General features: G+C 42.1%; 2 protein-coding genes across 2 annotated transcripts; one reads left to right on the plus strand and one right to left on the minus strand.

The window, feature by feature from the left end:
* Positions 1 to 14,689: 14,689 nt before the first annotated feature.
* Positions 14,690 to 38,376, plus strand: ikzf1 (IKAROS family zinc finger 1 (Ikaros)). Its single transcript, XM_038990490.1, is given in 9 exon segments — positions 14,690 to 14,764; positions 14,766 to 14,982; positions 19,814 to 19,867; positions 20,071 to 20,193; positions 31,773 to 32,054; positions 34,409 to 34,576; positions 35,136 to 35,261; positions 36,129 to 36,263; positions 36,824 to 38,376. Coding segments are annotated over 9 exon segments (1,875 nt in total). The 3' UTR covers positions 37,519 to 38,376.
* Positions 38,377 to 48,189: 9,813 nt separating this feature from the next.
* On the minus strand, positions 48,190 to 58,352 carry fignl1 (fidgetin-like 1). Its single transcript, XM_038991746.1, has 2 exons — positions 58,229 to 58,352; positions 48,190 to 50,457 (listed from the first exon to the last, which is right to left on the minus strand). The coding sequence occupies exons 1-2, from the start codon at positions 58,305 to 58,307 to the stop codon at positions 48,497 to 48,499; spliced, it is 2,040 nt and encodes a 679-aa protein (XP_038847674.1). The 5' UTR covers positions 58,308 to 58,352; the 3' UTR covers positions 48,190 to 48,496.
* Between the last annotated feature and the right edge of the window lie 7,890 nt (positions 58,353 to 66,242).

The following is a 66,242-nucleotide window of genomic DNA, read 5'->3' on the forward strand; positions in this document are numbered from 1 at the left end:
TGGGAAGAGTCTTGGTTGTTCCAAACTTCTTGCATTTATGAATGATGGAGGCCACTGTGTTCTTGGGGACCTTCAATGCTGCAGAAATGTTTTGGTACCCATCCCCAGATCTGTGCCTCGGCACAATCATGTATCGTAGCGCAACGTACAATTCCTTCAACCTCGTGGCTTGGTTTTTGCTCTGACATGCACTGTCAACTGTGGGACCTTACATATACGGGTGTGTGCCTTTCCAAATCATGTCCAGTCAATTTAATTTACCACAAGTGGACCCCAATCAAGTTGTAGAAACATCTCAAGGATGATCAATGGAAACAGGATGCACCTAAGCTCAATTTTGAGTCTCATATTAAAGGGTCTGAATACTTACGTAAATAAGGTACCTGTTTTTTTGCAAAAATGTCTTTCTTTGTGTGGACATTTTTTATTGAATCCATTTTTAAATAAGGCTGGAACGTAACAAAATGTGTAAAAAGGGAAGAGGTCCTAAACATGACATGGACCTAAACATGGCCCTAAACACATTAAATCAGTTTTCGGTTTGGGTACAGTGAAGAAACCCATAGTGGCGTGTCTGGTGGGGTATGTTAAGATAGTAAGATGGCGCCGACAGATAGGGCAGCTCTGCTTCTAGCTCCTAAGACACTTTGCACTATTTAGTTTTTTTGTGTGTTATTTCTTCATTTTTTGCCCAGAAAATGTTTTGTGTTATTACATACAGCCGGAAAGAACTTTTGGAAATCAGAGTAGCGGTAACTCACCAGCATTACCACCAGAAATACGACTTTCCCGAATTGGATCCTTTGTTCGTACCCTCCAGGGCAATTTAACTTATTCCAGAGGCTGCTCCAAAACATCGCCTGCGGAGAAGAGATATTCAGAGTGGACTTCTAGTCTGACTCAGGAGGCATGCACACCACCCACCGCTTCCAAGTATATTACTTGCTAATGTTCAGTCTCTGGATAATAACATAGACGAGCTCAGGGCGAGGATCTCCTTCCAGAGAGACATCAGGGATTGTAACATACTCTGTTTCCCAGGCTCTCTCGGGATATAGTGTCCCCTTCCATACAGCCAGCTGGGTTCTCAGTACATAGCGCAGACAGGAATAAAGAACTCTCCGGGAAGAAGAAAGGCGGGGGTGTATGTTTCATGATTAACTACTCATGGTATGATTGTGATAACATACCGAAACTCAAGTCCTTTTGTTCACCTGACCTAGAATACCTCACAATCAAATGCCAACCGTATTACCTCCCAAAGAGAATTCTCTTCGGTTATAGTTACAGCCATGTATATTCCCCCTCAAGCCAAAACCACAATGGCCCTCAAAGAACTACACTGGACTTTATGCAAACTGGTTTCCAGTTTGCATAAAAACAAAGCAAATCTGAGGAAAACGCTACCAACACATTGACTGTAGTTCTGTCACGCCCTGACCTTAGTTATCTTTGTTTTCTTTATTATTTTGGTTAGGTCAGGGTGTGACATGGGGGATGTATGTGTTTTTTACTTGTCTAGGGGTTTTGTATGTTTATGGGGTGTTTACTTGTCTAGGTGTTTGTATGTCTATGGTTGCCTAGATTGGTTCTCAATTAGAGGCAGCTGTTTATTGTTGTCTCTGATTGGGAACCATATTTAGGCAGCCATATTCCGTTGGGTATTTCGTGGGTTATTGTCTATGTGTAAGTTGCCTGTGTCTGCACTTATTGATTATATAGCGTTACGTTCATTGGTTATTTTGATAGTGTGTTTAGTGTTCTTCATTTCGGTAAATAAATAAGAAGAATGTATTTATATCACGCTGCGCCTTGGTCCTCCTCTCTTCCACATTACGACGAACGTAACAAGTACTCGCGTTGGGAAAACATTGGACCACTGCTACTCAACTTTTCGAAATGCCTACAAGGCCCTCCCCTGCCCTCCCTCCCTTCGGCAAATCTAATTATCCTCCCTTCCTATAGACAAAAACTCAAACAGGAAGTACCTGCGCTAAGGTCTATTCAATGCTAGTCTGAACAATCGGAATCCATGCTTCAAGATTGTCATGACTCTCCTGTGAGGATCCAAAGATCAGGTTACAGTGGATCAGTGTCTACAGAACCCTCTCACCTGCAGATGGGAGGGATTGATGTGGGGGTTTTATGACTCCTCACATTGATTGTAAATTGTAGGCAGCAGACTCCTCCTTTTGGTCTCTAGAATGGGTGAATGGAATGTCTCTTTGTTACAGAAGATTTTTCTGCCCAAAAACTCTTAACATCCAACAATGAACACTGGGACAATATATTTCAACATCCGAATGTTGGGAATGATGAGAGATGGAATATGGGAAATGAATGTCTATTTTGTGATGTCATAAAAAATGGTATTGAGACGTTATAACGAAAACATTGTAACTTGAAGAGCTTTTACACTGTGTATATCAGGTTTACATCCTTTACATTGTGTAGAAAATGGATGAAGATAATATTTTTGTGACAATAGGATTGTGATTTTAGTTCTCTAACGAGATCATAGAAGTGATGATACTTTGCCTCGTAACTAGCCACGCCCGAGGGAGCTCAGAGTGTGTCAGTATGACGGAAATGCCTATTTTTACCCAAGGGTATAAAAGATTGAGTTAAGAATTAACATACCAGACTAGAAGGACCACCATCTCCAGCTAGGTCTACATTGGTCATGACCCTGAAAATCAACACGAGGTTGAAGAAGACAAAGGAGCCTCTAACAATCAAGGTTACAGTTGAGTAACTGTATCTAAGAAAGTGAATTTAAGTAGGACCATCCAGTTATTCTCTTCAAATCATCGTCGCCTACACTGCTTTCATCACCACTCTGGGGATCATCGACACAGCTGATTAGCTGTCCTCAGAAAACCACTGAAAGTAAACACAGACAACTAAGAAGAGGGACACTGTGACCTCTTGTGGACAATCAGAGCCTTACACTGAAGAATGAAGGAGAAGGCCCAATCGAACCCTTCTAACGAAGCGGAACCCTTTTTACGAAGGCCCGGGTCCAACAGAGATACACAACAAAGACCTTCAATGCGTAAATATATGCATTACTTCTTACCCATTAGGGCGGCAGTTCAGGGCAAGGTATTATGATTACTATAAACGTAGTTCCCAAATGGATCCAAGTCTTGCTTCTCTTTCTCTTTCACGTTCTCTCTATCTCGTTAACTCTACATCTTTTGTAACAAGTGTCATATTGTGTTAGTCCGCTAGGGACCTGTTGTCATCGTATTAAGTTTCTAATCAATAACCTATACTGTGTGTGCATGTATCCTGTGTTGTCATTTTGTTTGTTAGTAAATAAATAATCAAATCAATTTGTGTGGTACGGAATGATCAGTAAGACTCGGTTTGTGCAGATTCAAGAAGTCTGCAATGTTCAGAATGAGACTGATATGAGGTAATGATTAATAAGTGACTGTATCGATATAAACAGTTGGTTTTCAACCACTCCACACATTTCTTGTAAACAAACTATAGTTTTGGCAAGTCGGTTAGGACATCTACTTTGTGCATGACACAAGTCATTTTTCCAACAATTGTTTACAGACAGATTATTTCACTTATAATTCACTGTATCACAATTCCAGTGGGTCAGAAGTTTACATACACTAAGTTGACTGTGCCTTTAAACAGCTTGGAAAATTCCAGAAAATGATGTCATGGCTTTAGAAGCTTCTGTTAGGCTAATTGACATAATTTGAGTCAATTGGAGGTGTACCTGTGGATGTATTTCAAGGTCTACCTTCAAACTCAGTGCCTCTTTGCTTGACATCATGGGAAAATCAAAAGAAATCAGCCAACACCTCAGAAAGAAAATTGTAGACCTCCACAAGTCTGGTTCATCCTTGGGAGCAATTTCCAAATGCCTGAAGGTACCATGTTCATCTGTACAAACAATAGTACGCAAGTATAAACACCATGGGACCACGCAGCCGTCATCCTGCTCAGGAAGGAGACACGTTCTGTCTCCTAGAGATGAACGTACTTTGGTGCGAAAAGTGCAAATCAATCCCAGAACAACAGCAAAGGACCTTTTGAAGATGCTGTAGGAAACAGGAACAAAAGTATCTATATCCACAGTAAAACGAGTCCTTTATCGACATAGCCTGAAAGGCCACTCAGCAAGGAACAAGCCACTGCTCCAAAACCAGCATAAGAAAGCCAGACTACAGTTTGCAACTGCACGAGGGTACATAGATCGTACTTTTTGGAGTAATGTCCTCTTGTCTGATGAAACAAAAATAGAACTGTTTGACCATAATGACCATCGTTTTGTTTGGAGGAAAAAGGGGGAGGCTTGCAAGCCGAAGAACAACATCCCAACCGTGAAGCACAGGGGTGGCAGCATCATGTTGTGGGGGTGCTTTGCTGCAGGAGGGACTGGTGCACTTCACAAAATAGATGGCGTCATGAGAAAGTAAAATTATGTGGATATATTGAAGCAACATCTCAAGACATCAGTCAGGAAGTTAAAACTTGGTCGCAAATGGGTCTTCCAAATGGACAATGACCCCAAATCAAATTTATTTATATAGCCCTTCTTAGATCAGCTGATATCTCAAAGTGCTGTACAGAAACACAGCCTAAAACCCCAAACAGCAAGCAATGCAGGTGTAGAAGCACGGTGGCTAGGAAAAACTCCCTAGAAAGGCCAAAACCTAGGAAGAAACCTAGAGAGGAATCAGGCTATGAGGGGTGACCAGTCTTCTTCTTGCTGTGCCGGTGGAGATTATAACAGAACATGGCCAAGATGTTCAAATGTTCATAAATGACCAGCATGGTCAAATAATAAGAATCACAGTAGTTGTCGAGGGTGCAACCTCAGGAGTAAATGTCAGTTGGCTTTTCATAGCCGATCATTGAGAGTATCTCTACCGCTCCTGCTGTCTCTAGAGAGTTGAAAACAGCAGGTCTGGGACAGGTAGCACGTCCGGTGAACAAGTCAGGGTTCCATAGCCGCAGGCAGAACAGTTGAAACTGGAGCAGCAGCACGGCCAGGTGCACTGGGGACAGCAAGGAGTCATCATGCCAGGTAGTCCTGAGGCATGGTCCTAGGGCTCAGGTCCTCCGAGAGAAAGAAAGAAAGAAAGAAAGAAAGAAAGAAAGAAAGAAAGAAAGAAAGAAAGAAAGAAAGAAAGAAAGAAAGAAAGAAAGAAAGAATTAGAGAGAGCATACTTAAATTCACACAGGACACCGGATAAGACAGGAGAAGTACTCCAGATATAACAGACTGACCCTAGCCCCCTGACACATAAACTACTGCAGCATAAATACTGGAGGCTGAGACAGGAGGGGTCAGGAGACACTGTGGCCCCATCCGATGATACCCCCAGACAGGGCCAAACAGGCAGGATATAACCCCGCCCACTTTGCCAAAGCACAGCCCCCACCCCACTAGAGGGAAAACTTCAACCACCAACTTACCATCCTGAGACAAGGCCGAGTATAGCCCACAAAGATCTCCGCCACGGCACAACCCAAGCATACTTCCAAAGTTGTGGCAAAATGGCTTAAATACAACAAAGTCAAGGTATTGGAGTGGCCATCACAAATATCCTGACCTCAATACTATAGAAATTCTGTGGGCAGAACTGAAAAAGCGTGTGCGAGCAAGGAGGCCTACAAACCTGACTCAGTTACACCAGCTCTGTCAGGAGGAATGGGCCAAAATTCAACCAACTTATTGTGGGAAGCTTGTGGAAGGCTACCCGAAAAGTTTGACCCAAGATAAACAATTTAAAGGCAATGCAACCAAATACTAATTGAGTATATGTGAACTTCTGATCCACTGGGAATGTGATGAAATAAATAAAAGCTCAAATAAATAATTCTTTCTACTATTATTCTGACATTTTACATTCTTAAAATGAAGTGGTGATCCTAACTGACCTAAAACAGGGAATTTTTACTCTGATTAAATGTCAGGAATTGTGAAAAACTGAGTTTAAATGTATTTGGCTAAGGTGTATGTAAACTTCCGACTTCAACTGTATATATGTTATTGAGTTTATTTCGGGAGATGGTAACTCGTTAAACAACTTCTCCCGTGGTGCCCCAAATTCCAAATGAGTTAATTGTTACATAATTAATTTATCTGGTAACAATTAAACATAGTTGGTTATTATTCTATAAATAGCAGTCATCACATTAATGATAGTCACTTCACGACAAGATTGTTTTGATCACACGGACTGGGATATGTTCCGGTTAGCCTTTGAGAATAACATTGACGAATACACGGATACAGTGACTGAGTTCATCAGGAAATGTATATGAGATGTTGTACCCACTGTGACTAAAACCTACCCAAACCAGAAACCATGGATCGATGGCAGCATTCGCGCAAAACTGAAAGCGCGAACCTCCGCATTTAACCATGGCAAGGTGACTGGGAATATGGCCGAATACAAACAATGTAGTTATTCCCTCCGTAAGGCAATCAAACAGGCAAAACGTCAGGACAGAGACAAAGTGGAGTCTCAGTTCAACAGCTCAGACACAAGACGAATGTGGCGGGGTCTACAGACAATCACGGATTACAAAGGGAAAACCAGCCACGTCGCGGATACCAATGTCTTGCTTCCGGACAAGCTAAACACCTTTTTTGCCCGCTTTGAGGATAGCACAGTTCCACTGACGCAGCCCACTACCAAGGACTGTGGTCGCTCCACAGTTTTGGCTTGGCCACTAAAACCCTCACAAACTTTTACAGATGCACAATTGAGAGCATCCTGTCGGGCTGTATCACCGCCTGAAACTGCAACTGCACCGGCCTCAACCGCAGGGCTCTCCAGAGGGTGGTGCGGTCTGCCCAACACATCACCGGGGGCAAGCTACCTGCACTCCAGGACACCTACTGTACAGCACCCGATGTCACAGGAAGGCCAAAAATATCATCAAGGACATCAACCACCCGAGCCACAGCCTGTTCACCCCGCTATCATCCAGAAGGCGAGGTCAGAACAGGTGCATCAAAGCTGGGATCGAGAGACTGAAAAACAGATTCTATTTTATATTTCTTAATTCCATTATTTTACTTTTAGATTAATGTGCATTGTTGTGAACTGTTAGATTCTACTGCACTGTTGGAGCTAGGAGCACAAGCATTTCTCTACACCAGCTAAATATGTGTGTGTTACCAATAACATTTGATTTGATTTGTTATTTACCTTTATTTCAACAGGGAAGTCATATTGGGGCTAAATTCTCTTTTACAAAGAATCTCTGCACAATACAAAAACAACTACATACAACAGGTAAGTATACATAAACATAAATATATACCAATATATACACACTAAGACACAAAACAGTCAATTAAAACAAACACATTCTTCTCTATAAAAATCCTCTGTCAACTGTCTGAATTGACCTAGGGACTTCAAAGCATCCAATCAAAAAAAAAAAAAGGGGGATTATTTCAAACATAGGGTGCAAGGAAACTTAGTTTCCAAAGTGAACGGGTTTGATAACTTGTCATTTTAAATCTTAACAGTGATGTTAGGTAAGTTGGAAGCTTATGGAGCAGGGCTTTATAAACAAAAAGAGCTTAATGATGAGATCTATGTGACTTTAAAGAGGTCCAGCCAACCTTTTGGTAAACAATGCAGTGATGAGTAATAAATCTGTATCCTGTTATAAAACAAAGTGCTCTATGATAAATGGCATCCAGGGGTTTAAGAGTAGTGGCAGCTGCACTTTGATAAATAGTATCACCATAATCAAGACAGGTACAAAGATTGAATGTATGTTTTAAGTGTACGCAAATAAATTATACAGGTTGTTAGGGATGTTCGACACACAAATGTTTCTCAAAAAGACAAGTCGTCAATTTTCTCCTCAATCCTCAACCAGGGAAGACGTTCACGCTCACTGAGATCTATATCATGCTCACACTGAGGTAAACCATCTCTCATTGTGAAGACGGGATTCGATACCACACAGGCCAGGAATCACATTTGTGCCGAGGACAGCTGCCTTAACCGCTCAAAACACTGTTCGGGCACCTTATATTTGTTTACTGTATAGACTTTTCATGCAACGTTCCCCATTCCCCCTTGTGGAGGCTTCTTACTGAGACAGTAATCTTGATTAACCCAGAACAAAAATCTGGTGTAATTTGGTCAGATGCTCAATTAAGGTGCCAGAATGTTTACGTAGTGTGTCCACGAGAGATTACTGAGGTGGCAAAAGCAGAAGGTAAGGGATGGATAGAAATGTACAGAATGGGTACCTGGAGGAAAATGGGGGAGGGTCATGCTTTTTCAATTTCAGTCAAGGGGAGGGTTTAGTATTTTTTTAATATCTTTTAATCTAGTCCAGGGGAGGGTCATGTAATTTGTACTTGATGAAATGTCAATATTTGTCAGTGTTTAGGAATTAGTTGCTTATTAGGCTATATATTGATGTGTGCCCGATGCCACTCCTCATCTCTGATTCTCCGCTTGGTGCACAAAATCAAGTGCACCTATAGGCTATTTATTGTGGTCTCAATCAAATTATGCATGCTCGGGAGAAGCACAGAGCATTATGGATGAGCTGCTGGGATGGTGTGAATAAAACTAGGCTGCATTACACACTGCAATGGATATTCCAACCCTGTGCTCTAGCCTGCTCTGATCTTGCTGATCAAAAACGTTTTTGTGTTCTGCCTAACCATGCTGTGTAGACCTACGGTGGCAGTTCAGGAGGAGTGTCAAAGGCCTCGTGCAATTTTCTTTATTTTTTTTATTAGGCCTACTCCAAAAAAATGCACTTTGTAGCCTATAGCCTATGTTCTATTCAATTTGAGAAAGAGAACGCAAAGTTGAGAAGGAGCACCAGAGGTCAACTTTGATAGCTTGCTACTACTTTAATTTGATTAAAAACAATGGCATGACGTAGGCATATTTATCAGAGTTATTGGCCTCACAATAAGCCAGATTCAAATAACCTACATTGTGGTGCTGAAACTTGGAAGTAGCAGCCACGGTACAATCTATCATAAATGCACAGCTCATGGTGCTGAAAGTAGGCTCAACTAGTCTAAAGAAAGCCAGTTTTATTGCTTATTTTGTCAGAAAAACAGTTTTCAGCTGTGCTAACATAATTTCAAAAGGGTTTTCTAATGATCAATTAGCCTTTTAAAATTATAAACTTGGATTTGCTAACACAACGTAGTCTTGCTTTTTTATGGTGGTTTTGGAGCAATGGCTTCTTCCTTGCTGAGCGGCCTTTCAGGTTATGTCGATATAGGACTCGTTTTACTGTGGGTATAGGTACTTTTGTACCTGTTTCCTCCAGCATCTTCACAAGGTCCTTTGCTGTTGTTCTGGGATTGATTTGCACTTTTCGCACCAAAGCACGTTCATCTCTAGGAGACAGAACGCGTCTCCTTCCTGAGCGGTATGATGGCTGCGTGGTCCCATGGTGTTTATACTTGCATACTATTGTTTGTACAGATGAACGTGGTAACTTCAGGCGTTTGGAAATTGCTCCCAAGGATGAACCAGACTTGTGGAGGTCTACAATTTTCTTTCTGAGGTGTTGGCTGATTTCTTTTGATTTTCCCATGATGTCAAGCAAAGAGGCACTGAGTTTGAAGGTAGGCCATGAAATACATCCACAGGTCCAATTGACTCAAATAATGTCAAATAGCCTATCAGAAGCTTCTAAAGCCATGACATCATTTTCTGGAATTTTCCAAGCTGTTTAAAGGCACAATCAACTTAGTGTATGTAAACTTCCCACTGGAATTGTGATACAGTGAATTATAAGTGAAATAATCTGTCTGTAAACAATTGTTGGAAAAATGACTTGTTTCATGCACAAAGTAGATGTCCTAACCGACTTGCCAAAACTATAGTTTGTTTACAAGAAATTTGTGGAGTGGTTGAAAAACAAGTTTTAATGACTCCAACCTAAGTGTATGTAAACTTACGACTTCAACTGTAGTTGCATTTAAAAGGTTTTTAAAGCTTACCTTTTTATGTGTATGTAGGCCTACTCTGTCTGGGGTGGAAATGTTGGCCTAAATTGTGAAAGTACCATGCTCAGATTCCTGATGACTTCTCAGATAGTTTCATTGCAAACAAGACACACTGATTTGGCATTGCAGAAATATGAAAAGATTAACCTATCTCTGTCCCTTCTTAGCCTGTAATTTCGGTAATTTGAGTGGTATTAAAAAAATATTATTCTAATATGTACAATGTCATAGAATTTCATTAAATGTTTATAAAAAGAAATATTTTCACGGATCTGCAAATACGATGATAGATTCATGCAATACTTTTACTATAAAGGACATTTGTCCACCCCTACTCTTGTCAACGGTGGTCTACAAACCCACAACCTTTTGGCCTGCAGCCTTGTGCCCTATCAAAATTTCTGCGTTGCCATGTAATGCTTACAGGACAAAGAACAGTTTCTAAAACTGCATATCTAAGGCTCTGGTCTGTCCAAGAAGTGAGGGTAAATGGTTCAGCGAGGGTTTAGGTTAAATATATTTTGCTGAATGGAGGAATATCCATTTTCTTTTCAGAGAGGTCCGATTTTTTCCATGTAGCCCTTATTATAAATAACATTCACTCCCTAATGAATTGTACTTTAAAGGAGTACAGATGTTTGTCACTGTAGTGGTACCCTGTAAAGTGCGTCCATTGTATTATTAGTTATAGGTACATAATCGTACCCTTGCAGTTCGTACTTTAAAATAGCCAAAAGGTAAAAATGTGCTCTTTTAGGGTACAGTGACAAAGCCATTCGTTTTTTTAAAGTGGCAGAAATGTACCTCTTCTCTACGCCAAGTCCTTCACGTGTACACGTCTTTCCGCCATTCCACTTCTGACGCCAATTTAGCAAATTCAGCGGGTAACCTCGACTGGGACTCGAACCTGGGTCCAGTGACTGTCAAGCCAACACCGTACCTCTTGACTAGGTCGCTCAGTGTTGGTTAAGGTCACTACAATATTTATTACAGCTCTTCATTGTCACATGCTCTTATGTAAGCCTTTATAAAGGCTTCAGAACTGGCTGTGACATGTTCAAACTGTAATTAACATAACCATAGATCACTTAAACTGGTAAAACACTTCCACTCACGGGTGGCCAAAAATAACTAACTTAAAGCCACACCCCCACTAAGCCATACCTACAATTATTATATATTTATTTCCATAATATTGGGTGTAAAAATGTACCATTATACTAGATTATCTGCACATGTACCCCAAAAGGTACCAAACAGTGCCATGTGAGATTATATGTGTACCTCTGAAGGTACATTATGTGTATTTTCATCTTTTTTTACCCCAGGGAACAAGACTGTATGCTAACCTTGCCCTTTTTTCTGAGAGTGTGGGTGTGGGCGACTCTGCTCGACATTCAGTGATTGGCATGTGCTAACGACCATCCATCTGCATGGTTCTGCTCTGTTCCTGTCTCTGACTGAGGAAACAAGACGTCTCTGACTAGCCTGGTCCCAGATCTGTGTCTTTGCCAACTCCTATCGTCATTGTCACGAAAAGGTGTCTCTGTCTATTAGCTCAATGTCACAGGTATCAGAAACTTTCTTACTTGTCTTTGATAGAACTGCTTGACAATCACAATGTCACACCTAGAAATTAAACGTTTCTTAATTAAAAGTCAGTTTAGACTCTGTTTTCATCCTGTTTTTTACTGTGTAGTTTGTTACTATCTGCCGGAGTAGCAGTTTAGCAGCAGATTCTCTATAACTTTCCTAAGGCTTCAGATACATAGGCATACTGCAGACATACAGGTATGCTTCGGGGGCTGTGCACATTGTTTACTGAGATAATAAAAATAAAAAAAACTGAGATTTTTGTATTTATTATCATCATGCCTCTTCATTGCCAAGGAGCGTATTGATAGTTTTGCTTTAGCTACCTCCCCCTAAAAACACCCTCCCTTTCCTACAAGGTTGCCAATGGACTGAATCTCATTATTGGTCCCCTTTTCAAAGCAGAGTTGACTAACACAATGACTAAATCACCCACTATCCTTCAGGATCTTCCAATGCCTGCCTAGCCAGTAGATTAATTTCTCTTCCTCATCTTATTTTTTTGTCTTCGTTTCTCCATACAGAGGCTAAATGTCAAGCATGCCTGACTCCTTCTAGTAACACATTCATTCCAGCAGATAATTACCATAAGGAAATTGATGCTTTAGTGTGCAGAGGGGAATTTAATTTACTCTGACATTCCACAGCATAATACATTCCAAAAGAAGTGTTTTTCACTTTCCAATTGACTTTTTAGATAAATTTGACTATTTAACGTGATTACCGGTCTTGAACGTCTTTGACTTATAAAGGTGTTGAAACCAATTAAGGGCTACATGCTGTTCGTGCTTCCAGATTTGAAGCTGTGAATACTGCTTAAAGATCCATGAAATAAGAAACAGGTTGGATATTTTGTTCATTGGTCTGTGTTTGTGTTTGGTGTATGTGGTCTGGTCTATATGATGATCATTCCATAACAAGTCATTACTGTATGTTTATGAAAGCCACTGTGTGAAATAAAACTTTGCGATGGATCATTTGGTAACACTTAAAGCCTGCCAGTATAATGCTTCATAACTTGTTATAAGCATATATGATTATGTATCATGTCTTATAATAGGGCTTATAAATATAATATGTTATGTCTCTCAACGTAGGACATTTTTAACCAAGGGCTTTTATCCAGTCAGTATCAATATAAGATGATATCAAGACATACCCAAGCTCATTATAAGTCTTACAATGCATTATAACCTCATCATAACCCATTATACCTGTACACTTTATTAATGTCACTAAAAGTTTCAAAAGTAGTGCTCAGGAAACAAAACTGTGCCACCTGCTGAGAGAAATATAAGTACTGTAAACCTGATGGATTAAACCTCTCTTTAAACTAGACTGTGTCCCCGTGTCCTGGTGTGGCCCCACACGCGAGAAGATCTGCTGTGTCACCGGAATAGGGTGCTATCTCTACAGCTGGGAAAACCATGCTCCTCTGCTGGTCATGATTGGAATGTGCATTGTGCTGATTCAGCTTCTGCTCCGAGATTCCCTCTGTCTGGCCTCTGGTCAGGAGTTGGGCTACAGGGCCCTTAATTCTGCTATGACACAACTCTTTCTATTGGCCTCGCACTCACAGTATGTTCCTTACCGGACCTGTACTGTAGCTAAAAGGTACCTTAGCCTTCATAGAGACTGAATCAAAATAACTCTTTGGAGACTGTTGTAATCCATAGCAGCATGTGGAAACAACAGACCAAAAACACACTCCTGCAAAAAGTTCCTCTTTTGCGCCATGACCAGCCCCAACTGCCTGTGAATGTTGTGCTACTTTTGAGATAAGGGCTGCCGTCCACTGTATACAGTTAGGGGATTTAGCTATCTAGAACATGCAGCATCTCCACAGATAACACCACTCAGAAAGGTTAGAAAAGAATGGGATAATGGGAGAAACAGTCACTTTTCTCATAGTATATTGCAGCAAAGATTCACTGTACCAGAAACTTCATTTAAGGTATAATGACTAAACATGGCAGAGAAATGAGACGATTTGTTTGAAAAAAAATAAGAGGTATATTACTCATTATTTATTGACTATTTCTATAAATATTAATCCACAAATTATATCGCTTTGAATAATTTGAGGCAATATCCCATTTGTGCATGCAATACTGTAATAGACCAATATCCTTAACAAGTTCGTTTTTTAAATATGCATTTACAAACTACTATGATTTTTCTGAAGAAAAAAAAACGAAAGTTAATGTGCCCTAAAATATGTTGGCTAAAATGCTGCTACTATGTTGGCAGAACTTTAATTCAGTGCACTAAACAAAAATGCAATTATATAGTAGTGACATGAGTAAAAAGATGGGGGGTTTGGCGAAGAGAGGCAGCACTTCTTCGTGCAATCCATCCACACTGCCCAGTCTGCCAATGGGGGGACATGCTGAGGTACTCCTAAACAAGGAAGCAGCTGATACAAATCAGTATATATACAGTATCAATGAGACAGTAGCAATGAGTCAATTGGTTGCTTGTCTTTAGGAGTCCCTTTAAAGTGTAATTAGGTGTTTAATACATTTGACTTCTCTTTCACATTTTTTCAATCGCAGAGCTGCTTGGAATAAATGATTTCAAATGAGACTTCTAGACCAGAGCATTATCCTCAGTTAGCATCACCTGATCTAGAGACGTATCTATTTTTCTCGTTTTTCAGCAAACCACTGCCACCTCAAAGGTCTCTGTCCTACTGGAAAGATGGGATAACAATGGAAAACCTTGGATGATTAAGCGCACAGGCCTACTAGCCTACATTTCTATAATGTCACTGAATTATTCATGATTCAATAATGAAATGTGTTCGAATGGTATGAAAGTGTAGGGGAGCATATGAGATCATATTCATTTGTTGTTACAAAAGCACATGGAAAGATGCAACTGTCCACAATGGTTGTGGTGTACCTGTCACAATATTTGTTTAAACATAATTTGAAACCAACACAGTTGTCGTTTTAATTGCGCTGTGACTCTTATAGGATGCCAGAACAGGTGACCGAAGGGGAGCTGCCCATATGCAAGTGAGGAGTCCCCATCCTTCTCTACGAAATAAATAAATAAACAATGAACCGTCCAGTCTCCTGTGCGCCTCATCCCATCTCATGCATGGCTGCCAGTAATGGTCTACTGGGTGTCAGCTTTTATTGGCACGATACAAAGCAAGTGCCAAGGGCTGCTGCCTCCACTCCCCAAGCAGACTCGACCTCTGGATAAAAGCAAGCAAAATGCCTCAGTCGAGCACAGAAACATTGAAATGTTAGGCTGGAAAGAGGAAGTACAGTGGAGAGGGGAGGGACCGAGGGCAGAGTTCCATGGGGCTGCCGCGGCGCTTCGAACTTCTGCACATGGAGCGGGGGAGAGTTGGAAGAACTTCATATTGCAAACTCAAGGAATAGCAGGTAGAGTAACTTTCACGATGCTTGTTCACTTCGAACTAATTTAAAGCGTTTATTCGTATTTCTAAATAGTAAGAAAGGGCCTTACTCTTAAAAAATGAACTATGTAGCGGATTGGAAAACATTGTCCTGAAGTCTGGTGCAGGTGCGCGAGCGTCTGAAATCCTGTGATGCGAGTATTTGTATAGTGGCGCATGTAACGGATTTGACCAAAAAGTCAAGGGCAATTGTCATGTTTAATGAATGTTATACAATTTTGATCAGCATTGTAGTTAATATCAAACGCACTTAGGAAAATAATGGAATAATGGAAAATGTTCCTCTTTTCCCATACTCCTTTTTGGAGATTGCAGGAATTGCTCGCAATTATCTTGACCATATAGAAGCATTAGGATATACTTCTTGCCATTGACGATTAAGCCTAAAATAATTATGGTTCATATTAAAACTAAAATACGTTTTTGTGGTTTGCAAGTTTTACATAGACTCCTTTCACTTTTCGTACCAGATCAACACCTGTTGCAACTGTGCGCATCCAGAATGAATATCTAATTATAACTATTTTACTTCATGTCATTCAAGCTGGAGTTCTTATTTCATAAATCCACTTCATATTATGACAAATCAAACGAAGTAGGCCTGAGTTAAAATAAACGCATAAACATTATATTAACACTCCTCAATGAAACCGCGGAAACTAATTAGCTATAACTAACTACGTAGCCTACAGTATAAAACACGTCATATGTTTCTCTGCTTTCTCAAAGTTACATGAAAAAGACACACACACACTTCGAAATTCTGTTTCAAGGTGCCCAAGACGTTCGCAATCATTGGTTCGTCTGAGCCGAATATAACATGTGTGTTGATAGTATTGGTGGGCAGGACTCAAGTAACGGTTAACATGTTGTGAAACTGACATTCAACAAAAACACCAATGGAAGATTCATTTTGAGAGAAAAATTGGGGAAACAAGTCCACAAAACTTCTCACACTTCTGTGCACTGGGACATATAATTCTACAAACTTTAACTCGTAGGTTATTATATTCCTATAACGTAGAACGATATAAATAAACAATGCAAAATCCAACTCAAGTCTAATTAATTTGGTTAAAAATAATAAGGTATATCATTGCTGCATTGTCCATTTTGTACTCACAACGCATCAAAAGCAATGTGGATATGGTTTTAACTTGATTTAATGTGTTGATAACAATATTATCAATTTTGTTAACATAGCCTCCCACTGGGCAAAAACTGACTGACGCTTTCATTTGGATTGACCTTGTCAGTCTGTCATGGAAAGAGCAGGTGTTCTTAAAAAGTACTCACTTTTTTTAGGGCAGCTAAACACTTGCATTTCAATTTGATGGTAGTAGCCTACATACTTTTTCAAAGTTGACTTTAAAAACGAATCCAAAATGAAAAACACAACAACTAGTCAAATGTACTTGCCCTCATATGAAATCAATTTAGTATATTGAAATGACTATTAGTAAATCAAGCAATGACTTGCACCCCACCCCCATAGCACAATTAGGACATTTTATGTATCTGCTTCTTCGGATTGAGGAGGGTTGAAATGCGGCAAACACATGCTTGTGGACACATCCACTTCCGTATTACTAGCAGACTGAGGAAGGGGTAAGCGAAAGAAAGACAGTTATTAAAATGATCGTCACTGAATACTAGTGTAATGAAGTGTGTCAGATGCAATTGAAGACCCTATAAGGAAACTCCTTTCGCCCCTGTAATGTAGCCATTCTAACCCTTACAATAGGTGCCCAAACATCTGCTCAGTAAGATTATCATCTTTTAATTCATGGAGACACATTTCCTTAATTGCCAATGAGAAATCGCTCTAAAATGTTAAAAGATTACTGTTTTGACTGTTCATTATATTACGTGGTATAGCGTAGTAGGGCATGGTTCCCCAAATTGTGGGTTTGGAACCACAGGTGGGTCGCTGGTAAGGCATGAGCGAGTTATGGCACAAACATTGTTTTATTTAACACCGCAATGGATGAGGTGGGACTCAGTACACAAAATGTCATATCCATTTTTTTAATCTCAGTATCAAAATATATTAATCAAACTGATAACGTTGTATTTTAGGAAAAAAAATGCCACAAAAGCCACTGTTCTTAATTTCTTGTCCAAATGAGTGATTGGTTTTTGTATGCCATATGTCAAAAGGAATTTTCTGGAGAAACAAATTAGTATTTTCAAGTACAGTCTTGAATCACACTTCTCACAGAAGCAGCATATACTAATAATAGTTTGGGAACAAAAACATTTCAGTAAGAATACTTGATATGATACATTTCTTGTTTTAGTTTTCACCAACAACAAAAACGTATGAAAAACTTAGCCTGATGTTCTATATCACCACCTAGATTGTATTGATTTTCATATATGACTGTTTTATTCATTCGTTTTAGCCCCCATGTTATTTGCATATGTTTTTTGTTGATATTCCAACATTTAAGGATGAATATGAGTTGCTAGATTATAGTTTATGTTCTAAAACCCTGTCTGTCCGTTTTTACTTCCTCCCATTATCCAAAGTGTGCTGGTGTAGTCCACTTTGGCTGTTTAACGGTTTGGCTGTTTCAGTCTCCACCCTGCTCCCTTTCATGTGTTCGCACCCTGCTCTGCACAGCCCCTCCACTCCACCCCTCCATCCATCCATCCCCCCCCCCCCCCCCCCCCCCCCCCCCCCCCACACACACACACACACACACACACACACACACACACACACACACACACACACACACACACACACACACACACACACACACACACACACACACACACACACACACACACACACACAATCCCTTGAGTTAGGACTGAGGGTGTTGTGTACCCACAGCCCTCTTCCTGTCTCTCCTCCCCTTAGTTAGTGCACTCAAACCCACTGCCATGACTCTTCCTGCCCTTTATGAGGCACTTTCAGAAAGCAGCTGTTGCCGTTAGGGCCTTGTTTTGTCATACTGGACTTTAGAAGGTGGTGTCATTCTGGAATATTGTCTGAATGAAACCATCCACAAAATATACAATATATTGAGAATCATCAACAAGGAAAAAAAACATTACAGTAAGAAATTCAACTAATTATCTTTTTTCACAAACGCCTGTGGTTTAAAATGAAACGTTACCGTGAACCTTAGACAGGGAATAAAAGTATGATGTGAAAAATGCTCCCCGTCCCCCAAAAAATGACTTGAATCTAGCATCAGCATACTAAAAGTAAGAACAGTGTCACTTCGGGTGAAAATACAACTTCCTGAATGTTCTCATGCACCTTGCTCTCCACATGCCTACACAACTCGCTTGTGGTTTAACATGGGAATGCATTTCTCACTTCTGTCAAAGTCCCCCACCAACACCATCAGTATTTCCCTTCGCACCATCTGCCCAGAGAAAAAGGGCACATGAGAATACCACCCCCTCTCGACCTCCAAACTCCAGATGCTAAAGAATGATGACGCAGGCATGGCCTCCTAGTCTTATATCGACACACACCAGCACGCAACACCCACTGCGCTTTCTGCGCCACATCTCCTGCACTAATGACCTCTGCCCTTCCCACCCCCTCGGCAACCCCCCCACCACCTCCCCCACGTGGGTCCTGGGTGTCTGTGGGTTGTGGAAGCTCAGCCTCGACTCGCCTGTCCGCTGAACATTGTGCGTTGCGACAGCGGCGGGGGCTGCTTGGTGGCTTCCCACTATTTGTTCCAAATGTGTGGAGCCATCTGTCAGTAAAACAGGAAGGCCTAGGTTCCCCTTCTCCCTTGGGCTTGCTTCGCTATTTTAGGGAGCTTCACTTCTCCCTGTGTGGCTGGCTGGGCCGGGCAAGCGGCTCCACCAAGGGCCTTCTTGAAGTGGCGGTGCCGAGGCTGAGGCTGTTGTGCCCATCTGCTGCAGGCTTGAGGGGGATGCATTATTAATGGGGCCACGCGCACTGGTGACTCCTCAGATATGCAGCAGGCTCTGGCCAGGGGATGTGCTCTTCTTCACTAAACTGCCTCCTCTTGTGCGAGAGAAACTTACTTCGGGGCCCCTCGGCCTTCCTCTATCGATCTCTCTGTCCCTGGTTCTCTCTCTCCACTTTCGCTCTCTGGCACACTCCCTGTCTGTCTTGGTTCCCTCCCCTCTCTATCTCTGTATCGCCCCCCTCTCTATCTTTCTCTGTCTCGCTCTCTCTTTCCGGGTCCCGCTCTGCATCTCTCTCGGACTGTCTGTCTCCCTCTTCCTCTCTCTCTCTTTCATCCTCTCCTCTCTCTTTGTTTCTGATTGTGGCTCCTCTCGCACATGTCTGTGCTCGGGTAGTGGCGCGCTCAGCGATGCATGCTCAGTAAATTAGAGCGAACACGAGCGACGATAAGCTTGGCACGGGCAAACAGCCGCATCCTCAGTGACCTAGGGCCAGTTAATTTTCTGCTTAATTTTGCGGCAGTCAGTTTGCATTTGTGGATGATTACGTGGCAGGAAATTAACAATAAATAACAAATGTGGTCTGAAAGCCCCTTCCCAGCACCCCTATCACCATAGCCCATCATGCGGGGCCAAGCCACTCTCCCAGACCGCCCTCTCTGTCAGACTTGTAATGAAAATGTCTGTAATTCTTTGTAATGTAATGTGGGGGACAGTGGTGTGTCTTTCGGTGTGACAAGAGTGATCTTGCCGGGGTGACGGAGTTGTACAGAGAGAGGTCACCCCTTTAGTCAGCTGTGGCTTTTTATAATGTTGTGTTTTTCCAGCCCTGCGGAGCCGTTGATTACATTTAAACACATCTACATCTCTGTGTCTCTCTATCCCATTAGAGTACCTGCACCGAATGGAGACGGAGGAGGCACAGGAGATGTCTCAGATGCCAGGTAAGAGCTTCTGTTTTCAGAACTGGTACTGTAGGAGCATGTCTGGTAGAACAGAGAAGCACAGCGTGAGTTGCACAGAGCCCAAGCTGAGTGGCACAGTCATACCACATGTAATGGATTATAGATAATTCTGGTTCTATCTTATGAGCAATAATGAACCATGTTCTGGTGACTAATGGGTTTGCTGGCGTTTCCCCATGTAGGCAGGGACAGCCCCCCTCCCAATGATGTGTCTGAGGAGAACGACGAGGCCATGCCCATCCCAGAGGACCTGTCTGCTAGCTCCAATCTGCAACACAACAACAGGGGTGACAAAGAAGGCATGGGTGAGTGACAGATCACATGAGTTTCACCGTGCTTCACCACTCCTACATCAGTAGGCCTATGAACCAGTTAAGTTGCTACACCTAGACCAGTATATCCATCAAGCCTTTACCTGTTTACCTCAAAACCTAGCCGTTTCCAGAGCACCTTCAGAAATATGTAAACCCTCAGGACAAAAGTAGTAAAAGTTGTTGCTAATAATAATGAAAATAATGATGATTTTTAAAATGATGTGGAAATACATGACGAATACATGAATAATTAACAATACATGTGTTTGTTACACCCGCCTACACTTAAAATACATTTCAGCACTTTTTGTACATAGTCCTCCCCTTTTAGGGCACCAAAGGTATTGGGACAAATTCACTTATATGTGTATTAAAGTAGTCAAAAGTTTAGTATTTGGTCCCATATTCCTAGAACGCAATGACTACATCAAGCTTTGACTCTATACATTTGTTGGATGCATTTGCTGTATTGTTTGGGTTGTGTTTCAGATCATTTTGTGCCCAATAGAAATGAATGGTAAATAATGTTTTGTGTCATTTTGGAATAACTTTTATTGTAAATAAGTATAAATATGTTTCTAAACACTTCTACATTCATGTGGATGCTACCATGATTACGGATACTCCTGAATGAATCGTGAATAATGAAAAGTAAGAAAATTACAGAGGCGTAAATATTATACCCCCCCCCCCCCAAATGCTAACCTCTCACCATTACAATAACAGGGGAGGTTAGCATTTTTGGGGGGGGTATGATATTTTTGCCTCTGTAACGTTCTCACTCTTGCCATGACAGACTGACCAGGTGAATCCTCGTAAAACCTATGATCCCTCATGTCACTTGTTAAATCCACCTTAAATCAGTGTAGATGAAGGGGATGAGACAGGTCAAAAAAAGATTTTTAAGCTTTGAGACAATTGAGATATGGATTGTGTATGTATGTCACTCAGAGGGTGAATGGGCAAGACAAAAGATTTAAGTCCCTTTGAACAGGGTATGGTAGTAGGTGCCAGGCGCACCGGTTTGAGTGTGTCAAGAACTGCAACACTGCTGGTTTTTTTTGCGCTCAACAGTTTCACTTGTGTATCAAGAATGGTCCACTACACAAAGGACATCCAGCCAACATGACACAACTGTGGGAAGCATTGGCGTCAACATGGGCCAGCATCCCTGTGGAATTGTCTTGACACCTTGTAGAGTCCATGCCCCGACAAATTGAAGCTGTTCTGAGGGCAAAAGGGGGTGCAACTCAATATTAGGAATGAGTTCTTAATGTTTTGTACACTCAGCATAAGTGAATATGTCCCAATACTTTTAGGTCTCTTAAAATGGGGACTATGTACAAAATGTGCTGTAATTTCTAAACAGTCCACCTAATATGGATTAAAATACCCCCAAAATAAAGCTGACAGACTCGACAAAAAAATCAGCACTTTAAACCTCGTAGTCATTGTATAATTTCAATTCCAACGTGCTGAAGTACAGAGCCAAAACAACAACAACATTGTCACTGTCCCAACACTTTTGGAGCTCACTGCACATATCATAAAAACACATTTCTTAGTAACATAACTATTTTGTAAGTAACATAACATGTCGTAATGGCATCCCAACAAGCGGTTGCCACATGTAACAACAATCCCTTAGATCCACTCATTACTTGCAATCTGGCACTTAACCAAACATAGTTCTTTGGAACGTGCAATCTAAAAGTTACCGATGCATTTAGGTCATTGGCAGGAAAGGTTGCACATTTCTCCGATCCGTCTCATGATGTGCAAAACCTTAAGGAATGGCTAATGTGCCCTTGATATGAGGATGTTACTAAATTAAGCCAGGGAATATCATGGACATAATATTAACATTAGTTGATGTACACGTTTATTTCAACTCGGGACATGACTGGGATGTCAGGGGACACCAGGCAGCATTTACCACATGTAGTTTTGGAATTTGAATTGTTGCTTCATGAGAACATTTGTGAAAAGCACCCCTAGTGCTGCCCTACCTGCATGCAAGGTGAACCATATCATATTCTATGCCTAAAAGTACAGTAGCTCATGCAACCAACAGCTACGGTATCTTTGTGGGATGTGTCGGTGATCCATTGTGATAACGACAATACACAGTAAGTGTTACTATAAATTGTGGTGTAAAATTAGAATGGTGTTCCTTCTGTATTAGCTCCAGATAGATGTGTGGTGTAGTGTACCATTGCACTTTGGAGGCGGCGCATGTCAAGCAACATGTCACAGCAGAGGAAACTGAAATAGGGTGTGCAAGAGTTTCCTGAGAAGAACTTGTCGTCAGTCAGTTTCAACACTCCAGGAGATAAAGACTTCAGGAGCAGAGTCAAGTTCAGAGTTCAGCACGGCACATCCCAGCGCATCGCACCACCGCACTGCTAACGCACCTGCAAACACACACACGCTTTCACTTCAACTGTCAAGCTTTTAACTCAGCTGCACGCATAAGGAACTCCAGCCCTTGCCAGCATGTCATAGTTTACGACAAGGATACCCATCGTCATGCACCAGGAATTTATTGTAACTGCCTTACCTATCATGAGGTACACATGTATCTTTATCAAGATTCACTTAGTTGATGTGAACACGTCTGTCAGCATTTGTCGCGGAGCAATCATCATAAGACATGATGAGGCTTTCACGTCCAGCAGCTGCAATTCCAAGGTTTATTCATGATCCACCAACTGATTACATTTCTGAAAGCATTACATGGACTGGCCCCTACTACTTCCTGATATTTTGGTCATAAATGCTCCTTTGGGGGGGGGGGGGGGGGGGGGGGGGGGGCTCTGTGCAAGTGTGCAGTTGAGCTAGAGATAGAAGAGTAGGCCATGGGAAACACAGGCCTATGCTGCTGTGGTTCGCCCTAGTCAGCCATGGCTTTCTCCATATATGACTGTCTTTGTGGCTGAGCCTATGATTAGTCATTTCACTTGCCAGATTTGACATATTAGGAAAAACAGCTCAAATGACTCAAATCTTCACTGATGCACAATGGAGACTATGACTTAGAGATCACAGTCAGACAGTTTAGAATTTTTACGCGCGTTTCCTAAGTGAATTAAATGATATTTGTTGATCAATTTGGGAATGTCGTTACAGACATTATTCCATAGTACTTTCAACATGTTTTTGTAAATTCACTGAGAGGTCATGAGAGGTCATCAGTGACAAAAGTTACTGTGTTGTGTTCTTTGTTGAGTTTGTTTTTTAAGGACGGGTTGAATGATTCTTCATCTCTATCTTTGGTCTTACAGTATTTTGAAGAGGTCCTGAATCAGGAGAGAGGTCAGACTAAACATAGACAATAGTGTGTGTGTTTGTTGTATGTGTCGGTCTTTGAGTGTGAGTGAGTGTACGTGTGTGTGTGTGTGTGTATGTGTTGCTCTGCACTCCCTGAAGATCTAATCACCAGTGTGAGAGGAAGTGACTGTTATATCTATGCAGTGCATCGTTGGCTCGCTGATAAACCCCAAATGCATCAGGGAGTTATTATTATCTGTCAGGATCATGTGGTACAAAGGCTATGGGCCTGAAGTGCAGATCGCACACAGTGTAACTGAGACAGGGAGGCTGAAAGTATAACGGAAGCTCGAGACCTCAAAGCCAGGTTGCTTTTTGCAGTTTTCCATTCACTTTCCAAAGCTAGCATAGGTTCGTCCTACAAAGCATCTCTAGGTTCATCCTACATTGCCCCATACAATTCAACAAGCACAACAAGTATTCCCCTTGTGTGGGGAGTACAAGACATATCATCTCACAAGTATGCTTTACAAGTTGCCTTATTGAATTAAATTGTTAAAATATATATTTGGTCATTACAGTCACACAGACAGTAAAATGACATGTCACAGTAGGTCTTTCTGGTGACACAATTTCTCTTTCGCTATGAATCATTAGAGTTATTAAGTCTTCACGACAACCGTGTTAATTTCATCTCCGAGTGCTAAGCTTTTGAGTGCTCGAAAATTCAAGGCTAGTAGAAAAGTACACTTTGTTTTTGGTGCTCCTAATCAACACTGACACACTCAAAGGAGTCATGTTCAGTGTGGCATTTCGGTGGTTTTACACGCATGTGGTTGGTTCCACAGTGAAGCAAGCACACACTGGCCTATTTTCATCAGGCAGTGAGAAAAGAAGCCCCGTTACAGGAACCTCCAACAGGCTATTTCTACTTCCACACTAGATATCTAAGCCAACACCAATGGCTTGTTATCAGTTACCTGTGTTTCCTGTGTATTCTTTTTTTATACTGAACAAAAATTGATTTTACTGAGTTACAGTTCATAAAAGGAAATCAGTCAATTGCAATAAATTCATTAGGCCCGAATCTATAGATTTCATATGACTGGGCAGGGGTGAAGCCATGGGTGGGCCTGGGAGGGCATAGGCCCACCCACTGGGGAGCCAGGCCCAGCCAATCAGATTTAGTTTTTCTCCACAAAAGGGCTTTATTACAGATACATAGTCCTCAGCACCCCCCTCCACCCCCACTCAGACGATCTCGTAGGTGAAGAAGCCGGATGTGGAGGTCCTGGGCTGGCGTGGTCACACATGGTCTGTGGCTGTGAGGCCGGTTGGACGTACTGCCAAATTCTCTAAAACGACATTGGAGGCAGTTTGAATGTTAATTTCTACCGTTAATTCTCTGGCAACAGCTCTGGTGGACATTCCTGCAGTCAGCATGCCAATTGCATGATCCCTCAAAACTTGAGACATCTGTGGCATTGTGTTGTGTGACAAAATGTTTTTATTGTCCCCAACACAAGGTGCACCTGTGTAATGATCATGCTGTTTAATCAGAATATTGATATGCCACACCTGTCAGGTGGATGGACTATCTTGGCAAAGGAGAAATAGGGATGTAAACAAATTTGTGCACAACAATTGAGAGAAATACGCTTTTTGTGCGTATAGAAAATGTCTGGGATTTTTTATTTCAGCTCATGAAACATGGGACCAACACTTTGAATTTATATTTTTGTTCAGTATAGCTTGTGAATTTAGAAATGTAGCGTCTCTTTTCTACCAATGTATCAAATCAATGAAGCTGGAGCTGTTACTAAGTAATCTCAGCAAAAAAAGAAACGTCCCTTTTCAGGACCCTTTTTGAGATAATTTGTAAAAATCCAAATAACTTCACAGATCTTCATTGTAAAGGGTTTAAACACTGTTTCCCATGCTTGTTCAATGAACCATAAACAATTAATGAACATGCACCTGTGGAATGGTCGTTAAGACACTAACAGCTTACAGACGTTAGGCAATTAAGGTCACAGTTAAGAAAACTTAGGACACTAAAGAGGCCTTTCTACTGACTCTGAAAAACACCAAAAGAAAGATGCCCAGGGATCCTTCTCATCTGCGTGAACGTGCCTTAGGCATGCTGCAAGGAGGCATGAGGACTGCAGATGTGGCTAGGGCAATAAATTGCAATGTCTGTACTGTGAGACGCCTAAGACAGCGCTACAGGGAGACAGGACTGACAGCTGATCGTCCTCGCAGTGGAAGACCACGTGTAACAACACTTGCACAGGATCGGTACATCTGAACATCACACCTGCGGGACAGGTACAGAATGGCAACAACAACTGCTCGAGTTACACCCGGACGCACACGCGGACGCACAATCCCTCCATCAGTGCTCAGACTGTCCGCAATAGGCTGAGAGAGGCTGGACTGAGGGCTTGTAGGCCTGTTGTAAGACAGGTCCTCACCAGACATCACCGGCAACAACGTCGCCTTTGGGCACACACCCACCGTCGCTGGACCAGACAGGACTGGCAAAAAATGCCCTTCACTGACGAGTTGCGGTTTTGTCTCACCAGGGGTGATAGTCGGATTCGAGCTTTTTTGTCGAAGGAATGAGCATTACACTGAGGCCTGTACTCTGGAGCGGGATCGATTTGGAGGTGGAGGGTCCATCATGGTCTGGGGCGGTGTGTCACAACATCATCGGACTGAGCTTGTTGTCATTGGCAATCTCAACGTTGTGCGTTACAGGGAAGACATCCTCCTCCCCTCATGTGGTACCCTTCCTGCAGGCTCATCCTGACATGACCCTCCAGCATGACAATGCCACCAGCCATACTGCTCCTTCTGTGCATGATTTCCTGCAAGACAGGAATGTCAGTGTTCTGCCATGGCCCGCGAAGAGCCCGGATCTCAATCCCATTGAGCACGTCTGGGACGTGTTGGCTCGGAGGGTGAGGGCTAGGGCCATTCTCCCCAGAAATGTCCGGGAACTTGCAGGTGCCTTGGTGGAAGAGTGGGGTAACATCTCACAGCAAGAACTGGCAAATCTGGTGCAGTCCATGAGGAGGAGATGCACCGCAGTACTTAATGCAGCTGGTGGCCACACCAGATACTGACTGTTACTTTTGATTTTGACCACCGCTTTGTTCAGGGACACATTATTCAATTTCTGTTAGTCTGTTCTGTTAGTCACATGTCTGTGGAACTTGTTCAGTTTATGTCTCAGTTGTTGAATCTTGTCATGCAAATATTTACACGTTAAGTTTGCTGAAAATAAACTCAGTTGACAGTAAGAGGACATTTCTTTTTTCTCTGATTTTATATGATAGCCTACAGTGTTGAAAAGTATGTGTTTAGTTCTTTAACTTCCAAGTAAAGTGAATAAGCCCAGGGTTTTGTTATGGAAAGTCTCTGGAAAGATACCTGAGCTTCGGTGCTCTACACCAACCCTCATGTTGTCGCTCTGGCCACTCTCTTACTCACTATCACATAGCTGAGGTAGACAGCACTGAACCTAGCAAGGAAGAGGGAACTACTACTGCTGTGCTGCAGCTTCTCAGAGATATACAGTATGGGGAAATTGTGACAAAATTGGGGATGGGAAGAAGGGGGGCTCCCGAGTGGCGCAGAGGCCTAAGCCACTACATTTCAGTGCTAGAGGCGTCACTACATACACCCTGGTTCAAATCCAGGCTGTATCACAACCGGCAGTGATTGGGAGTCCCATAGGATGGCATACAATTGGCCCAGCGTCGTCTGGGTTTGGATGGTGTAGGCCATCATTGTAAATAAGAATTTGTTCTTAACTGACATGCCTGGTAAAAAAAATAAAGGGTTTTTACTTTATATCATGTTTGTCACACAGTCACACATCCTGATTTACTTGTTTTGGGAAGCAAGTGTCAAATCACACAGAGAAGGACAAACAATGAGAGCAATAAAACAACTACAATTAATCTCTAAATCTGCCTCTCAATGTCAACGCCAGACATTTAAGTCAAATTAACAATAATTATAAACCTGGTAGTTTGTGTTCTCGATGCTGATTGGCTGAAACAGCATTTCAGCTGTGTGTATATCAGACAATATGACACGGGATGATGCAAAAATACTTGTTTAGTGTTCTATTTACATTGGTAACCAGTTAATAATAGCAATAAGCCACCTCAGAGTTTGTGGTACATGGTCAATATACCACGGCTAAGGGCTGTATCCAGGACACACCTGGGGTTTTTCATTCAAGGGTTTTTCTTTATTTTACTATTTTCTACATTGTAAAATAATAGTGAAGACATCAAAACTATGAAATAACACATATGAAATCATGTAGTAGCCAAAAAAGTGTTAAACAAACCAAATATATTTGAGATTTGAGATTCTTTAAAATAACCATGCTTTGCCTTGATGACAGCTTTGCATACTCTTGGCATTATCTTTACCAGCTTCATGAGGAATGCTTTTCCAACAGTCTTGAAGTAGTTCCCACATATGCTGAGCACTTGTTGGCTGCTTTTCCTACACTCTGCAGTCCAACTCATCCCAAGCCATCTCAATTGGGTTGAGGTCGGGTGATCATCTGATGCAGCACCATCACTCTCCTTCTTGGTCAAGTTGCCCTTACACAGCCTGGAGGTGTTGTTTGGGTCATTGTCCTGTTGAAAAACAAATTATAGTCTCACTAAGCGCAAACCAGACAGGATGGCATATCGCTGCATAATGCTGTGGTAGTCATGCTGGTTAAGTGTGCCTTGAATTCTAAATAAATCACCAGCAAAGCACCCCCACACCTCTTCCTCCATGCTTCACGGTGGGAACCACACATGTGGAGATCATCCGTTCACCTACTCTGCGTCTCAAAAAGACACGGCGATTGGAACCGGAAATCTCAAATCATTCAAATCAGACCAAAGGACAGATTTCCACCAGTTTAATGTCCATTGCTCGTGTTTCTTGGCCCAAGCAAGTCTCTTCTTATTATTGGTGTCCTTAAGTAGTGGTTTCTTTGCAGAAATTCGACCATAAAGGCCTGATTCACGCAGTCTCCTCTGAACAGTTGATGTTGAGATGTGTCTGTTACTTGACCTCTGTGAAGAGTTTATTTGGTCTGCAATCTGAGGTGCAGTTAACTCTAATGAACTTATTCTCTGCAGCAGAGGTAACTCTCGGTCTTCCTTTCCTGTGGCGGTCCTCATGAGAGCCAGTTTCATCATAGCACTTGATGGTTTTTGCGACTGCACATGAAGAATCTTTCAAAGTTCTTGGAATTTTCCAGATTGACTGACCTTCATGTCTTAAAGTAATGATGGGCTGTTGTTTCTCTTTGCTTATTTGAGCTGTTCTTGCCATAACATGGACTTGGTCATTTACGAAATAGGGCTATCTGCTGTATAACACCCCTACCTTGTCACAACACAACTGATTGGCTCAAACGCATTAAGAAGGAAAGAAATTCGACAAATTAACTTTTCACAAGGCACACCTGTTAATTGAAATGCATTCCAGGTGACTACCTCATGAAGCTGGTTGAAAGAATGCCAAGAGTGTACAAGGCTTTCATCAAAGCAAAGGGTGCCTACTTTGAAGAATCTCAAATATATATTTGATTTGTTTAACACTTTTTTGGTTACTGCATGATTCATTGTGTGTTATCTCATAGATTTGATGTCTTCACTATTATTCTACAATGTAGAAAACAGTAAAAATGAATTAATGAGTAGGTGTGTCCAAACTTTTGACTGGTACTGTAACTCTCTCTCACACACACACACACACACACACACACACACACACACACACACACACACACACACACACACACACACACACACACACACACACACACACACTTTAACAAAGCAAATTTTTTGTGTGTGTGTGACTACTGATCAATTAATTTATACATTCATAATTAGTAGGTTTTGTTATCGGTTTTAAAAATCTTTCTTATTTTTGTACTTATTGTATTGGATATTGTTTTCATATAAGCCCTTGGGCTTCCAACCACACCTGCACACCGTTAAATGTTTTATTACATTTTTTCTGTATTGTTGTCTATCACTTGTTTTCTTTGATGCAAATAAATAAGTGAAATCCCAAACGAGCCCCCAAATATGTTACAAGTTTTATGCATTACATTAACCGAACAACAAACCCATAGAAGGTACTAACATATTTTTCTCTCATTACTGTAATCATGTAGAAGTTGGAAAATGGTTGTATTCATGTTGTAGCCAACCACCCAGTCATCTTCACGTCTATTGTTCTGCCTGACCTGTAGGCCTAACATGTTTGGAGACATGCAGGCCTTAATTCAGCATCTGTGGTTATTGAAAATATGCTCTTCACAGTTATCATTGCCTCTCTGCTTGGGGGTGCTCTCTCTCTCTTTCTGTTCTATTTCGTGCCTTTCTGCTTTCATCTAGCTAGCTTCCTTTGTATTCTATGGGCATGTGGTTTGTGTTCTCTTCACCTCGCCTGCTCAGTGGAAAGACATGTAGGCTATGTGTCCAATTGCAAAGTGACAACAGGGCAACAGCCAAAATGGTGTAAGGCGAGGGAGGAGCATTATGCTGCCCTGGACTTACAGTATTTCAGCAGTTAGCATAATATAACAAATTCTAACATGAATTGTTCTTTGGTCAATCCACTGTCACCAATGTGATGTTTAATTTGATTATTTGAACAGTTAACATAGTACTGTATACCAAATGCTGATTTTATCCAGTATCACCAAGATGGTGGTGTTAGGTGGATAATGAAGTTGTGTTTGAGAGCAACAGAAAGTCACTGTGTTCACTCCAGTTGCCTTTCCGCTTTCACTGGATGAATCATGCGTTATGGAAGCTTGTTCCCTCCAAGTGTCAGTGAAAACAAGCGTCCTGCAAAAAGACTCAAGTTTCAGTTACACCGTTTTACAATTCCTTGTCTGTGCTTCCCTTTCTGTCACTTCTCCATAATTCTTGGTATTTTGGTTAGGCAGGCCTTGTTTCTGAAGCTTCCCCTTTTTCCGCTATAGATTCCTATAATTCATTATTTCCACTTGTTCCTCTTTGGGTGTACCAACAAGGTAGACACATGAGGAAATCAGCCACCATGAAATGCAAATGAGGTTGAGGGGTTTGCAAGGTTTCAAATGTTTACTCCCTCCCATATTTAATCAGGCACTTGTCGTCACATTTCCTTTTACACTCGCTCCTTTAAAACGTGTGCTTATTGAGACGATAAATGTTGATTAAAATGATTTCCATGCCATAGTCTGGTTACAAAGCCATTGAAAAAAATGACAACAGTTATGCAAACCCGGCGCCAGGATGAAGTGACTATGGGGGCAGTTGAAATCGATATTAGTTCCAACGTCTAGTTTTGATATACATTTGGTTGAGTTGTCAACTAATGTGAATTCGACATGAAATCTACAAAACATTTCACCATGTCATTGGATTTAGCTTAAAAGTTGGGTGAAAAAAATACAATATTTCCTTACTTTGATGACTTAAAAGAAAATCCAATCAGTTTTCCACATTGATTCAACATCTTAACATTGATTTTTTGTTGTTGAAATGACGTGGAAACAACGTTGATTCAATCAGTTTTAGTCTGTGTTCAGATAGTGTTTTTAAGTTATCGTTTTATGTGTGTATGTGTGTGTGTGTGTATGTGCATGCGTGTTTGTGTGTGCGTTTATCATAGTTTGTTGGTCTGGTTGACACCGCTGCCATCCTTAGTTTCACACAGCTTCCTGTGTCTCTGTTTCCTGTTTATCTTGCTGTCATTTTTCACAGAAGAGTGATGATGAGAGATGCAGTATATAGTTTCCCCATCTTCATAAGCAAAAGTTTAAAACAAATATATATTATTCATCTGTTATGTTTGATCTGGAACACTGATCACAAGAACCTACTGCATGAGTTCAGCAAATTTGTTTCAAAGTTTTGTCCTAGTGTACTCAGCCAATAAAGTTGAATTGAGGATTGCTGCACAGAAAGTGCTGATTTAAATGCTCTCACGCCGCAATTAACTATTCCTATCAGTAAGTTAATTGGAGGTGAGGCATGCTCTCACAGGTGTTCATAGACCTCATAGACTAAAACAACCAGTCAAGTAGAGGGAGACATAGACACATGCCCTTAAACTAAAAAGTCACATATTGTCCCATAGAAAGTCAAAGATTTACATCTAGTCAAATAGTAATATAGTAATGTACTTATATTTCTACACAGTTAGGTAGGCTATAGCCCCCCAGAAACATGTTCCTATTCTAAACAGTGGCCCACTGCCCTCTTTTCCAGCCTGTAACATTAAAGTTGAGGCTCGCAGTGACGAGGAGAATGGGCTCGCCATTGACATGATGATGAATGGCGAGGAGGAGGAGGAGTGTGCGGAAGACTTGCGCGTGCTCGATGCCTCGGGGGCCAAAGTGAACGGCTCCCATGCAGGCGGCCCCGACAGCAAGGGCCCCTACTCCTCGGCTGGGGGTATCCGCCTGCCCAACGGGAAGCTCAAGTGTGATATCTGTGGGATAGTTTGCATTGGCCCCAATGTGCTGATGGTGCACAAGCGAAGCCACACTGGTAAGCCATCCGCGATACTCATCGCCCTTACTTTGCACCCACGCTCACTGGTAGCCTTACAGAGAGATTATGTGTATGTGGGGTAGAGAAGAGGAGATGGATTCTGTCAGTGTCTTTATCTTTACTTGAGACACTGAGAGCAGTAGACAGAGCACTGTTAGGGTTAGACTGTGTTCTTATATCTTGTTCCAAAGTTGCCTACAGAGCATGAGTTATAGGCTTCAACACAAGTAATTGGAGTTTCACACTATTTTAGAGTCCGCCATTTACTTGGAAATCTAAAATGGTAATTACATGCTTATCACCCAATAAATATGTTTTTGAATATTTGACCACTAAGTACCACTAAGTAGGCTACCATGCTAACGTGCTAGGCATCCACCGATTGTGTTTAATTCAATGAGATAAGCACCAGGAGCTGCTAACTGTTACCATGCCATTTCTTCGTAATTGAGGTGCAATGAAGCAGTTGAATACTTGTTTTGTAAAAGTAATTAATTAAACAATTGGAGCTATTTGATGATGGCAGAGCTTAACGTGAGTAGATAATGTGTTATTAAACATTCTGTTGAGTTTTTTATGTGGATAATATATAGCTTTCATTGGTTTGGATTAGTTTCAGAGGCATATTTTCCCATAGTTACTGTGCTATAGTCATTATATTGGTCTATAATGCTGTAAAGGGATGTTTTAGACTGAAATATAGTCAAGTATGTCATCTGTCATTTGTAGTATCTACACTATATTCTGTATGGGTGACTGAGGAAGCCACGATACAATTATCATTCTCTGAGTGTTCTTTTAAATTATCACGTGAGAGAAGTGGCTCGTGATCTATTTGTTGTGTGATAAGATTGAAAAAGTATGATGAATATAATCCCTAAACATGCCCTTATATCACAGTTGAAAAACAGGATATCTGCAGCAATTAAATGGAATCTCCACAAAATGGCAATTATCTGAGTATTACAAGTTTTTCAAAATTCAGAATTGATATTCTATTGTAATGAACCCAAACCAGTGGCGGGGAACATTTTTCAAAAAGGCACTTAACTGTCAAGCTTTAGAAACTAATGAAACCCAAAATGGAAGAAAGGAACACTAGACTAATGTAAATGCAAAATAACATATAATAAAATATATAATGAAGTGCCTCCTATTTAAATAGAAAATATTCTGTGGTGTCTCTGCTCCTGAAATGCATTTTTAATGAGTTTCCTTTTTTCTATCTTTTTGCTGCTTCACTGGTAACTCTTATTTTATGGGGCCTTTTGAGAGAAAAAAAGCCATATTAAAACCTTCTCACAGAATGCCACAACACTCAGAGAGGCTAGATATTGGTTTATTCCAGAACCACTGATCAGGAAGACTGGCTCTCAACACAAAGTGTTTCCTTCACTTTATTCAAATGAGCTTGAATTTGCATTGTGATGGGCTGCTCTTATTTTAGAGACGAAGAAGAGAAGAAAAAAAAAAAGAGATTTTCTGATCAAATTGACCCAGGCACTGGTGCATTACGGAACTGGCAGCCTGAGTCTGAAAGGCTCTTGTTCGATCAGAGCGCCATTCGGCTCCGAGGTTCAGGGCCAGGGAGTGCATGGAGAAATGGAGTGTCACTCCGCTCTCAAACCCTCCTAGTCTGGTTGATTGGGCTGTGCTCAGAGTTCCTCCATCATTCACTGTGTTCTAGTGCTTGGGAGTCTTGTAGTACAGTGACCCCACATTCACATCCACAGTGGTGCTATTGGTGGAGATGGTTTAGTTCTTGCATCCAGATAGCAAAATTCAGACAATGGCTTTATACCTGGCCCATTATTCTCTGAAGAGAGGCTGTTCTCGTTGAGCCGAGCCGACATTGTTGCGGCTCAAAGCAAAATGACAAACTCAGAATGGTTTATAAACCGATACAAATTACAAAATCGGTCTATCTCATACTGTACGATGACAAAAGAGAAAGCACGTTCATACATTCCCCACACACTGTCAACACTTTGCATTAACCCTCGATTATATAAAAGGTAGAATTCCATTCATATAGGCCTACTCTTACAAATAAAATACTAATCTACTGTAATGTACATTATTGTCATTTTGTGTCTGAGCTCATAAAACAAGATTTTGCTGAAAATATTCCTATTTTCTACATGATAATATTTACATACCTCACAAAGACACCTACACTGCAGTCATGTATTTGTGAGATTACAAAAGTGTGCTTGTTAGCGAAAAATAGGCAAACACTAATTTGCAATGAGCCAATGACATTTAAAGTGTTGATACATACTGTAGATGAGTGGCAGCTGCTCCTGTGTGCTGGCCCTAACAACCTGCTGTGGGGTGTTTCTTGTCCTCAGGAGAGCGTCCATTCCAGTGCACCCAGTGTGGCGCTTCCTTCACCCAGAAAGGCAACCTGCTACGTCACATCAAGCTCCACTCGGGAGAGAAGCCCTTCAAGTGTCACCTGTGCAACTATGCCTGTCGCAGGAGAGACGCCCTCAGCGGTCACCTGCGTACCCACTCTGGTGAGTTAGGAGGATAGGATTAGTGGTCAGTGTGTTGTGGACATTAGGGCATACAACATTTTAAAAGGATTTGAAACGGAAAATCTCAAAAATGGACCATGTAGTCCATGAAGTCCCTCCCTGTTTCAGTCCAATTTCCTAATCAACTTTCCAGGTGGTGGTACTTACCCAGTGGAATTGTGAGGGAACACCTGCCCTGTACTCTGTGGTCTTAGTGTGGAGCTGGGCACACACTGGTTGAATCAACATTGTTTTCACGTCATTTCAATGAAATTAAGTTGAATCAAGGAGGAATAGACGTTGAATTGACGTCTTTGCCCAGTGGGATATCTGTCATCTGCAAAGAAATTATTATAAAACCATTACATTTATTATGTCAATGAAACATGGGACTGGGTCTTTTGGAGAATGAAAAAGAATGCCATTGTTATAACTCAAAATACAACATATACATACATGTACACCACTCACAATATGGAGAGTACAATGGACATCTCACATACTTGAAAATTGCACTCAATTAAAAGCTGTCAATACTCACTGCTGTCACTTCTTGCAGTTGGAAAACCCCACAAGTGTGCCTACTGTGGGCGGAGCTACAAGCAGCGTAGCTCTCTGGAGGAACACAAGGAGCGGTGTCACAACTACCTCCAGTGCATGGGGCTGCAGAACAGCATCTATACAGGTTAGTTGGTGTCAGTCTCTCACCTCCACCCACACTGTTGACCTACTTTGAACTTGGCTACTCGTCACCACTCAGGACTCTCTCTGGTAGCAACATTAATGCACCAACAATGTTGAAATTGCAACAATACTTCAACAGGTCAGACTCGATTTTAATGACATTTATCTGCAGAATAAATGTTTCTCTTCAGATGCAAGGCTTCCATAATATATTGGAGTGCTCATATCCAGTTATTCTAAAGGGGAAAACACTTTATTCAGTAAGGAAATGTGGTAAAAAAGTGGCAGCTTATTTTCTTGGATGGCGGACAGGTCTTCAAGTTTTACTACTTCATTCTGTGAATCCATGAACCATAAATAAGAGCGTGTCATTTTTTCCTGTAATCTTTTCAGTTCATGTTTTGTTAAAAATGTATTGACAGTTCTGCTAAAATCTTATAATAATTTTCTGAATGTGGAACATGGCTTAAAGTGAAATAAATATAGTAAGATAATGTAGCTTTTGCTCACATAAAAATACCTCTTCATACAAAGGAAATATCCATTGTGGGCGGATGTACATGTAGCCTACTGAACTGACAACCTTAGGAAGTGGGGCAAGAGTGCAGAGGTTAAGAAGAGGAAATTAGAAGAGGAAATTATGAGAAGGGTTGATCACTCTGCTTTGCTTAGTCAGTAAGGCCAATGTATACCAACTGCAGCACGTCTGTCAATAAAGGCCTCCTCATCATTGTGCCATGTATCTACAGTCAGGGAGGGATGCTTCAGCAAATTGTAGAAAGATCCTGTTGTACAGTAATTCTACTTTTTATCAGGTCAGATTTGACTACTTTGATTCTGAAACCTACTTTTCTGTCTTGCTTTCCAGTAGTAAAGGAAGAAAGCAACCAGAATGAGCAGAGGGAAGACTTAAGCCAGATGGGATCTAAGAGAGCCTTGGTGCTAGACAGACTAGCTAATAACGTAGCCAAACGTAAGAGCACTATGCCACAGAAGTTTGTAGGTAAGGGATAAAGTCTTCTACCTTCGCATACCAACAAACATGTAAAGCACAGGACTTAGGTTCCAATTGTCAGAATTGTGTATTTCAGTTCGATGCATTCTGATTTGCTTCCTTTGCGCTGCAGAATAAGCTATTTTTTAAAAACAGCGCATATTCAGCAGTGCCTGGAATCTGCATATCATTATAACAATGTTTGAGCTTTATTTAAGTTGAGCAAAGAGAATATTTTCATTGATTTCAACTTGAGCCTTACCCTTGGTGTATTATACATTTATCTGAAGATTACCCTTTCTTAAATTAACAATGAAAATATATTTACAAAACATGTCAGAAATTACAACTAAAACTAAGTAATCAGCCATGAGAAAAATTGCAAAGAATGGAATATTCTAAATAAGTAGAATCACTTTTCAATATGTCAAACGGGACCAATAAATTGACCACTAGAACCACAATTAAACATACGTCTTTGTAATGTTTGATATCAGGAAACTGAGTTTTTAAAATTTGAATTGCAGTCTAACATTGGTATTCATCTGTTTTCTCTTTCTAACCCTCAGGTGAGAAACGCCTCTCCGACATCTCCTTCGAGGGTGGCCCGGGAGAACTGATGCAGCCTCATGTCATCGACCAGGCCATCAACAGTGCCATCAACTACCTGGGTGCCGAGTCACTCCGACCGCTCATCCAGACCTCCCCAACCTCCTCTGACATGGGGGTCATGGGCTCCATGTACCCCCTCCACAAGCCCCCTGCAGAGGGCCACGGTCTGTCAGCCAAGGACAGTGCAGCCGAAAATCTTCTGTTGCTCGCGAAGTCCAAGTCAGCCTCCAGCGAGAAGGACGGCTCCCCCAGCCACAGTGGCCAGGATTCCACCGACACGGAGAGCAACAATGAAGAGAGGACAGGTGTCGGGGCCTCGGGCCTCATCTACCTGACCAACCACATCACGTCCGGGGTACGTAATGGCGTGCTGCCCCTTGGGAAGGAGGAGCAGCAGCGGCAGTACGAGGCCATGCGGGCCAGTATCGAGATTGCCTCGGAGGGGTTCAAGGTGCTGAGTGGAGAGGGGGAGCAGGTGAGGGCATATCGCTGTGAACACTGCCGCATCCTCTTCCTAGACCATGTGATGTACACCATCCACATGGGCTGCCATGGCTTCCGAGACCCCTTCGAGTGCAACCTCTGTGGCCACCGCAGTCAGGACCGTTACGAGTTCTCGTCACACATGACCCGGGGGGAGCATCGCTACTGAGTTGCCAACTGAACACACACTTACTCATGAACATACACATGTAGTGAACACACACACACACGATTTTTATACATTGTCAAGAAATTGCATGTTGAAGAACAAGTCTAATTAATGTGTATTTCACATGTTCAGGAGGAAAAATAAACTATTCCTCGATCTGCTTTTTAAGAAAACAAAAAGGTGTTCAAATAACTGAACAAACAACTTAAAAAATGATTGTGCCTCAGCAGTAAGTATCATGCGTCACATACTGTATAGTTTGAAGTCATTGATCTACCCTTTGATGTCTGTGTACATTAAATACATGTCTGTTTTCTGATAGCCTACCTGGACAGGAATATCTGTATATTTTATTCTAAAGAATACAATCATGCAAGAAATGTGTCTTTTAAATGGCAAGGTATTGCTTGACATTTAAGTTATAACTTTACAATGTTATTCTTCACTATAATAACCTATTTGAATCCCACCCAAGGAAATTTAGCTCCTTATTTTACTTAAATGTAACAGTTTATTTTAAACTTCTTTTTTTTATTTTATATGAACTTTTTATATATTATTTATGCTGTGTACACATGCATGTGTTTCTTTTGGTAATTTATTACAGTTGGTGTTAGGGTTTCCTGTTTGATTCGTTTAGTTCAAACATTCCCTACCATTAATCAAATGTGATACATTAATTTGAGTTGAATAAATGACCGAACCATGTGTTTTTACTGAAAGATGTTTGTTTGATATCAAGTACGGATGGGATTCGGTTTTGTCCCAGCTTTTTACCTCAGTGGCAAAGAAAATGTTACTCTCAATTTGGACTAAACTTTTAAAAAGTCTTTTCACTCATATATCATGCTTGCAAAAATATCAATAAAGGATATTTTACATACACAAAAATAACACTGATATGTTATTCTTTCATAGTAAGCGTCACCAGGATTACATTATATACCTGTTCAAATATTTTCAAGGATACTTCAAAAGAAGGTTGCACTGTATTTTCCTACTGGAGGAAATGGACAACGTGTCACACTATTCCATTTCTACCCCTGGATATTTGAATGACAATCCATAGTAGTTATTCAAAGCAATTCATAAATCATTAGGTTGCAACATCTGGCACATTAGACTTTTAATGTAAATGATCTAACAATATCCCATGGAATAGATAACAGTGTTTGCGCTGTACATTTCAGCCATTGAGAATATAGCCTAGGCAAAGCTACAAGTATAGTACATGACCCGAAACATGAGTGAGCAACCTTCTCAATTCTTTCATTACCAAACCATGCTGCCATGATAACCAAATGCCTAAATAAATTGATAGAAATACAGAAATGTAATTGCGCTTTCTCGAACTTTCCTAAATCGTTAAGTCCACAATACGCCAGTCATTCAAAATGTAGCTGCTAATGGTCAAGGAAAAACTGAGTGAATGATTGACATGTATATTCCTGGTAAATATTTATATATATTTTTTATGTAAAAACATTGTTGCCAATTTAATTCATGATGAATAAATGAATACTTTGTGTATTTAAAGTGCACATTAGACACTTTACATGGTTTTTAACTCCAATATGGGTTTGCTAAAGTGTCCTTACTATCAAATTCAGGCAACTAAGCATTTGCATATGTGCCAAACCTACCTGCTATTTTCAGAAAGGAATATTAGGGTAGTTTAGAGATTGAAATATAAAAGTATTAATGATATAATGAAACCCCATGATCACCAAGCAGTGGTACACCAAGGCTTAAAGGACAGAGAAGTTGATTAAGCAATTCACTATAGTTTAAAAGATCTAGCAATAGGGCAGTAGGGCTCAAATAATTCAGGTAAAGAACCGCAGGGCTGGGCACTGAACACCAGACAGCAGAAGTCCAGACCAAGTGTGTAATTATTAGTCCAAACCGTTAGAAATTCAGGACGGTCCCTCCCTGTTCCGCTTTGTTTGCTTACGTTTGGATGTGTTTGGTCCCGAGTGAATACACCCCAGAACACAGATAACTTGAGAGAAAAGAGTGCTTACACACAAAGAACCAGACTGCCAGGACAAAGAAAACCAGGGAGAAAATATCCACTGTCGCACACAGAGAACAGTGGGTGAATGCTAACACACAGAAGACCAGAGAGAGGATTGCCAGGCCACAGAGAAGATGTGGGTGAATGCTTCATGTCACACACAGAGATAACCTAGAAGAGTGAATTGCCTGGAAAACACAGAGAACAAGAGAGTGGACAACTAGCTAGCTAGGACACCGAGGATGAGGCAGTGGAACATGAGGCTGAGGCCAGGGCTCAGAGGACCAGGCCTAGCTGCCTGGAGAGAGAGGCGAGGCCCGGCAGATGAGTTCATCAGGGCTGTGCAGCGACAGGGGCATCCGTCCAGATGGCTGCAATGTGATCTGGCTAACAAAGGCTCCCCCTGCCAGAATCCCAAATCTCACCTCCACTTTCGGACAGTTTGCTAAAATAGGGCTACTCAACCACTTAAGAATCAGAGTGAACCATTCCATTAGAGAGGATCCTATTTGACAGATTATGTTCAGAGTAAAGGATTGGGCCTGTAACCGAAAGGAATCCGCGAGCCGACTACATGAAATCTGTCGATCTGCCCTTGAGCAAGGCACTTCACCCTAATTGCTCCAGGGTCACCACCAATAATGACTGATCCCTGGCCGTGACCCCACTCTCCGAGGGTGTCTCGGGGGGAGTTGGATATGCAAAAAATCACATGTCCATTTCACACCACACACATGTGTGAAACAGGACAAATATAAGCACCTCCTATTTGACCTTTGAGATCAAGGGGAAAAAAGCATAAAAGTTTAACATGCCCACAAGTCATATCTGTTAATCTTATGGACGGAAAGGGGTCCATCCATGGACTGCAAATGTTAGACTGGTGTTCACAGGTTTAGATTACCTTCATGGACGGTGGGCGGCTGTGATAGCTCAAACTGGGATGAGTGTAAGGACAAAAATACTGTGAAAGATGGATGTATGAGATTATTTGGCAGTCAACAACTCAAATAAATCTTAGAAAACATTTATTTAAAATTAGCCATACCTCAACAGGCAGACCGCAGTCTGTCAATTTTCCAATTTACTGCTATTGAGATTTGTAAACGTAGAACGCACAAGGTGAAATTTTGAAATTTGGTAATGCATGGGCAGTTTTCATCTAGTTATGTCATTTACTGACAGACGTTAGAGAGCTATTTATAACCTGTCAGAAATGTCCAGTTGACTACTAGCTAGATAAGTAAATTAGGCTAACCAGCTACCTAAATCTTGTATCATGGCCAGATTAGATGACAAGGGGCTTTTACCCCAAATGTGCCCCGTCACTCAGGTATCATATGAACACACATAAGACATGGCAAAATGGCAGGAAATTAGCTTTAACTGCAAAATAATTATCTCAGACCCATGGCAAAATGTGTAAAATTGCAGGAAATTAGCTTTAAAATGGCAAAATGCTCTCCGCCAACAAAAAGGGTGTGAGGTGGGCCCATTACTACGCCGTTAAATGACAATATACATCCGGACCTTTGCCACCTAGGACATTTGTGTGACCGGACTTTCTCAAATAGCAGTCGAGTACTCCTGACCTATGTCATCTTCAATAAACTTGACAGGGGTCCTTTTCCTTTGTAATGTAGCCTAGTACTGTTTAACTTCAATTCAAAGCCAAAACTCAACCCAACATTCCTAGAATTAGAAGTTGTTAAAGCTACAGTGGCAAGAAAAGGTATGTGAACCATTTGGAATTACCTGGATTTCTGCATAAATTGGTTATCAAATTTGATCTGATCTTCATCTAAGTCACAACAATAGACAAACATAGTGTGATTAAATTAATAACACACAAATTGTACTTTTGTCTACATTGAATACATAATTCAAACATTCACATTGTAGGTTAGAAAAAGTATGTGAACCCCTAGGGTAATGACTTCTCCAAAAGCTAATTGGAGTCAGGAGTCAGCTAACCTGGAGTCCAATCAAAGAGAAGAGATTGGCGACGTTGTTTAGAGCTGCCTTGCCCTATAAAAAAACTCACAAAATGTGAGTTTGCTATTCACAAGAAGCATTGCCTGATGTGAACCATGCCTCGAATAAAATAGATCTCAGAAGACCTAAGATTAAGAATTGTTGACTGGCTTAAAGCCGGAATGGGTTACAAAAGTATCTCTAAAAGCTTTGATGTTTGTCCTCAGTAAGACAAATTGTCTATAAATGGAGAAAGTTCAGCACTGTTGCTACTCTACCTAGGAGTGTCCGTCCTGCAAAGATGACTGCAAGAGCACAGCGCAGAATGCTCAATGAGGTTAAGAAGAATCCCAGAGTGTCAGCTAAAGACTTACAGAAATCTCTGGAACATGATAACATCTCTGTTGACGAGTCTATGATACGTAAAACACTAAACAAGAATGGTGTTCATGGGAGGACACCACGGAAGAAGCCACTGCTGTCCAAAAAAAACATTGTTGCCCGTCTGAAGTTTGCAAAAGTGCACTTGGATGTTCCACAGTGCTACTGCCAAAATATTCTGCGGACAGATGAAACTACAGTTGAGTTGTTTGGAAGGAACACACAACACTATGTGTGGAGAACAAAAAAGGCACAGCACACCAACATCAAAACCTCATCCCAACTGTAAAGTATGGTGGAGGGAGCATCATAGTTTGGGGCTGCCTCAGGGCCTGGACAGCTTGCAATCATCAATGGAAAAAATGAATTCCGAAGTTTATCAAGACATTTTGCAAGAATCTGTCTGCCAACGAAGCTCAACAGAAGTTGGCTGATGCAACAGGATAACAACCCAAAACACAGAAGTAAATCAACAACAGAATGGCTTCAACAGAAGAAAATATGCCTTTTGGAGTGGCCCAGTCAGAATCCTGACCTCAACTCGACTGAGATTACCTCAAAAGAGAAGTTCACACCAGATATCCCAATAATATTGCTGAACTTAAACAGTTTTGTAAAGAGGAATGGTCCAAAATTCATCCTGACCGTTGTACAGGTCTGATCCGCAACTACAGAAAATGTTTGGTTGAGGTTATTGCTGCCAAGGGAGGGTCAACCAGTTATTAAATCCAAGGGTTCACATACTTTTCCCACCCTGCACTGTGAAGGTTTACACAGTGTCTTCAATAAAGACATGAAAACATATAATTGTATGTGTTTTATTAGTTTAAGAAGACTGTATTTGTCTATTGTTGTGACCTAGATGAAGATCGTATCAAATTATATGACCAATTTATGCAGAAATCCAGGTATTTCCAAAGGGTTCACATACTGTTTCTTGCCACTGTACATGATGGTAGAATATGACATTATTCTGCGTGTCAAGTGTCTGGATTTGCCATCCCAGCACCAGAAGAATTCTGTGTATCTGTCCCGGTCCAGCTGTGGGGAGCCTTGCTGTTCTGACAAGCTTCCACCAACCCTCTGGCATGTGCGCACTACTTGCATTGCTGGCTGATTTTACAAAGTTTCAATACTGCAGCCAACCCCAGAACTCTGAAATATTAATCAGCGACTTGACAAAAATATAATGAAAAATACATGAAACCTTTTCATGGTCTTCCAGTTTTTCAAAGATTGTTTTATGAAAATTGTGTGCACAATCTATAATCGTCTCCTTCTCAACCAGTGACAGTCTATTTACAGAAAGGCATTCGACTTAAAAGGAGATAAACTACATTCAAAATCTCTGTTGACTCCTTGTACATCTGGAGAACTAAGACTTGGCAGAGAGGGCAAGTTTCAGCTTTAAGGGGAGGACAGACAGTCTTGCATTTGGTGAAACATAACTGAATAGCTTAGTGAGATGAGCAGGATACCAAAAGTACTTGTTTTGTGATCATTAAAATATGGATTCTTACAGAAACATTCAATTACAGTTTTCCTGTTTCCTGTCACATACCAGCTTAATAGCGTATGGTCACTGTGACAGGCAGAGGCAATACAAGGCAGATCAGTGGGCAAGCCTTAATAGATCAGGAATCTCCCATCCATTAATTAAGTCAATGTTTCAGGAACATTTTGGATTCTCCGTTTGAGAATTTGTTTTTATTTGATTTAAGTCAAATTCTCATTTACAATGACGGCCTACCAAAAGGCCTCCTGCGGGGACGGGGATTAAAAATTAAAATATAGGACAACACATCACGACAAGAGACACCACAACACTACATAAAGAGAGACCTAAGACAACAACATAGCATGGCAGCAACACATGAGAACACAGCATAGAAGCAACACAACAACAACAACATGGTAGCAACACAACATGGCAGCAGCACAAAACATGGTACAAACAATTGGGCATAGACAACAGCACAAAGGGCAAGAAGGTAGAGACAACAATACATCAGGCGACGCAGCCACAACTGTCAGTAAGTGTCCATGATTGAGTCTTTGAATGAAGAGATAAAACTGTCCAGTTTGAGTGTTTGTTGCAGCTCGTTCCAGTCGCTAGCTGCAGTGAACTGAAAAGAGGAGCGACCCAGGGATGTGTGTTCTTTCGGGACTTTAACAAAATGTGACTGGCAGAACAGATGTATGTGGAGGATGAGGGCTGCAGTAGGTATCTCAGATAGGGGGGAGTGAGGCCTAAGAGGGTTTTATAAATAAGCATCAGCCAGTTGGTCTTGCGACAGGTGTACAGAGATGACCGATTTCCAGGGGAGTATAGAGTGCAGTGATGTGTCCTATAAGGAGCATTGGTGGCAAATCTGATGGCCGAATGGTAAAGAACATCTAGCCGCTCGAGAGCACCCTTACCTGCCGATCTATAAATTACGTCTCCGTAATCTAGCATGGGTAGAATGGTCATCTGAATCAGGGTTAGTTTGGCAGCTAGGTGAAAGAGGAGCAATTATGAAAGAGGAAACCAAGTCTAGATTTAACCTTAGCCTGCAGCTTTGATATGTGCTGAGAGGACAGTGTCTAGCCATACTCCCAATAACTTGTATCAAGCTCTAAACCCTCAGAGGTAGCAATCACACCGGTGGGGAGAGGGGCATTCTTCTTACCAAACCACATGACCTTTGTTTTGGAGGTGTCTAGAACAAGGTTAAGGGTAGAGAAAGCCTGTTGGACACTAAGACAGCTTTGTTGTAGAGCGTTTAACACAAAAGCCGGGGAGGGGCCAGCTGAGTATAAGATTTTCATCTGCGTATAAATGGATGAGAGAGCTTCCTACTTCCTGAGCTATGTTGTTGATGTATATTGAGAAGAGAGTGGGGCCTAGGATCGAGCCTTGGACTACTCCCTTGGTGACAGGTAGTGGCTGAGACAACAGATGTTCTGAATTTATACACTGCACTCTTTGAGAGTGGTAGTTAGGAAACCAGGCCAAAGACCCCTCAGAGACACCAATACTCCTTAGTCGGCCCACAAGAATGGAATTGTCTACCGTATCAAAAAGCATTAGACTAGTCAATAACAATAGCAGCACAATACTGCTTAGAATAAAAGGCAATAGTGACATAATTTAGGACCTTTAAGGATGCAGTGACACATCCATAACCTGAGCTGAAACCAAATTGCATACTAGAGAGAATACTATAAACACGAAGAAAGCCAGTCAGTTGATTATTGACATGTTTTTCCAACACTTTTGATAAACAGGGCAAAATAGAAATTGGCCTATAACAGTTAGGATCAGCTTGATCTCCCCCTTAAATAAAGGATGCACCGTGGCTGCCTTCCAAGCAATAGGAACCTCCCCAGAGAGGAGAGACCGGTTAAAAAGGTCAGAGATACGCTTGTGATGATAGGGGCAGCAACCTTAAAGAAGAAAGGGTCTAAACCATCTGATCCAGATGTTTTTTGGGGGTCAAGTTTAAGGAGCTCCTTTAGCACCTTGGACTCAGTGACCGCCTGCAGGGAGAAACTTTGTAGTGGGGCAGGGGAAAAAGAGTGAGGAGCATCGGGGCTTGTCGCATTAGAAGGGGTGGGAGATGAGGAAATGTTAGATGGGCAAGGCTGAGTCAAATAGGAATCCTGAATTAATGAAGTGGTGATTGAAAAAGCTCAGCCATGTGCTCCTTGTCAGTAACAACCACATCATCAACATTAAGGGACATGGTCAGCTGTGAGAGGGAGGGTTTATTCTCCAGGTCTGTAACCATTTTCCAGAACTTCTTGGGGTTAGATCCACAGAGAGAACTGCGCCTTAAAGTAACTAACTTTGGCCTTCCGGATAGCCTGAATGCACTTATTTGCCTGAACGAGAGCTAGTTTGTCTGAGTATGCGTGTGCCTTTCACAGACCTGCCAACCCTGTCCAACTTTTTAGAGTACCAGACGCACGCGGAAATATTAGAGATACAACTCACCTGCATAGCACGCGCCGAATTGGGGTTCTCTTTCCCCTGCACGCTCGTGCGCACGCTGTTTGTGGGTCTGATCGCAGTTATAGAATTGTACCAAATCAAGTATTCTTGAAAGCATACCATTTACACATATGGTAAAAGTCACTAACAAGACATAATTAGAAAGAAGACAAAGGGCCTTTATTCTTGGAGATGTTTTATTTTATAAACAAATAATAAGTTATTTGTTTAGGTACAAAATGTACAAACGTCGCATCCACGATAAAACATTTTTTTAAACTCTGATATGATGAGAACAAATGTTTGAAGAAGAGCATCAGTATCAAATAAACATGTTATCCATAATAAAACCGAAAAAGCTATGATAGGAAACAGTGGGTGAGAACAAATCTTCTGGAGACCTTCAAATGTTCAGGAAATCATTTCCTAGACAGATTTGCCTGGTAGCTAGCAGATTTAGCCTTACGCAGCAGGGCATCAGGGTAGACTTCTCTGTGGCAAACAGTTCCTTTGGCAATCGTTGAAACCTTCTTGGTAACGAGGGCACTCAGCATGTCTGTACTGAGGGAAGCTCTGTACTGGGTTTTGTTCTTGGAAACGAGACTGAATATCAATATCCCCAGCATCACAGCCCCCCCCCCCCCCCCTTTTCATTGTGCCGATTTCTCTCTAGGCCTGATCTGTGCGCATGTTGACTAGACTCTGCTCAAAGGTTGTTGCCTGATAGAGTCTAAACTCCTCTTCCACCAGATCAACAGAGGCTCCCTCAGGAATAATGCAGGGAAAGCATGCCATGAAAAAGTTGAGGGATGAGAACTTGGCAGTCTGCCTTTTGGCAATGTCAGCGACCACTGCATGCTGAAGGAGCACATCTCCAAATGTAAATTTCAGCAACATGTAGTCTACTGCAAAATACAATTATTTTCTGACATCTGCATAGAAAGTCTTCAGATCCAGCTTGCCTTGGCCCCCAAGTTTAGTCTCTAAAGCAGAGCAACGCGTGTCACCTTACAAACAGGGCCAATCACTAGGGCCAGCTCACAAGTTTTAGACACGGTTCCTAATAAACACTAAAAGCTAAATAATTTTGAAAACATACAAACAAAAACAAATGATCGCATCGACACAGACCGCAAACTGGTTACCGCAAATGGAATCTGAACGCTGTTCGCTAGACGAGTCCGGTGTTTCAGCCTACGTAAAGGTTCCCATTGTATTTCTTTGCAGCGCATACATCAATTAAGATTTTCGAAATTGACAAAATCTCAAATCCAGTGCAAAGGCATTTTAGAAGCATTGCCTCTATAGCTAATACCGGACACTCATTCATTCTTCATCGCGCAGTCTTCTAAACTCCTGACTCCATTTAATGCCAAGATATTTCTATTTATTTTTGATTATACTTTTGTAATGCTTTTTGTGACTCGGATCATAATTACAGTTACAGTCTACCAGGTTGTGCGATCCTCGTAATGTTACGTGGAAAATACAACTAATGGGACGCAGAATTAAATGTACTGTATATCACACTCGCACAAATGAAGTTATTTTTCGTATTTCCATTTAATTTCTTTCACTAGCAAATGCGAGTGAACTGCTGGCACTTTAGAGCCCACTGAATTTTCATCTTATGTTCACTAACGTTAGCTTGAAACCATTAGTGTTTACCTTTCCACAACACAGGGAGTCGAAGGGATTTCTCCATGTATTTACTTACAGTTGACATTCGGCAAACTCAGCATCATAACAAACAGGAGGCGCAGACACCGGGTAGCTACGTCGAATAATTATGTTTTAATCTCCATGTCCGTTGACACAAACTCCATACAGGTCTGTGTGTTGCAGCTCGAGAATCCGGATGTTAGATTTACTCAGTGGATTTATTTTTTATTAAAATGTAAATAAAATAAAAATAAATAAATCAGGCCCTATTCATTTCGGCGTACTTTTTACTCGGATCTCGTACCTGCATACACGGACAGAGAATTGCGTAGTTGGTACGCAAAATGCGTGCGTGTTGGCAGGTCTGCTTTCGTCAAATGGAATTTTTGAGGTGGAGTAATTTTGCCAGATCACGGTCGAGTTTGAATGTAAACTGTAAGGGATGAAGATATGCAAGTGACAGGGAGACACTAGACCTCATTTAACAAACATTGATGATGACAAGAAACTGAAAGCTGACGTAGGCCTGATTTCATCTGCTTTGGATAAACAGGTAGCTAGCTAATGGAGTGAATAGGGAATATTTCCCGTAATCCGTCCTCAGAAAAACAGTCACATTTCCTCTCTGTGTTACAAAGGAAAACCCGTTTGCTGTGCAACGCAATAGAAAACATTTAGCAAATTTATTAGGAACATATTACTTACACCAATATCTTATTTAGTGAATCAACAGTGTAGAAAAACAAATAGCCTATATTTGGAAATAAACATTGTGCCATGGATTAGTAAATGAAAAATCAAGTTAACATAGACAGATTATTAAAATAGTCTCATTTTATGGTGGAGTCTGTTGCGGGAAATCTAAAATGCAATTTTATTTACTCAACATAAACTAAATATATCCCCAACAGCAGTAAATGGCAAATATAGGCTAATATGTATAATGCGAGTCATTACTGCTTCCCTGATCAACGACCACAACCAAAAGTATTGTTCCACTCCTCATAGAGCTCCAGGTCTTTGGCTGAGACGCTGGGCCTCACGACCCTCAGGGCCTCCTGGAAGTCACAGTGGAGGATGGGCCGCACCTGGTCGGCGGTGATGGTGGCAATGTCACTGAGCTGGATGCTCCGGATGGGGCCTAGCGCTGCCTCCCGGCACAGTCCTGTCATATCGGCCCCGGAAAAGCCCTTCGTCCCTGTGACCACGTTCTCCAGCTCTTCCTCTTCCAGCTGGCTTTTCTCGCAGGCCATGAGGCTAGAGACTATCTGCCGTCTTGCGGCTGCCTCGGGAAGGGGGATGTAGAGGCGTTTGGCAAGGCGGCGCCGAGCCGCCTCGTCTATCTCCTGAGGGCGGTTGGTGGCCCCCACCACCAGGATGCGGTCGTCGGCTGAGGTGGCCGCCCCGTCCAACTGAACCAGGAACTCAGTCTTTATCCGCCGGGATGACTCGTGCTCCCCGTCCGTACGCTGGGACAGCAGAGAGTCTATCTCGTCGATGAAGATGACTGCTGGCTGGTGGCAGCGGGCAATGGCGAAGAGTGCTCTCACCATTTTCTCTCCCTCCCCCACCCACTTTGAGGTGAGAGAGGAGGCGCTGATGCTGAAGAAGGTGGCGCCTGACTGGCAAGCAATGCACTTCCCAATCAGAGTTTTTCCTGTCCCCGGGGGCCCGAATAGGAGGATGCCTTTGGGTGGACCACGGAGGCCAGTGAAGATGTCAGGCCGGAGCATAGGCCACACAACAATCTCCTTGATGGTGGCTTTGGCAAACTCCAGGCCAGCAATGTCATCCCAGGCTACGGGCGGCCCGTGGTCCATAATTTCACTCATGATCAGCTCGATGATCTTTGGCTCAAAGTTTTTCAGACGCTCGTCTACTGGCTGAGTCTCCTGGCCATTGTTACTCCCGACCCCACCCTCCTTGTCCTCCTGCCTTGGCATTGGGGACACAAATTTGGAAAATGTCCCCCGTGGCCTGTTGGCCCCCAGTGACTTCTTCGTGGCATTCCCCATGGCAACCACCGTCCCAGGGGGCTGCTGAGCTCTCTGGGGCTGGTGGGAGTGCTTTTTCTGCTGATCAACAATAAACTGCTCCCTTGCCGTTTTGAAGTTAGTGCCACCACCACTTTGGTCTTGCCCTCTAGATGCCCCCCCTCTGCCACTCTCTCCACAGGAGTTATAGAATGTCTTCCTCTTGGAGGGGTTAGAGTTGAAGAAGACAGACTGGTTCGCTTCAGGGCCTGGGTTTGGATGTGGTGGAGCTGAGGAGTGCTGGCCAAACAGAGACTGAGCACTTCCTGAGGGGCCAGCAGAGGAATTGGGGTGGCTGGGGAATCCCTCAGGGCCTCTTGGTCTCTCTGCAGTAATACTCTGTAAATTGCTGAAAGTGCTGTTGCCCGCAGCCTTGGGCCATGATGTGGGTCCCAGGGGTTTGAATGGAGGCTCTGCAGCTCTGAGTCCAGTGGAGGAAACAACAGGCAGGGAGCTGCCTCTGCTCTCTTGTCCAACAGTGACGTCAACATCTGCAGGTGCCACCAGGGACTTTCCACCCCCTGTCCCAGCCTGAATCATCTTCTGCACGCACGGCAGCTCCAGCACATTCGCAGTTGTCAGGGACGACTCCCATTTGTCACTGTGGTTCCTCTGACTGCGGGCCAGGTGCAGTGCGCTCTCTGCATAGTTGTTAAGCCCTGTGCGAGGGTCGTCCGAGTCCAGCACTGCGGCATAGCGCTCAGAGTAAGTCCTGAGCAGGCTGGCCGTGCCGGCCTGAGAGAGCTGGGAGCTCGCCCATGCATATTGAATGGCGAGGATGTGCGCCCGATAGGCGTCTGCCGTCTGCTCAGGTGCGCAGGTGCCAGATGAAATGTCAAAGGACCTCCTCTGCCACTCGCCTAGGTGTGCACCACTCATGCCTGGCGTGCTCCAACCTGTTTGAGAAATGGGGGACAGGACTCATTAAAAATGCATGACCCAAGAAGCAGCCAGGCAAACAATAACACACAGAGAACAGTCATTTTATAAATTCCATGAGCCTCAGTAAGTTGTGTTGACAGCCTGGTCTCATAGACTAGATTTAACATAGTAAATCTGGGACACTCATTAGTATGATATGTTACGTTTGGTATGGTTACATTAAGACAGAAGGTTACTTAAGGCAAAAACGAAAGAGGGTGGTTGGTCAGGGTGGGCGTATAACGCAAATGTCTTGCAACCCAAAGGTTGCCCGTTCGAATCTCATCACAGACAACTTTAGCAACTTATTACTTTTCAGCTACTTTAAAACTACTAGCATGTTAGTTAACCCTTCCCCTAGCCTTAACCAAACGCCTAACGTTAACCCCTAACCTAGCTAACATTATCCACCTAGCTAACGTTAGCATTAGCCAGCAAACCACCTAGCTAATGTTGGCTACAACAAATTGGACTTCGTAACATATTATACGAATTGCAATTTGTAGTAACATATCATACGAAATTGATGATTGACATCCACAAATAAATACATACTCATCATAAGACGGAATTCCCCTCGACGAAATTGGGGAAAACTAACATTATTTCCCATTGAACCACATTGTAACAGAGCAATCTTTGTAATAGTAATAAGCGTTATCACCTGTAACCAACTGCTGAAGCATAGTAGCTATAGAAAGCTACCGATTCTCGACTTCGGCGATGTCACCTACAAAATAGCCTCCAACACTCAACAAATTGGATGCAGTCTATCACAGTGCCATCCGTTTTGTCACCAAAGCCCCATATACTACCCACCACTGCGACCTGTACGCTCTCGTTGGCTGGCCCTCGCTTCATATTCATCGCCAAACCAACTGGCTCCAGGTCATCTACAAGTCTTTGCTAGGTAAAGCCCCGCCTTATCTCAGCTCACTGGTCACCATAGCAGCGCCCACCCCTAGCACACGCTCCAGCAGGTATATCTCACAGGTCACCCCCAAAGCCTATTCCCCCTTTCCTTCCAGTTCTCTGCTGCCAATGACTGGAACAAACTGCAAAAAATAAAAAACAATCACTGAAGCTGGAGACTCATTTCTCCCTCACTAGTTTTAAGCACCAGCTGTCAGAGCAGCTCACAGATCACTGCACCTTTACATAGCCCATCCAACTACCTCATCCCAATACTGTATTTATCTATCTTGCTCCTTTGCACCCCAGTATCTCTACCTGCACATTCATCTTCTGCACATCTATTCACTCCAGTGGTTAATTGGTATATTGTAATTACTTCGCCACCATGGCCTATTTATTGCCTTACCTCCCTTGCACACAAAGTATATAGACTTTATTATTGACTATGTTTGTCTATTCCATGTGTTGTTGTATGTGTCAAACTGCTTTGATTTATCTTGGCCAGATCGCAGTTGTAAATGAGAACTTGTTCTCAACTAGCCTACCTGGTTAAATCAAAGGCGAATTTAAAAAAAGAAAAGATTATTCAGCCCGTTATACCAAGCCAAAATAAGTTCAGGAATAAAAATGTGCTTAACAAGTCACATAATATTTTGCACGGACTCACTCTGTGCAATAATAGTGTTTAACATGATTTTTTAATGACCACCTCATCTCTGTACCCACACATATCTGTAAGGTCCCTCTGACAAGCAGTGCATTTCAAACACAGATTCAAGAAGGACCAGGGAGGTTTCCCAATGCCTCGCAAAGGACAACTATTGGTAGATGGGTAAAAAAAATAAAGCAGACATTGAATATCGCTTTGAGCATGGTGACATTATTAATTACACTTTGGATGGAATACCAATACACCCAGTCACTACAAAGATACAGGCGTCCTTCCTAACTCAGTTGACGGAGAGGAAGGAAACCGCCCAGAGATTTCCCCATTAGGCCAATGGTGACTTTAAAACAGTTACAGGGTTCAATTGCTGTGATAGGAGAAAACTGGGGATGGATCAACATTGTAGTTACTCCACAAAACTAACATAATTGACAGAGGGAAAAGAATGAAGACTGTACAAAATAAACAAATATTCCAAAACATGCATCCTTTTTGCAAAAATACTGCAAAATATCTGGCAAAGCAAGTAACTTTTTGTCCTGAATACAAAGTGCTATGTTTGGGGCAAATCCAATACAACACTAAGTATCACTCTCCATATTTGCAAGCATAGTGGTGGCTGTATCATGTTATGGGTATGCTTGTAATAGTTAAGGACTGGTGAGTTTTTCAGGATAAAAAAATGAAATGTAATGAAGCTGAGCACAGAATCCTGGAGGAAAACCTGGTTCAGTCTGCTTTCCACAAGACACTGGGAGATTAAATAACCTTTCAGCAGGACAATAAACTAAAACAAGGCCAAATCTACACTGGAGTTCCTTACCAAGAAGACAGTGAATGTTCCAGAGTGTTAGTTTTGACTTAAATCTGCTTGAAAATCTATGGCAAGACTTAAATGGTTGTCTAGCAATGATCAACAATCAATTTGACAAAGCTTGAAGAATTTTGAAAATAATAATTGGCAAATATTGTACAATCCAACTGTGCAAAGCTCTTAAGAGTATTACCCAGAAAGACTCACAGCTGTAGTCACTGCCAAAAGTGATTCTAACATGTATTGACTCATGGGTGTGAATATTTACGTAAATTAGACATTTCTGTATTTAATTTTCAATAAATTGGCAAAAATATCTAAAAACATGTTTTCACTTTGTCATTATGGGGTATTGTGTGTAGATGGGTGAGATTTTTTAAATATATTTATACATTTTGAATTCAGGCTGTAACAAAATATGGAATAAGTCATAGGGTATGATTACTTTCTGAAGGCACTGTATGCCCTTTTAAGAAGTAATTTCCCCTTTAAGAGCTCTGACGCAGCTGCGCCTAACAGACAATTGATGCTTGATCCGAAAATGTGGTCGGCTGCGCCGTATGGATGGTGTGACGCAATTACCAAGCCTCCAGAGGAACACAGAGGCCGAATGGTGCTCCGTACTGTATCGCCGTGTGCCTCTCAATTTTTTTTTACATTGTGAAGGGCTCCGTGTTGACATGATTGGTAAACAGTAGGTGAGGGCGAGAGGTCCGGTATGAACAAACAGCTCTGCACTGCTCGGAAAAGCGCAAGAAGTATGAATGCCCTGACTTCTGCAGAGGTAATATCACCGTAAATGCTGCACGGCCAATGCAGACGTCGGAATGACCATGCAGCGCCTTTAAAAAAGGGGTCTATAGACGATAGCAAAGAGGTCCGACGGAGCTTAGAGCAGTGTGGAACAACTGGAAACTCGGAAATCTCAGACTTCAGTGAGTTCAAGACAACTGGGAACTCGGGGAAAACGGTCATCCAATTTGGGCTTCTTTCTGGAGCTCCGACCTGAAGATCATAGACATCATTATTCGACCTAGTTTTTTTGGCCCCCCCCAGAGTTCCCAGTTGTCTTGAAAGCACCATAAATCCAGAGAATGCCAGACTTTGATGACAAATTATTGAATATTGTAAGAGCTTTCATTGTCTGCTTATATGCCTCCTTTATTTATCCTACGATTCTGACTTGGTGCCCCCTGGGGGAATACTGTAAGAACGGCCCATGTTCTGAATTCTGTCGCTGTACATTTCAAAAGTGCTGAACAAATAGTTATATTGACTGAATCCGTCCTAGCTCGCTCATTAACATCTTAAATCGAAATTACGGATTGCCTCTTATCCGCTTGTCGTTCCCTTATGCCATAGTTTGTACATCTCAATTGTCAGTAAAAACCACATTTGCTTAGGCAAGTCAGCCATGTTTTTTTTTTTTTAAGGCAGTAAATGAGGCTGAATGAACTGTTTTGCTGCCAGAAAAGGCTCTGCTTTATGTAGGCCCTAACAGTTTGTGGGCACCGTTTGTCACGGTTATAGTGCAATGAATATATGGTTTAGTGTTGTGTAGTGGCTTTAATGGCATGCATCTAAAAAAATGTTCTAGAGTTTGCCCCACCAAGATTTACATGCTAAAATTGCCACTGCAGCTGAGGATCCTTTGGACACCGACATTAAGCAGCAGGTGGATGACTTAAAGAAATGATAGCAGGAGTTACAGAAACAGCAGCAGAGTCCAGCAAAGGCCATCTACGATGTCATAGTACCATGGATGGTGTCTATTACTGCTGATCAACATCTCCCATTTGTCTCACTGCAAAAAATGTTGCATGCTTTTTGGTTCCAACCGCAATGTCTTTGTGAGACGCAGAGCAGATGAACATATCTCTGCATGTGTGGTTCCCACAGTGAAGCATGGAGGAGGTGTGATGGTGCTTTGCTGGTGGTACCGTCTGTGATTTATTTAGAATTCAAGGCACACTTAACCAGCATGGATACCACAGCATTCTGCAGCGATACACCATCCCATCTGGTTTACGCTTAGTGGGACTATCATTTGTTTTTCAACAGGACAATGACCCAACACACCTCCAGGCAAAGTAAGGGCTATTTGATCAATAAGGAGAGTGACGGAGTGCTGCATCAGATGACCTGGACTTCACAATCACCCGACCTCAAACCAATCGAGATGGTTTGGGATAAGTTGGACCGCAGAGTGAAGGAAAAGCAGCCAACAAGTACTCAGCATATGTGGGAACTCCTTCAAGAATGTTAGAAAAGCATTCCAGGTGAAGCTGGTTGAGAGAATGCCAAGAGTGTGCAAATCTGTCATAAAACCAAAGGGTGGCTACTTTGAAGAATATAAAATATATTTTGATTTGATTAACACTTTTTTGGTTACTACATGATTCCATATGTGTTATTTCATAGTTTTGATGTCTTCACTTATTTTACAATGTAGAAAATAGTAAAAATAAAGAAAAACCCTTGAATAAGTAAGTGTGTCCAAACTTTTGACTGGTACTGTACTTGTGGACATGTTTTCAAAACCACACTCCAACATTTACTGTAGGGTTCCATGTGTGAAAGCAGCATCCTGGAAAGACACTTGACCAACTGGTGTGTGGATGTAGTCCTTTGTGTTGTTGCACACGTCTATTGCAACTCTGGTTGCCCTTTCTGCCGACATGTTTCTTGGGTCCAGGAAGCTGGTGTCGCCTTGTACAACCTTGTCTTCACTGCTCTGGAAGTAGGTCCCACACAGTGGGTGTGGAGTGGTCAACAAATGTGAGGTGGATGTACCGTGTTGATGAATCTGTGTTGTGTTGTCAGTGTCTGTGGTGCAAAGGTAGTTGTGGAAGGCCACACATGGCTTCGCAATGGTCTCAGCTTTGTCTGGGGCAACCTCAAGGGCTCATCCCAGGATCCTCCATCTTGCAGCAAGGATCCCAAAGCAGTTCTTTGAAATTATTCTGGCTCCTGAGTGGCAATAGTTGTAGATCTTCTTGGCGTCATCAAGGCCAGAAGAACCTTTGAATAAAAGGGTTACCATTAGTATTGAAAAGGACCATGAAAGCTATCAAATGTGTACTGTCATAACTGTGTGGCCTATACTTTGGACATAGGACCCATCCTCTTATAGGGATGCCAGATCACTTTTATGTGAGGCATATCATTACAACGTTTATATTGGTATAATTTTCACATATGTATATAGTCACATGTATTTAGCGCATCTTACCTGGATATGGTTGGTACCTTGCATCGCAGACTGCCATCAGGACCATTGAGAAAAATTGATTTTAGTTGTAGTAATCGCTGCCCGAGCTTGCCGGATCTCGGATCTGAACATGTTTTCTGTCGACAGCTCATGCACAAAACGGATAATTCCAGCAGTACCCCGAACCTCTGGCAATTTCTGCCCATTAAGCAACAAAATCTTCCTTCAGGACATGCCAGATAGTGTGGCACACTTCCATGACGATGGCACAAACTGTTGAGATTCCTAACTTATAAACTCTCAGCGATACTTTTCTGTGTTCTGCCACTCGCTAAAAACCCAAAGGGTCACAGACAGCCTTTCTGCAGCACTTACAGGCAAGCTGTGAGTTCTCTCGTGCGAGATGTATGGGGCAAGTCGCTGAAGCAAGTCGGCAAATCTGGCAACCGACATCCGAAAGTATTGAAAATGTCATTAAGCATAGAGTAGTAGTAGTGTCAAAGGTAGTAGTGTCAAAAGTAAAAGTAGTGTCATTAAGCATAGAACACCAGACTAGTCTGGCATGCAACTAGCATTTGTAAACGGGCATATAATACCAGATCCGGAAGTTCAAACGCCTTCGCTAGCTAGAGTCAAAGAGTGCCTCACCCCCTCTTGAATGGTAAACTACCTTGGCTCCCCAAGCCCCCAGTGGATATACACTACACAAAACAGACTTCCTCTCTGGATGGAACGCAACATAGAGTCTGCTGCCACCTTAAACCATTCTTGAGTGCCACAATTGAATGAGTATAGGAATAAACCTGGTAGCAATGTAAAACTGGGATCCCCTCTTTAAAAAAAAAAACAAAGGCCAAAACTGCTTTCAAAAGTGTTTTCCTGCTGTTTGCTTTAAGAATTGTTGTGCATTGACTGCTTGAACACATGTTTCTTTCCTATGCCTCTAGCATTAAATGCGTCTCAAGAAGAATATTTATCTCGCATAGCACACACAAGCCGACTAGGTAAATATGTAAACTATTCTACTATGGGGTTGTCTGATTTTGTTTTAGTAACATTACATTGCAAAAAATAGTAGCACTGGAAAGTTACATCCTGAGTGACACAGTATAGGCTTTGAATTACTTTGCCAGCAGCTACAGTAGGCTACACACCGCTGTCTGAGTTGAGCGCATTATTTGACTATTTAATTCCCTCCATCGGAACATCGGAGTGTCATCAACAATCATGCGGAGAAAATAAAATATTTGATTATATATTTCGTGGAACAGACATGCTTCTGTCTGTATTAGGCAATGCAATTTCCAAAACTGCACAGAACAAGAAAATTGTGTTTGAAAAAGGTAACGTTTTTGCTGTGAGCCAAGGTGATAATGGGATATTTCCCCCCCAAGGCGGGCGGGGCGCAGACGTTCTGTCTATTATCTGACTGTAAATATACCAAACATAACATATCATACTAATTTGAGTGTCCTGGATCTACCCCCGAGTCCAGTTGGTGTTGAAGAGAACGTCACATTACTTCACTTATTCAATGTGTCATGTCAAGTAGCGAACTTCACATTTTAGCCATATGGCACATTTCCGAACTCCAGTTGGGATTATGAATATAACGTCCGAAAGTGGAAGATAATGTTTTTGGAAAATATTTACCCACTAGCCTCGGCGTCACGGTCCCCTAAATTACTGTTGTCATTTGTGTTCAAGGTTGTCTTTTTTTTTTACTCGTTCCGGGCATATTTTCGTAACACCTGGCTGGATAACGAAGTGCAGCGCGACTGGAACAAGATGAACTGTAAATTTAGCGGGCACATTTTGCAGGCGACCAGGCTAGGAAAATGGACAGCTTAATCAAAAATAACTGCTTATTCTGTTCACATAGTGGCTAGCACTATTTGTATTTCAATCTTCTCGATGGAGCAGTGTGGATAAAGGTAACATTTGGAGTACAGTGGCATATCCCATCCCTGCATTGAGGTACGCGTCGGATCCACGGTGTCTTAATGTAATGTAACAATGATTGCGTTCTGACCCAGTGCACGTCGTAAACAAGCGCGGTAGGATCGGTATCTTCTAGCTAGTTAGCTAAGCTAGCTAATTTACAAATTTAACTGGCGTGCTAGACAGATCTCGACTTACCACAGATACGTAACAAACAGTTGTAGCTGGAAAAATAGAGAATAACTTTTTGCACCATGGAAAAGTGGTTATATCCCATTCACAGGCCCAGCTGGTACAACAATGCTTCCCGTCCATAGGAAGAGGAGAAGCGAGAGGTTTTACTCCGCCCACGAAGTGACGAAATGTTGTATGGAGGTAAATTAATTTCGAATTTGGTCAACAATAACATATATTGCTACGTGAGGTTTATTTGTTCGAATATAAGTTTCGTAATGGTTAGGTTGTTACGAATGGACTGATATAAGTGGACGCACGAGGCATTTTGGTAACTTTGGGGGGGAAAACGACTTTATAGCCCGTTGTCATAGCAACAGATAGGGGACTTGTCAAAGATATTTCACTGTGGAGTGCCAGAGGGCGTAAATTCAGATAATTATCAGATTGTCCGTTCTTAAATTCAGAGCGTTTTTGCTCTCAGAGCGTACATTCGAGTGTTCTGACATCACAACTGTAGTTAAGCACCCAAGCTAACTGGCTAAAGTTAGCTAGCTTGTTAGCTACTTCCAGACATAAATGAGAGAACACCTCACTTTGACCATTTTACTTGCCCTAACAGAGCTGGTTAGGCTGTTTTCATGTTATCCAGAGCGTTGACTTGACTGTAACTGTACTAACTCTTTGCCGATGTTTACTGACACCAGCCATGTTCAACTCATCAGTTATTCTGCGCTCTGGCACACTCAGATTAGAGTGCTCAGAAATCGGAGTAGATAGCCAGAGGAAATTTACGAATGCACCCTTAAGCAATAAGGCCAGAGGAGGTGGGGTATATGGCCAATATACAATGGCTAAAAGCTGTTCTTATGCACAACGCAATGCGGGGTGCCTGGACACAGCCCCTAGCCGTGGTATATTGGCCATATATCACAAACCCCTGAGGTGCCTTATTGCTATTATAAACTGGTTACCAATGTAATTAGAGCAGTGAAAGGAAATGTTTTGTCATACCCGTGGTACACGGCTGTCTGACAATCAGCATTCAGGGCTCGACCCACCCAGTTTATAAAACACATTTTAGCATGGACATTGCCATTGAGGGCTTCCACTATTTTAAAGTAGTCAACTGGGTGGGGATTCCTATGATAAATAAAGAAAAAATAAAGAAGAATAAAATGGACTATTTTTAAATCGAGATAGCCTCAATGCTGTCACAGATGCTATAATGGCACAGATACAAAGATGAGTCCTCTATCTGATGTTCTGAAAGAGTTGCAAAATCTGGACCCCTACAAATCAGTCGGGCTAGACAATCTGGACCCTCTATTTCTAAAATTATCCGCCACAATTGTTGCAACCCCTATTACTAGCCTGTTCAACCTCTCTTTTGTATCGTTTGAGATCCCCAAAGGTTGGAAAGCTGCCGCGGTCATCCTCCTATTCAAAGGGGACCAGGTATCCTGGAAGGATATTGACCTCATTCCGTCAGTAGAGGATGCCTGGTTATTCTTTAAAAGCGCTTTCCTCACCATCTTAAATAAACATGCCCCAATCAAAAAAATATATAACTAAGAACAGATATAGCCCTTGGTTCACTCCAGACTTGACTGCCATTGACCAGCACAAAAACATCCAGTGGCGTACTGCATTAGCATCGAATAGCCCTTCGATATGCAACTTTTCAGGGAAGTTAGGAACCAATATACACAGGCAGTTAGGAAAGCAAAGGCTAGCTTTTTCAAACAGAAATTTGCATCCTGTAGCACAAACTCGAAAAGGTTCTGGGACACTGTAAAGTCCATGGAGAATAAGAGCACCTCCTCCCAGCTGCCCACTGCACTGAGGCTAGGAAACACTGTCACCACCAATAAATACACGATAATCAAGAATTTCAATAAGCATTTTTCTACGGCTGGCCATGCTTTCCACCTGGCTACCCCTACCCCGGTCAACAGCTTTGCACCCCGCACAGCAACTTGCCCAAGCCACCCCTATTTCCCCTTCACCCAAATCCAGATAGCTGATGTTCTGAAAGAGCTGCAAAATCTGGACCCCTACAAATCATCTAGGCTCAACAATCTGGACCCTCTCTTTCTTAAATTATCTGCCACAATTGTTGCAACCCCTATTACTAACCTGTTGAACCTCTCTTTCGTATTGTCTGAGATCCCTAATGATTGGAAAGCTGCTGCGGCCATCCCCCTATTCAAAGGGGGAGACACTTTAGACCCAAACTGTTACAGACCTATATCTATCCTACCCTGCCTTTCTAAAGTCTTTGAAAGCCAAGTTAACAAACAGATCACCGACCATTTTGAACCCCACCGTACCTTCTCCGCTATGCAATCTGGTATTCGAGCTGGTCATGGGTGCACCTCAGCCACACTCAAGGTCCTAAACAATATCATAACCGCCATCGATAAAAGACAATACTGTGCAGCCATCTTCATCGACCTGGCCAAGGCTTTCGACTCTTGTCAATCACCACATTCTTATCGGCAGACTCAACAGCCTTGGTTTCTCAAATGACTGCCTCGCCTGGTTCACCAACTACTTCTCAGACAGAGTTCAGTGTGTCAAATTGGAGGGCCTGTTGTCCGGACCTCTGGCAGTCTCTATGGGGGTGCCACAGGGTTCAATTCTCTGGCCGACTCTTTTCTCTGTATACATCAATGATGTCGCTCTTGCTGCTGGTGATTCTCTGATCCACCTCTACGCAGACGACACCATTTTGTATACTTCTGGCCCTTCTTTGGACACTGTGTTAACTAACCTCCAGACGAGCTTCAATGCCATACAACTCTCCTTCCGTCGCCTCCAACTGCTCTTAAATGCAAGTAAAACTAAATACATGCTCTTCAACCGATCGCTGCCCGCACCTGCCCACCCGTCCAGCATCACTACTCTGGACGGTTCTGACTTAGAATATGTGGACAATTACAAATACCTAGGTGTCTGGTTAGACTGCAAACTCTCCTTCCAGACTCACATTAAGCAACTCCAATCCAAAATTAAATCTAGAATCAGCTTCCTATTTCGCAACAAAGCATCCTTCACTCATGCTGCCAAACATACCCTCGTAAAACGGACTATCCTACCGATCCTTGACTTCGGCAATGTCATTTACAAAATAGCCTCCAACGCTCTACTCAACAAATTGGATGCAGTCCATCACAGTGCCATCCGTTTTGTCACCAAAGCCCCATATACTACGCACCACTGCGACCTGTATGCTCTCGTTGGCTGGCCCTCGCTTCATACTCGTCGCCAAACCCACTGGCTACAGGTTATCTACAAGTCTCTGCTAGGTAAAGCCCCGCCTTATCTCAGCTCACTGGTCACCATAGCAGCACCCACTCGTAGCACGCGCTCCAGCAGGTATATCTCACTGGTCACCCCCAAAGCCAATTCCTCCTTTGGTTGTCTTTCCTTCCAGTTCTCTGCTGCCAATGACTGGAACGAACTGCAAAAATCTCTGAAGCTGGAAACACTTATCTCCCTCACTAGCTTTAAGCACCAGCTGTCAGAGCAGCTCACAGATTACTGCACCTTTACATAGCCTATCTATAATTTAGCCCAAACAACTACCCTCTTCCCCTACTGTATTTATTTATTTTGCTCCTTTGCACCCCATTATTTCTATTTCTACTTTGCACATTCTTCCACTGCAAATCTACCATTCCAGTGTTTTACTTGCTATATTGTATTTACCTCGCTACCATGGCCTTGTTTTTGCCTTTACCTCCCTTATCTCACCTCATTTGCTCACATTGTATATAGACTTATTTTTCTACTGTATTATTGACTGTATGTTTTGTTTATTCCATGTGTAACTATGTGTTGTATGTGTCGAATTGCTATGCTTTATCTTGGCCAGGTCGCAGTTGCAAATGAGAACTTGTTCTTAACTAGCCTACCTGGTTAAATAAAGGTGAAAAAAAAAAAAAATGTACTTACTGACTGTTAGCACAACACCCCAATAGAAAAGGCTGTAGATGTGCCAAGTGAACCTGCAACCACAACACTTCACTAACACTTGACATAATATATTCTCTAAGCGTTACAGGGATATGGCTCTGAATATATACAGCAACACATCCCCCATAAGCATTTCTGTCTCTTCTATAGATGTTATATCCTTGTATTGCTACGGATGTATCATCAAATTAATTATCTAAGTGAGTCTCAAAAAGGGCTAATATATAAATGTCTGGTGTTAGCAAGTTATTGATTTGATTACTCTAAGACACTTTGTGAATATGGGCCCTGGAAGAAAGCTGTTGCCCAATACCTTGCACAGCAGTCCGTTCACCACAGGACCCTGGAGCAGGGGTAGGCAACCCTGTTCCTGGAATGCCGCAGGTACTGCAGGATTTTGCTTCAACTAGGCACCACACCATGGTTGCGTTCAGTTAGCTTGAACGCTTGTAATGTTGCAGACTGGTTTGTACTGAACGCAATGCTTTCTTAAAACATTCTTGTACGTTTTTGACAGGAGCGCAACTTTCACTGTGGATGGGGGATCATGTCCCCCCCACAACATTCTGAAATTGCTTTTTTGTCCCCCCCCCCCAGTTTTATCATTGCAATGTGATACAAAAAGCGGCAACGGTGTGCTTAAGTACCATGCGGATGCCTTCGAGTGGTTGGGTGGGCTGTTCAGAGGGTTCAGCCTGCTGGATTTAGGACTGCGTGGACACTACAGAGCAGGCTGACAGGCTGTGTGAAAGCAAAGCTTCTGGAAGGCAAGCAGAGCAGAAACTGGCTACTCTTTAGTTGGCTGATGTAGCTGGCAAGGTAACTGCTGTTTAACTTAACAGAAAAAACGAAACCAGTGTTTATTCGCAGTGCTGAGCTAGTATTGTAACGTTAGCTAATGTTTCATCCCCTATCGACTGAGGTGAATGAATTAGCTATACTAGCTAGTAGCTACAACAGCCAGGTCAGCTCTATCCTCTAGCTATCTTTCAGATAGCGATATGAAGTGGCTATTATTACAATATTACAGCAGTTGTTTGTATGGAAATGTTTTTTAGCCTTAGTTTTTTCCAGTTTGAACAGAAGTAAATTAACTTGGCTAGCTTTCGCCAGTTGATGTACCGTTAGAGAGAAAGAGCTGGCCAAATGTTGGCTAACGTTAGCTATTATTTTTGCCTCACTCACACTAGACCTGAATCAAATGATGAAACCATCAGCCAAATGATTCAAGATTGATATTCTGATGTTTTTTTCAGTGCAATGTGAGTTTTTATTAGACAGTATGGCAATGTAATGTTATTGATCTGTCAGTTTCCCTAGTTAATTCCCTACTTTTCACACTGACATAGTAATAAACAGCTCTAACGTTACAGGCTTCACAGTCATGGTGCACAGTAGAGGTCTTTGTGGAACCAATCTCTTCATTCCGCTCCCGCCAGCCTGCATCTGCAGCTTTTCATACCACACTCCGTCTGACTCCCACCAGCTACCGCAAGAACTGGTCCCAAACCCAACCGCAGTCCCGCCATGTTATTTTAGCGATGCAGCTCACTTGCCAGTCATGGTCCCAGCAATTTTGCACCCTATAGGCAATATCAAATGCGCAAAAATAACTTTTTTCACATGGCCCTTACATGGCCCGAACTTCCACCTTGTGTATTCTACTATTCTAACTCAGTAAGTTGAGACCCCGACTGAGTTCCTCCAAAATGTTTTATATTTTTTTCAGTTTTAAAGCAAGTTTTCTGCAATTCTACCATTTTGCCATGGGGTGGAGATAATGTTTTTTCCGTTTTGAAGCTCATTTCCCGCAATTCTACACATTTTGCCGTGACTTAAGCCATGTTAATGATATCTGAGTGAAAGTAACTAACAAAATCAATAGGGGCCCCCTGGAGGTCAGGGCCCCTGGGCAAGTGCAATGCGTAACCGGTCGGTATTTGGACATGATAGCTGTCTAGACTAATTTACAAATAAAAAAATTGTTAGCTGACATGGCTAATTGAGTGACTGTCATTGACTGCCATAACCAAATTCCAAACTTGCACCTTGTGCATTCTACTATTCCGCTTATGTCGCTTATGCCTGGAGCCAGCCCTGACTGTACCTACTGTTTTTTTTGTGTCATTAATTATTGTGGCCACCAACAATTGGAATGTGCATGCCACCACCTACTGTGCGGGAGTGTGTAGTCCACAGGAGGTTGGTGGCACCTTAATTGGGGAGGACAGGCTTGTGGTAATGGCTGGAGCGGATATAGTGGAACAGTATTATTCCATTTGTTCCCGTTCCAGACATTATTATGAGCCGTCCTCCCCTCAGTAGAGTTCACTGTTGTAGTCGATCACGTTACACTTACTTTGTGATACAAAAAACAGTGTGCTAGCTGTGGTGAAAAGGGAAGTTAAAAAGGGGGGGGAGATGGCACCACCAACTAACCCTGCACCTATATCCCACTCTCCTATAAAAACATAATGTTAAGAAGCCAACCTTACTGAATGACATATTATTCAGATCACTTTGTATTGGCCTACTACTCACAGGGAACTGAACTCTTATCCTTGCCCATCATCCTCTACTCTCCTCCATGCCTCAGCATACGACACCTTCTGCACAATGACCCTGACAACCTCTAACTGTCTCTATCGCACCTGACACTTCTGATCCCCAGGGAACCCCCACAGTTGACACACAGCTTTTTCCAACGATTCTACACACTCCTTTGTCTCATGCCCTCCTGACCTACACACTTCTTGCATCTTGGATTCAGTCCTTCCTACACACTGCTGCAACATGCACATAAGCTTGGCATATATTAGGTGGCGTCACTCCTCACGATTCTCGTCCTTCAACGAAGCAGTGATTTGTAGATCTATGTAGCTATGCGGAGGCCTAGATGAGACTTATGTTTAACACTTGGGTAGGATAGGTGTAAAACACTATATTCAAATTGGGCCGAATCCTGAGCCCTCCCATCTTACAGAGCTCAATGATAGTCCATGGTGCCATCTGGTGGTGAAGAAATGCAGTGGCAAGAAAAGGTATGTGAACCCTTTGGAATTACTTGGATTTCTGCATAAATTAGTCTTAAAATTTGACCTGATCTTCATTTTAGTCACAACAATAGACAAACAACAGTGTGCTTAAACTAATAACACACAAATTATTGTATTTTTCTTGTCTATATTGAATACATCATTTAAACATTCAGTGTAGGTTGGAAAACGTATGTGAACCCCTAGGCTAATGACTTTTCCAGTCAGGAGTCAGGAGTCAGCTAACCTGGAGTCCAATCAATGAGACAATGAGACGAGATTGGAGATGTTGGTTAGAGCTGCCCTGCCCTATAAAAACACTCACAAAATGTCTGCTATTTACAAGAAGCATTGCCTGATGTGAACCATGCCTCGAACAAAAGAGATCTCAGAAGACCTAAGATTAAGAATTGTTGACTTGCATAAAGCTGGAATGGGTTACAAACGTATCTCTAAAAGCTTTGATGTTCAATAGTCCACGGTAAGACAAACAGCACACCAACATCAAAACTTCATCCCAACTGTAAAGTATGGTGGAGGGAGCATCATAGTTTGGGGCTGCCTCAGGGCCTGAACCGCTTGCAATCATCAATGGAAAAAATGAATTACGAAGTTTATCAAGACATTTTGCAGGAGAATGTTAGGTTATCTGTCTGCCAATTGAAGCTCAACAGAAGTTGGGTGATGCAACAGGACAACGACCCAAAACACCAAAGTAAATCAACAACAGAATGGCTTCAACAGAAGAAAATATGCCTTCAGTCCTGACCTCAACCCGATTTAAAATGCTGTGGCATGACCTCGAGCAGTTCACACCAGACATCCCAAGAATATTGCTGAACTGAAACAGTTTTGTAAAGATGAATGGTCCAAAATTCCTCCTGACCATTGTGCAGGTCTGATCCACAACTACAGAAAACGTTTGGTTAAGTTTATGCTGCCAAAGGAGGGTCAACCAGTTATTCACATACTTTTCCCACCCTACACTGTGAATGTTTACACAGTGTGTTCAATAAAGACAT

This window comes from Salvelinus namaycush, chromosome 4 (genome assembly GCF_016432855.1).
Source record: "Salvelinus namaycush isolate Seneca chromosome 4, SaNama_1.0, whole genome shotgun sequence".
NCBI lineage: Eukaryota > Metazoa > Chordata > Actinopteri > Salmoniformes > Salmonidae > Salvelinus > Salvelinus namaycush.

Coding starts and splice junctions, on each gene's coding strand:
- fignl1 (XM_038991746.1), bottom strand. CDS start 58,307: ATGGGATATAACCACTTTTCCATGGTGCAAAAAGTTATTCTCTATTTT. Junction 50,458..58,228: donor CTGTTTGTTACGTATCTGTG/GTAAGTCGAGAT, acceptor TTTCTCAAACAG/GTTGGAGCACGCCAGGCATG.